Raw genomic sequence first — 63,104 nt, 5'->3', positions numbered from 1 at the left:
TACTATGACAAGTTACATATTGAAAATGTCAACATACACCCAGACAGACAGAGATCGAGATCACATTTTTATTTTTATTATTTTTTACAAAAAAACATTTAAGGTTCATTCATACCATGAGGAGCTGGAGATTTCAGTTTAAAAATCCGGAAAGCCTCTCTCTGAAGTAATCTTTTATCTCATGTGGATGGTTGGCAGGAGTCAGGGTACCGTTGGCTATGACATGGAGGTCTGACTCTCCAATGATATGCCTCCCCAGGCCATCACTGACCCACCACCATTATTTAGCATATTTAAGCCTGCCTGTTTTGTTCTTTCATCGCTAGTATGACACAATAGCAGTTTCTGAAGTAATGAAACTTTCTTTTGGCAGGAACTTGTTGTGTTATGACTATAAAAGGCCCTACTTTCTATTTCCGTTCTTCCTGTAAACGCTGGTCAAACCAGTTGTATCTGGTTTGTCTCTCTCAAGTGGCTTTTTTCATACTTTATGTTGTAATTACTAAATAAGTTGGCCTCTGCTCTCTCCTTCTCTAACATTCTTTCTACCAGAGAACCTCATCCACTGACCATGTTTTTGTGCTCTATCTCCACAATGCTGCTAATTTGTCCCCATTCACACATGTATTTATAAATTCTGAGGTTTACTGATAGTTTAATGTTTATATGATTTTTACATTTACCGTGTTCTTGGCCTGCTGTTTGGCTGTTCATCTGCTTTAGTTGTAATTTGGTTACATCTTCAACCCAGAGACTACTGCTAGTCAGAATGTAGTCACTCCTAGAATCAGTGGTAGTGACTTCACCCCAAAATGAAAAGAGCACGGCAAGGACACAAAGGTGCATATGTTAAGACTGCAACACAGTCAGCAAATTATAATATGTATACCCACACAAATGATATATAGAAATGATAATATATCCATATATTTAAAAAAAATCTGATATCCAAATAAGCTTGTGAGGAGTATTGCTAATGCATGCAGAATCTTTTCGGTGTTCATGTACATATGGAGGTTAGAATAATTCATTAGCGTTTATTTTGGTAATTGATTCCCTCAATTGATTGGGCCAAGAGACCGTTTAGGGCCATGCATTGAAACATGCATTCTATTCAAATCAAATTTCAGTGTGACGAAAAATCTTCGGTTTCTGTGTTGACACTATGTTTCCTGTAAATGCTAGTTGTACAGACATGTCTCTCATGTGGCTTTTATTGTGCCTTATTTTATTATATTATATACACTCAGTGAGCACTTTATTAGGTATTTATTAGACTTTTTTTTTTTTTTTTTTACTTCTACTGCTGTAGCCTATCCACTTAAGTAATCAATTGTCTGATCATATAAGTTTTCAATGCGTGAGGGTGTATGAAAGATTTGCATTGAACATATTGAGAACATATTGAGAACATATTTGGAATATTACCCTGGGCATTGGACAGGATGGCAGAGGAGGGTGTGTAAATGTCCTCATTAACTAATCTATCTAGTCTAACTAGTCTAATTGCCGCTTCTAGAAAAGACACTACTAAAATATCAAATCCTTCGATTCACTATCACTTTCTATAATGTGCCACTGATTAATGACATGGGAAACAGAAACCTAAACACCAAATCCAGGCACTGTGTGGGTTTTTGTAGCTCAGCATTCAGTATATGCCCTGGTGTGCTGTGCCTATTTACTGAGACAAGAAATGTGGAATTATTTGATATCCCAACAGCCTTCAGTTAAAAATGCTACAATTAAAAGAGGATATTTGTGAAAAATTTAATCTTTTATTCATTTAATCTTAATGAACAAAAATACGTACAGTTGGTAATTATTTCAGGATTTTGTGGAGTTAATGATGGAGTATGCAATTTATATTATATAATTTTGAAATTATGTTTGTTCATATCGCTAAATTATTATTTAGCTTTCTGGAAAAGGAACCTGAAATAACATGCAGTAATTTACACCTGCAGCTGACTGAGCAGAAAATATGGCTGAACTGGATTCAGGTTTGCTGTAATGTTTCAAAAGCTGCCAGAAATTGCTGGGCTGGTGTCATTTCAATCATTGACAAAAATGTCATAAGGACTTTTGCTGTCATCCAGTGGATACAATTGTAGTTGCAGTCAAACTATCTTTTATTTGTAGTGGTCTCACCCCATTAAGCAGAAATTGTAAAATGAGATGAATAGATTTGCCTTCAAATTCATCTTTTGAAGACTAGGTTTTTTGGATAAAAACTCCATTGCTTTAAATCCATTGCTTTAAATTAGCAATAGTGATTGTTGCATCAGGATGGGTGGCCTGTAGCGTAGTGGTTAAGGTAAATGACTGGGACAAGGTCGGTGGTTCTAATCCTGGTGTAGCCACAATAAGATCCGCACAGCTGTTGGGCCCTTGAGCAAGGCCCTTAACCCTGCATTGCCCCAGGGGAGCATTGTCTCCTACTTAGTCTACTTAGTCTAATCAACTATACATCGCTCTGGATAAGAGCGTCTGCCAAATGCCAATAATGTAATGTAATATTCAGTTAAGAACAGTGTAATTGGGTGTCTTGGTGGCGCAGCCTGTAGAGCACTGACCGCATGCTCATTGCGAGCCGCGACGTCAGCGGTGCGAATCCGACCGTCAGACATTTGTCGCATGTCTTTCCCTCTCTCTCGCTCCCATTCTTCCTGTCTCTCTATATTATACTGTCCAATAAAGCTGAAAATAATAATAATAACAGTGTAATCAAATACAGTACAGTCGTGTGCAAAAGTGTTTGCCCCCTTCCTGATTTTTAATTTTTTTGCATGTTTGTCACACTTAAATGTTTCAGATCATCAAACAAATTTAAATATTAGTCAAAGACAACACAAGTAAACACAAAATGCAGTTTTTAAATGAAGGTTTTTATTTTTAAGGGAGAAAAAAAATCCAAACCTACATGGCCCTGTGTGAAAAAGTGATTGCCCCCCCTGTTAAACATAACTTAACTGTGGTTTATCAAACCTGAGTTCAATTTCTCTAGCCACACCCAGGCCTGATTACTGCCACACCTGTTCTCAATCAAGAAATCACTTAAATAGGACCTGCCTGACAAAGTGAAGTAGACCAAATGATCCTCAAAAGCTAGACATCATGCCGAGATCTAAAGAAATTCAGGAACAAATGAGAAAGAAAGTAATTAAGATCTATCAGTCTGGAAAAGATTATAAGGTCATTTCTAAAGCTTTGGGACTCCAGCGAACCACAGTGTCCACAATGGCAAAAACATGGAACAGTGGTGAACCTTCCCAGGAGTGGCCGGCCGACCAAAATTACCCCAAGAGCGCAGAGACGACTCATCCAAGAGGTCACAAAAGACCCCACAACAGCATCCAAAGAACTGCAGGCCTCACTTGCCTCAGTTAAGGTCAGTGTTCATGACTCCACCATAAGAAAGAGACTGGGCAAAAATGGCCTGCATGGCAGAGTTCCAAGACGAAAACTACTGCTGAGCAAAAAGAACATTAAGGCTCGTCTCAATTTTGCCAGAAAACATCTTGATGATCCCCAAGACTTTTGGGAAAATACTCTGTGGTCTGACGAGACAAAAGCTGAACTTTTTGGAAGGTGTGTGTCCCATTACATCTGGTGTAAAAGTAACACCGCATTTCAGAAAAAGAACATCATACCAACAGTAAAATATGGTGGTGGTAGTGTGATGGCCTGGGGCTGTTTTGCTGCTTCAGGACCTGGAAGACTTGCTGTGATAAATGGAACCATGAATTCTGCTGTCTCCCAAAAAATCCTGAAGGAGAATGTCCGGCCATCTGTTCGTGACCTCAAGCTGAAACGAACTTGGGTTCTGCAGCAGGACAATAATCCAAAACACACCAGCAAGTCCACCTCTGAATGGCTGAAGAAAAACAAAATGAAGACTTTGGAGTTCCTGACCTGAATCCTATTGAGATGCTGTGGCATGACCTTAAAAAGGCGGTTCATGCTCGAAAACCCTCCAATGCGGCTGAATTACAACAATTCTGCAAAGATGAGTGGGCCAAAATTCCTCCACAGCGCTGTAAGAGACTCATTGCAAGTTATCACAAATGCTTGATTGCAGTTGTTGCTGCTAAGGGTGGCCCAACCAGTTTTTAGGTTTAGGGGGCAATCACTTTTTCACACAGGGCCATGTAGGTTTGGATTTTTTTTCTCCCTTAATAATAAAAATCTTCATTTAAAAAAACAAAAAAAACTGCATTTTGTGTTTACTTGTGTTGTCTGTGACTAATATTTAAATTTGTTTGTGTGTGACAAACATGCAAAAAAATAAGAAATCAGGAAGGGGGCAAACACTTTTTCACACCGCTGTATTTGTGATTCTACACCTACACCCCATTTACTCTTAATTATGAAATTTAGGAAAAGCCAATTGTATGTATTTTGGATTATTAAGCTATTACACCAGATTCTTTGGACATTTTTATGAGTGTTTCATGTCACAAATATCCTAATTTAATTGTAGTATTTTTAACTCCAGGCAGCAGTTATCGCTTGGGGACACATCAAATAATTCAACATTTTGTATCTTGGTAAATATGCACAGCACACAAGGTGATATACTGAACACTGAGTTACACAAAACCTACACAGTATTTCAGAACATTTTACAGTAATGCATGCACGTTCAGAAAGGAACTGTTTATTGCCACAGATTTAAAGCAAAAATATTTGGCAGGTTGAATTACTTGAAAAGCCTTTTCCAAACCCCCATATCTAAAGCAGCGGAAAGGGAGGTATAAATGATATAAATATCATTACCTTCACTCGATTTCTGCCTATACATCCAACCAAACACCATACGTTACACTTGCCTTTCAACACAGGGTTTAAATGCTTGCTATGTTAAAATCTGGTTTTAATAAAACTGGGCTATTTAAAATAGCCATTGTCATATGGTTAAATAACCATGCTGTGAGTACTAAAACTTGACCTTTAGTATTAATATAACATTTGTGTAAATGTAAGCATGAGGTGACATGCAGTCTCTTCAAGAAGCAGATTCTCGGCCCCACCTGCTGGTGGAGAGGACACACGCACCTGGGCTGCATTACTAATCAGCCCAGGAGCTTAAAGTGTGCCTGTCCCCACAGCACGGGGCTGAGACCGGGACATCGCTCCCGAGCGCTGGGTCTGTGCTGAGGTTCTGTTCGTCTTTGTTTACCTTTCAGTTTGTGACACAGAAAGATGCTCCGACCGGTGATCTGGAAAGCCGTTGCTCAGTTTGTTTTTTGTTTTTTTTACTTCAGTTTATTGTGTTAGTTAGTGTTTGTTGTTTTTGCCATCGTTCTAGGGTGATAACTATTTATTTTTTTATTTTGCGTTGGTGTAGGTGCTATTTCTCTCTTTATCCATGCAGTAACCAACCGGGGCAATCCAGAAGGAGTCGCATGGAGTGCGATAAATAGGCTCTTCAGATGTTTATGAGGTTCCAGCTAACCAGGGAAGCTGACTGATACTCTCACTCTTTCACCATTTAGCCTCCCGCTGGGGGTGTGCCTCAGGCACAGTGTCTTGAAGAGGCTAATTGTTGATTGAGGAGCTTTGGGGAGATTTAGGATTTAGGAGTGTATTAGAGAATGTAGAGAAGAAAGGGGTGGGGGTGAAACAGGGTGACAGAGAGAGAGAGAGAGAGACAGCAGGAGAGAGGGAAAGAGAAAGCGAGTGAGAGAACGGGAAACAGCGAGAGAGTGAGAAAGGGGAGGTGGAGAGAGAACGGGCGAGAGAGAGAGAGAGAGGAGGTAGAGATAACGGGAGAGGGAGAGAGAGAGAGAGAGGGGGGAGGTAGAGATAATGGGAGAGGGAGGGAGAGAGAGTAGAGGAGAAGGAGTGCAGAAGGAGACACCGGCTTTTCAGCTCACAGGAGCGGATCTGGGAGTAGGAGCGAGGCTGGCCTGAAGGTTGCTCATTGCATTTGCTCAGACACACACACACATACACCGATACTAATGCCTGCACACATACACACACACACATACAAACGCCTGCACCCACACACACACACACACACACATACATACACACACACGCACACACACACACAAGCGCCTGCACACACACACACACACACACACACACACACATATAAACAAGCACACACACATATACACACACACACACACACACACACACACACAGGGACAGAGAGCCTGCAGACTACAGCCGGCTGCAGTAATGGGTGAGTGACAGATAGTTTCTCATTCCTGCTTTCTGTCCTTGTGTGTTTTGTCAGCCTGGGCAGCGGACGGGCGGGGGGCGGGTGGAGGATCGTTAAAACATTGCCCCGCTGTGTCTTTGGGTGAAATACCGGCGGGCACGAAGGATAACATACATTTCAGCCAGAAGTCAGGCGGGATTCGGGGAGGCAGGACTGTCAGAGCGGGTTTTCCTCTTTAAAGGTCAAATTTCGGTGTGTTCTGGGGATGATTTAATGCATCAAATGAATAAGTAGGTGTGTAGGTGTTCCTAATAAAGTGCTCAGTTTCTTCTCAAATCATCTTGTGTGGCACCAACAATCCACAGTCAAAGTAAATTTAATCACGTATCTTCCCCATTGTGACATTTGGTCTGAACAACAGCTGAACCACTTGACCACGTCTGCATGCTTTTATGCATTTAGTTGCTGCCACATGATTGGCTGATTAAATATTTATGCTCTGCCACCTGCTGGAAGATGGTGGTAGACTACTAACAGGCAGTCCACAAGATGGAGCCACATATACTGTAATAATTCAAAAATCACTGCAAACGTGGTTATGAAGGAACCTTCTAAAAGACGGCCAGTAACACCTCCCATGATCACAGTTTCATTCACGGTAAGTTTAGTTTTTGCTTTAAAGTACAGGTAATTTTCAGATTATTCTATATTATTTATATGTATTAATATACTGGATATTATAATTGCAGTTTTAGTGAATGGAACCTATAAACTCCCGGAGAGGCAAAGTAGGTGACCTTCAGTGCTGTTTGCACAGATGTCATTGTAATATCTTTGTGAGAACAGACAACAGAAAAATATCAGTTCATTGATAAAATAAAAACACACATGGTCTTTTATTGTAGTTTTTAGTTTTTATTTGGAGTGGAGTGGAGTGGAGTGGAGTGGAGTGGGGTGGGGTGGGGTGGGGTGGGGTGGGGTGGGGAGGGGAGGGGAGGGGAGGGGAGGGGAGGGGTGGGGTGGGGTGGGGTGGGGTGGGGTTGGGCTGGGGTGGGGAGGGGAGGGGAGGGGAGGGGAGGGGAGGGGTGCAGAAGGACAACATGTCCCCATTTAAGCCTGCTTCTGTGCTCTCAGCCTGGTCCCGATGTTGTCACCCTGGTCTGTGAAGTCATGCACTTGGTCTGTGAGGTCATGCACTTGGTCTGTGAGGTCATGCACTTGGTCTGTGAGGTCATGCGCTTGGTCTGTGCGGAGTTGGATTTCATCCTGTTAGAGCAGAGGAGGATACAAGCAGAGTTGCAGTTTATATTCCAAAATATTACATGCGTCTATTAAATATACGTCTTAATATTAAATATTAAATGTACATACGTGGCTTTTTACACTCAACAAAAAAGCAACAATAACCTTATTAAATCACAATAAAAAATTTAACTCAGTGTTTTAAATTCCCACTGATCTACCACACACTGTACTGTAGTGTGGTAGAACAATGGTGTTAGATCAGTGTTTTTCAGACGCACTGTGCATCTTGGTTTGTATCTTCATCAGATAAAATAACTGAAAACAGGCATTTACTGCAAGTTCTTTCAGATTTTGTTTTGCCGCACTGTCTCCACACACATTCGACAATTAGAATGTAACGCATCACATAGACATGGAACAATAATATAGAACAATTTAGAATTGACATTGACAGGGTCAAAGAAGAATCATCAGCCCATTATAACTGTGGTTGAAAGGAAACCCAGCAGACACTGGGGGGCCAAGGGATAAACCGCTACACTACATTCCATTTACACTGTAACTCTTAATCACCATGGATACGGACAAAAATAAATACAAATGATCACCTTTTTCAGGACATTCCACACTTTGTTTTGCATTTTCTCCTCTTTCCTCTTTGTTGCTTCTCACGAAAGTGATGTCACTCAGTTCAGTCCTCACAGGCAAATGCATTAGCTCCATGGAAGTAGATCTGGAATGAATATATGTTTAGATTTCAGTTAGTCTTCATCATAATGGAACTGAATATATGTTTCAATTAGTCTTCATCATAATGGAACTGAATATATGTTTCAGTTAGTCTTCATCATAATGGATTGATTGGCAGATGGAGTGAACTCACCCAGGCTGTGCTGAAATTACCCTCTCTCTCTCTCTCTCTCTCTCTCTCTCTCTCTCATGCAGGCAAACGTGGGGGCAAGTTGTCCTTCTGGAGAAATCCCAGAGGCAGGAATGACTGTGCCAGGGTGTACAAAAATGGCTGATCTTTTGCAGGGTTTTTTTTTTTTGCCAATTTCTGCTCTTATTTATTTGATGTGACATTTTGTATACGCACCAACTACTCTCTCAGACTGGTGGAGTGTAATTGAAGATGTTACTGTGCTCAAGTACCAGAGCAAATTAAGGTTGGAACAAAAGCCAGCGCACAGATCAGCCCTTATATAACATTATTATCTTATATAATCATATTCTATTATCTTATATATATCTGTATATATAAATAATATATCTTATTTCTATTTTTTCTTTCGAAATTTGATGCAGTTCGAAAGAGCTAAAAATGCTTTCAGTTGGTTCTTCTTCTTTTTTTTACTGAACTGCTGTTTTATTTTAATATCTTTGTCAATTTCAATAATGTTAACGCACACTCCAAATTCAGATTGTTCCTCAGAAATACACCCACGGTACATTCCGCACAATCCCCAGTCTTTATCGAAAACTGGGGCACCACTATCACCATGAATTCCAAATTTATCAATTAAAAATTCCCATTTTTTTAAATATTTTTTTAAGTTTATGGGGGTTTCAGTGATAACTGCCTCAATTGAATGAGGAGTTTTTTTTAATTTCCTATTTGTAATTAAATGGACTAACTTGCCAATTTCCGGTTTCCCATAAATTTGATCTAACAATCCTATATTCCAAGGGATAAAACTATTTTTTGGTAATTTAAGTAATATATAATCAATTTTACACTCATAGAAAATGGGTGGACGAATTTTGTAAATTAAGATATCATGTTTAGATAGAAAGAGGGCAAATATAAAAATGGCGTGAGGACCAACCGAGTGCTCCATTGTCAAAATATTTTTTTTATTTGCATATGCAAAAAAACATTGTGATATCAAAATATCACCTTTTGGTCTTGTCATTACTGCAATATACCCAACAGGGTCAAAATCCTTCTGACTATTTAAATGATTTTTAATATTATTACTATAAATAATTTGATTGCTACGTTTATACATTAAACTTGATGATTCACCATGATATTTAATAATACGTAGTATGATTTTTGTATGGTCTTCACCCTTAAAAAAAAAGAAAAAAAAAAAGAAATCAGTGAGATTGTTTTCCTACACGATGCATTAAACATACAAACATATGGTTTAATTATGTATAAATACATTATCATGAGAATAAATTAAATATGGTTCAGTTCACATTAATCTCCATTTAATAGATAAATAGATTTGCATACATGTATTTTAAGGGAATATAATCAACCCTTTTCACATAAATCCTAAACGTGTTCCTACAGCTACGTAGGCTAATGAGGCTAATAAGTGCCATATGCGTCACTATGTGAAAGAGTAAGGTCTAATCATTGAACATTGAACAGTGAGTGAGATTGCACTCAGATTTAGTCATTATTTCAATGGTATAGGGTATCTGGTGAGCGAGAAATGAGAGCGAGTAGCCGGTGTGACAAATGCATGACTGCGGAAATGTCGATCGCCACAAACGGCTGATTATGATTATGCCTATTCTCCACCACATACACCACATACTGCCCCTATGCAAGGAACGCAGGCTGTAAATCGCCCGTATCTAAATTAATTTGCTACATTTTGAAGTAAATCTGGTAAAAAGTACATTTCTACAGTTCTTAGATATTGACATATTGAGCATTAAAAAACTATGAGTAATTGTTTAAACTTTGATACTATAAAAAGCAAAAATGTTATTATTTTCAGTTTATCTTCACATGAATTACTTACCATGCTGGACCCGCTGATTCCAGTCTTTAAAATTAAAGTCAAAGAATGATTCAGATTAGGCTATAGCCAACAACAACTTTTATTCGGTTATGAATCCAACATGTAGGGCCAGTTTCACAGACAGTGATTGAGCCTAGTCTTAGATTAATTCTATTTTGAATTGGAATTCTCCATACCAAACTGAATTTAGTCCATGACTAAGCCTTATCTTCGTCTGTGAAACTGGCCCTAAATCATTTCAGTTAGCATATTATCTTAAAGATAGAAATAGTATTTGAAAAGTGTAATATCAATACAATATAAAGTTATATAAAACCATTACATGCAGCAACTTTACTTACCATTTCTGCCTGTCTGGACATTTCTGAGAGTTTAGTAGGGGGGGAGCGTATTTATCTGCTCACTGGAACAATGCAGAGAGGTGGAGACTGAACTCACACCAATGAACAACCTCTCGAGACCAACCACATCCGTTCCACTCTGTTTACATTTACATTTTCATTGTCAGTGTACTCTGTAGGAGTGGACGTGCTTTTGCTTTTGGTTTTAGCAACACTGAACATGGACAATACTTGACTGGGACAAGAGTTAATGAATTAAACAACAGCCATTGGTTCTCAGATTTGATTTGTCATAAACGTTGACATTTTTGCTACTGTACATCATGATAATGAAAAACAATGTGCCCATATAAAACTTAAATAGGCAGTTACTGTAGATGGAATTCATATCCAAATAATATAATATATAATAATGTAATATAAGCATTTGGCAGACACTCATATTGTACCCGCCCCTCCCCCTTCCAGTGTAAAAAAGGTGTGCACACAAGCGGGTATGTGCAACATGTCAGGCATTTCACTGCCCAGACTTGCCAGACAGGAAACCGAATAGAGTGACGCTATGGAAATTTGCTTTGCGGTTTCCATTGAAACAAAGATTCTGTATGATATGTGTCAAGCCTTGTTTATGAAGTTCAGCGGTATAGCGAGTAGGGTTGGAAGAAGTGCTGTGCCTGAACTACCTGAGCCATTGGACTGCAGAGAAGTTTTCATGTTGGTAGTGTTTGAAAACTTTAAAAATGTCTTCATCCTTCCTTGTCCCCTTGCGAGGGGATAATTGGTTACCATGACAGGGAATATTCAAATTGTTTAGTAAAGAAAAGAAAACATGTTTCTCCTCATTCGTCCACTTCAGAAACGGATGCGACGATTTTGGTGTGCCAGCACACCTATTGAATTGAGATTTGGGGACTGTGCAGGGCAACTGAAGTCACTGTCACGTTCGTGGAACTGGCCTGAGAAGATGAGTGCTTTGTAACATGGCTCATTCTCCTGCAGGAAGCATCCATTTTAAAAAGGGTAGAGTGTAGCCATAAAGGGATGCACATGGTCAGCAACAATGCTTATCTAGGCTGTGACATTCTGATGATGCTCAATTGGTATTAAGGGGCCAAACGTGTACCAAGAAAACATTCCCCACACCGTTACACCACCACCACCACCACCACCACCACCACTAAGACCTAAGGCAGGATGGACCCATTAATTATTGCTGGTTACACTAAGTTCTGACCCAACCATCTGCCAACATACGTCACAGTGGCAGGCAGAATTTCTCCCGCTTTCATTCAAGCATTTTTTTATTTAAAAGTGTGGCCTATTCTTTTCAATTATTCAAACAATAAGCCCTCTATTGTCATTTATATTCTATTATGTGATTAGACTCTACAAAGGACACTGATTGGTCGGCTAGTATTATCGTCAAGTGTAAAAATCTCCTTGTCAGGTACACATTTAATGTCTTTTTTCAGTGTCTTCCACTTACCCAAACCTAACGAAAGCCAGCTAGACCTGTCTTGTGTGATCAACCGGGGAAGCAAAATGTTCTTGTGTCATCAGTAAAGCTAAAAACCTTCACAGAATAGATATATCTGGTTCTTATGTACCAACTACACTGCTCAAAAACGATTTATTCAAGTTCAAAGTCTTTACTGATGTACAATGTATAATTTGTTGAGAACAAAATGACGTAACAACGGTCAAAGGAAACCAAAATCATCAACGCATTGAGGGCTGGATTCAAAATCACAGCAAAAATCAAAGTAAAAAATGTAAATCACAGGCTGAACTTGTGTGAATTTCATCAGGGAAACTCATAGCGTGACCCAGTAGTGTGTATGGCCCCCACGTGCCTGTACGCACTCCCGACAACGTCTGGGCATGCTCCTGAGTTGGCGGATGGTGTCCTGGGGGATCTCCTCCTAGACCTGGATCAGGGCATCAGTGAGCTCCTGGACAGCCTGTGGCGGTACTTGGCGGTCTGACAATCGGTCTGAGGATTTCATCCTAACAGGATGTCTGGGTACCGTTGGCTATGACATGGAGGTCTGACCCTCCAATGATATGCCTCCCCAGGCCATCACTGACCCACCACCATCATTTGGTTAATTGGTTCGCATATTTATTGGGTTGAGGACAAATGCTGTATATGTTTGGATCATGACATGATGATAAAAGGCTAACATGGGAAGGAATTTGGTGTTTAAGATAACTTTGTGTGAATCTTTTCTACCAGAGAACCTCATCCACCGACCATGTTTTTTGTGCTCTATCTCCACAATGCTGTTAAATTGACCCCATTCACCCATGTATTTATAAATTCTGAGGTTTACTGATAGTTTAATGTTTATATGATTTTTACATTTACCGTGTTCTTGGCCTGCTGTTTGGCTGTTCATCTGCTTTAGTTGTAATTTGGTTACATCTTCAACCCAGAGACTACTGCTAGTCAGAATGTAGTCACTCCTAGAATCAGTGGTAGTGACTTCACCCCAAAATGAAAAGAGCACGGCAAGGACACAAAGGTGCATATGTTAAGACTGCAACACAGTCAGCAAATTATAATATGTATACCCACACAAATATATATATAGAAATGATAATGTATACATATATTTTAAAAAAATCTGATATCCAAATAAGCTTGTGAAGAGTATTGCTAATGCATGCAGAATCTTTTCTGTGTTTATGTACGTACAGAGTTTAGAATAATTCATTAGCATTTCTTTAGGTAATTGATTCCCTTAATTGGTGATTTTTGCCTAATCATACCTCTTGTTGGGCCATGAGACCATTTAGGGCCATGCATTGAAACATGCATTCTATTCAAATCAAATTTCAGTGTGACGAAAAATCTCTCACACTTTCGGTGTCTGTGTTGACACTATGTTTCCTGTAAATGCTAGTCAAACCTGTTGTACAGACATATCTCTCATGTGGCTTTTATTGTGCCTTATTTTATTATATTGTATACACTTTATTAGGTTTTTTTTTTTTTTTTTTACTTCTACTTCTGCTGCTATCCACTTAGGTAATCAATTGTCTGATCATATAAGTTTTCAATGTGTGAGGGTGTATGAAAGATTTGCATTGAACATAGGGAGAACATATTGAGAACATATTGAGAACGCATTGAGAACGTATTGAGAACATATTTGGAATATTACCCTGGGCATTGGACAGAATGGCAGAGGAGGGTGTGGAAATGTCCTCATTAACTAGTCTATCTAGTCTAACTAGTCTAATTGCCGCTTCTAGAAAAGACACTACTAAAATATCAAATCCTTCGATTCACTATCACTTTGTATGATGTGCAACTGATTAATAACAAGGGACACAGAAACCTAAGCACCAAACCCAGGCACTGTGTGGGTTTTTGTAGCTCAGCGTTCAGTATACGCCCTGGTGTGCTGTGCATATTTACTCAGACAAGAAATGTGGAATTATTTGATATCCCAACAGCCTTGAGTTTAAAATACTACAATTAAATGAGGATATTTGTGAAAAATTAAACCTTTTGTTTATTTAATCTTAATGAACAAAAATACATACAGTTGGTAATTATTTCATGATTTTGTGGAGTTAATGATGGAGTATGCAATTTATATTATATAATTTTTAAATTATGTTTGTTCATATCGCGAAATTATTATTTAGCTTTCTGGAAAAGGAACCTGAAATAACATGCAGTAATTTACACCTGCAGCTTACTGGGCAGAAAATATGGCTGAACTGGATTCAGGTTTGCTGTAATGTTTCAAAAGCTCCCAGAAATTGCTGGGCTGGTGTCATTTCAATCATTGACAAAAATGTCATAAGGACTTTTGCTGTCATCCAGTGGATACAATTATAGTTGCAGTCAAACTATCTTTTATTTGTAGTGGTCTCACCCCATTAAGCAGAAATTGTAAAACGAGATGAATAGATTTGCCTTCAAATTCATCTTTTGAAGACTAGGTTTTTTGGATAAAAACTCCATTGCTTTAAATCCATTGCTTTAAATTGGCAATAGTGCTTGTTGCATCAGTTTGGGAGGCCTGTAGTGTAGTGGTTAAGGTAAATGACTGGGACACGCAAGGTCGGTGGTTCTAATCCCGGTGTAGCCACCATAAGATCCACACAGCTGTTGGGCCCTTGAGCAAGGCCCTTAACTCTGCATTGCTCCAGGGGAGCATTGTCTCCTGCTTAGTCTAATCAACTGTACATTGCTCTGGATAAGAGCGTCTGCCAAATGCCAATAATGTAATGTAATACTCAGTTAGGAATACAGTACAGTATTTGTGATTCTACGCCTAAGATTTGCACTTTATTGTATGTCGCTCTGGATAAGTGTGTCAGCTAAATTACTATAATGTAATAATAATTTAGTAAGATGAAGAATCATAATTTCATAATGATATCATAGAAAATGCCATTTGATATTCCCCCATTTACTCTTAATTATGAAATTTAGGAAAAGCCAATTGTATGTATTTTGGATTATTAAGCTATTACACCAGATTCTTTGGACATTTTTATGAGTGTTTCATGTCACAAATATCCTAATTTAATTGTAGTATTTTTAACTCAAGGCAGCAGTTATTGCTTGGGGACACATCAAATCATTCAACATTTTGTGTCTGGGTAAATATGCACAGCACACAAGGTGATATACTGAACACTGAGTTACACAAAACCTACACAGTATTTCAGAACATTTTACAGTAATGCATGCACGTTCAGAAAGGAACTGTTTATTGCCACAGATTTAAAGCAAAAATATTTGGCAGGTTGAATTACTTGAAAAGCCTTTTCCAAACCCCCATATCTAAAGCAGCGGAAAGGGAGGTATAAATGATATGAATATCATTACCTTCACTCGATTTCTGCCTATACATCCAACCAAACACCATACGTTACACTTGCCTTTCAACACAGGGTTTGAATGCTTGCTATGTTAAAATCTGGTTTTAATAAAACTGGGCTCTTTAAAATAGCCATTGTCATATGGTTAAATGACCATGCTGTGAGTACTAAAACTTGACCTTTAGTATTAATATAACATTTGTGTAAATGTAAGCATGATGTGACATGCAGTCTCTTCAAGAAGCAGATTCTCGGCCCCACCTGCTGGTGGAGAGGACACACGCACCTGGGCTGCATTACTAATCAGCCCAGGAGCTTAAAGTGTGCCTGTCCCCACAGCACAGGGCTGAGACCAGGATATCGCTCCCGAGCGCCGGGTCTGTGCTGAGGTTCTGTTCGTCTTTGTTTACCTTTCAGTTTGTGACACAGAAAGACGCTCCGACCGGTGATCTGGAAAGCCGTTGCTCAGTTTGTTTTTTGTTTTTTTTACTTCAGTTTATTGTTTTAGTTAGTGTTTGTTGTTTTTGCCATCGTTCTAGGGTGATAACTATTTATTTTTTTATTTTGCGTTGGTGTAGGTGCTATTTCTCTCTTTATCCATGCAGCAACCAACCACGGAAATTCCAGAAGGAGTCGCATGGCGTGCGATAAATAGGCTCTTCAGATGTTTATGAGGTTCCAGCTAACCAGGGAAGCTGACTGATACTCTCACTCTTTCACCATTTAGCCTCCCGCTGGGGGTGTGCCTCAGGCACAGTGTCTTGAAGAGGCTAATTGTTGATTGAGGAGCTTTGGGGAGATTTAGGATTTAGGAGTGTATTAGAGAAGAAAGGGGTGGGGGTGAAACAGGGTGACCGAGAGAGAGAGAGAGAGAGACAGCAGGAGAGAGGGAAAGAGAAAGCGAGTGAGAGAACGGGAAACAGCGAGAGAGTGAGAAAGGGGAGGTGGAGAGAGAACGGGAGAGGGAGAGAGAGAGAGAGGAGGTAGAGATAACGGGAGAGGGAGAGGGAGAGAGAGAGAGAGAGGGGGGAGGTAGTGATAATGGGAGAGGGAGGGAGAGAGAGCAGAGGAGAAGGAGTGCAGAAGGAGACACCGGCTGTTCAGCTCACAGGAGCGGATCTGGGAGTAGGAGCGAGGCTGGCCTGAAGGTTGCTCATTGCATTTGCTCAGACACACACAAGCATACACAGATACAAACGCCTGCACACACACACACACACACACACACATACAAACGCCTGCACACACACACACACACACACACACGCACACACACACACATATACACACACACACACACACAGGGACAGAGCCTGCAGACTACAGCCGGCTGCAGTAATGGGTGAGTGACAGATTGTTTCTCATTCCTGCTTTCTGTCCTTGTGTGTTTTGTCAGCCTGGGCAGCGGACGGGCGGGGGGCGGGTGGAGGATCGTTAAAACATTGCCCCGCTGTGTCTTTGGGTGAAATACCGGCGGGCACGAAGGATAACATACATTTCAGCCAGAAGTCAGGCGGGATTCGGGGAGGCAGGACTGTCAGAGCGGGTTTTCCTCTTTAAAGGTCAAATTTCGGTGTGTTCTGGGGATGATTTAATGCATCAAATGAATAAGTAGGTGTGTAGGTGTTCCTAATAAAGTGCTCAGTTTCTTCTCAAATCATCTTGTGTGGCACCAACAATCCACAGTCAAAGTAAATTTGATCACGTATCTTCCCCATTCTGACATTTGGTCTGAACAACAGCTGAACCGCTTGACCACGTCTGCATGCTTTTATGCATTTAGTTGCTGCCACATGATTGGCTGATTAAATATTTATGTTATCAAGCTGGTCTACAGGTCTACCTAATAAACTGCTCACTGAGTGTATATGGAGAAACTATTTCCACGGTGCTGTCTTATTTCTTGTCCTATTCCAGTGCATCTATGTATAGCGCCATACTGCCACCTGCTGGAAGATGGTGGTAGACTACTAACAGTCAGTCCCCTCGCTGTAATGGTTTAAACCGTCCACAAGATAGAGCCACATATACTGTAATTATTCAGAAATCACTGCAAACGTGGTTATGAAGGAACCTTCTAAAAGACGGCCAGTAACACCTCCCATGATCACAGTTTCATTCACGGTAAGTTTAGTTTTTGCTTTAAAGTACAGGTAATTTTCAGATTATTCTATATTATTTATTTATATTTATATACTGGATATTATAATTGCAGTTTTAGTGAACTCCTGGAGAGGCAAAGTAGGTGAACTTCAGTGCTGTTTGCACAGATGTCATTGTAATATCTTTGTGGGAACCGACAACAGAAAAATATCAGTTCATCTTTTATTGTTTTTATTGGGGGGTGCAGAAGGACAACATATCCCCATTTAAGCCTGCTTCCGTGTTCTCAGCCTGGTCCCGATGTTGTCATCCTGGTCTGTGAGGTCATGCACTTGGTCTGTGAGGTCATGTGCTTGGTCTGTGAGGTCATCCGCTTGGTCTGTGAGGTCATGCGCTTGGTCTGTGTGGGGTTGGATTTTGTCTTGTTAGAGCAGAGGAGGATACAAGCAGCTTTGCAGCTTATATTCCAAAATATTACATACGTCTATTAAATATACAGTCAGGTCCATAAATATTGGGACATCGACACAATTCTCCTCTTTTTGGCTCTATACACCACCACAATGGATTAGAAATGAAACGAACAAGATATGCTTTAACTGCAGACTTTCAGCTTTAATTTGAGGGTATTTACATCCAAATCAGGTGAACGGTGTAGGAATTGCAACAGTTTCTATATGTGCCTCCCACTTTTTAAGAGACCAAAAGTACTGGGACAATTGGCTGCTCAGCTGTTCCATGGCCAGGTGTGTGTTATTCCCTCATTATCTCATTTCCAAGGAGCAGATAAAAGGTCTAGAGTTCATTTCAAGTGTGCTATTTGCATTTGGAATCTGTTGCTGTCAACTCTCAATCTGAGATCTAAAGAGCTGTCACTATCAGTGAAGCAAGCCATCATTTGGCTGAAAAATCAAAACAAACCCATCAGAGCGATAGCAAAAACATTAGTTGTGGCCAAATCAACAGTTTGGAACATTCTTAAAAAGAAAGAACGCACCGGTGAGCTCAGCAACACCAAAAGACCCGGAAGACCACAGAAAACAACTGTGGTGAATGACAGAAGAATTCTTTCCCTGGTGAAGAAAAACCCCTTCACCACAGTTGGCCAGATCAAGAACACTCTCCAGGAGGTAGGTGTATGTGTGTCAAAGTCAACAATCAAGAGAAGACTTCACCAGAGTGAATATAGAGGGTTCACCACAAGATTGGTGAGCCTCAAAAACAGGAAAACCAGATTATGCCAAACATCTAAAAAAGCCTTTACAGTTCTGGAACAACATCCTATGGACAGATGAGACAAAGATCAACTTGTACCAGAATGATGGGAAGAGAAGAATTTGGAGAAGGAAAGGAACTGCTCATGATCCAAAACATAACACCTCATCAGTGAAGCATGGTGGTGGTAGTGTCATGGCGTGGGCATGTATGGCTGCCAATGGAACTGGTTCTCTTGTATTTATTGATGATGTGACTGCTGACAAAAGCAGCAGGATGAATTCTGAAGTGTTTCGGGCGATATTATCTGCTCATATTCAGCCAAATGCTTCAGAACTCATTGGACGGCGCTTCACAGTGCAGATGGACAATGACCCGAAGCATACTGCGAAAGCAACCAAAGGGTTTTTTAAGGCAAAGAAGTGGAATGTTATGCAATGGCCAAGTCAATCACCTGACCTGAATCCGATTGAACTTGCATTTCACTTGCTGAAGACAAAACTGAAGGGAAAACGCCCCAAGAACAAGCAGAAACTGAAGACAGTTGCAGTAGAGGCCTGGCAGAGCATCACCAGGGATGAAACCCAGCATCTGGTGATGTCTATGCGTTCCAGACTTCAGGCTGTAATTGACTGCAAAGGATTTTAAAAAGTATTAAAAAGTGAAAGTTTGATTTATGATTGTTAGTTTGTCCCATTACTTTTGGTCCCTTAAAAAGTGGGAGGCACATATACAAACTGTTGTAATTCCTACACCGTTCACCTGATTTGGATGTAAATACCCTCAAATTAAAGCTGAAAGTCTGCAGTTAAAGCACATGTTAGTTTCATTTCAAATCCATTGTGGTGGTGTATAGAGCCAAAAAGATGAGAGTTGTGTCGATGTCCCAATATTTATGGACCTGACTGTATGTCTTAATATTAAATATTAAATTTACATACGTCGCTTTTTACACTCAACAAAAAAGCAACAATAACCTTATTAAATCACAATAAAAAATTGAACTAAGTGTTTTAAATTCCCACACAGTCCCACACAGTGTGGTAGAACAATAGTGTTAGATCAGTGTTTTTTAGACGCAATGTGCATCTTGGTTTGTATCTTCATCAGATACAGTAAATGCCTGTTTTCAATTATTTTAAGTTCTTTCAGATTTTGTTTTGCCGCACTGTCTCCACACACAGTCAACAATTAGAATGTAAGACATCACATAGACATGAGACAATAATATAGAACAATTTAGAATTGACATTGACAGGGTCAAAGAAGAATCATCAGCCCATTATAACTGTGGTCGAAAGGAAACCCAGCAGACACTGGGGGGCCAAGGGATAAACCGCTACACTACATTCCATTTACACTATAACTCTTGATTACCGTGGATACGGACTAAAATAAATACACATGATCACCTTTTTCAGGATATTCCACACTTTTTTTTGCAGTTTCTCCTTATTGCTTCTCACAAAAGTGATGTCACTGCCACAAGTTCAGTCCTCACAGGCAAACGCATTGGCTCCATGGAAGTAGATCTGGAATGAATATATGTTTCAGTTAGTCTTCATCATAATGGAACTGAATATATGTTTTAGTTAGTCTTCATCATAATGGAACTGAATATATGTTTCAAGTAGTCTTCATCATAATGGAACTGAATATATGTTTCAATTAGTCTTCATCATAATGGATTGATTGGCAGGTGGAGTGAACTCACCCAGGCTGTGCTGAAAGTACCCTCTCTCTCTCTCATGCAGGCAAACATGGGGGCAAGTTGTCCTTCTGGAGAAATTCCAGAGGCAGAAATGACTGTGCCAGGGTGTACAACGGCTGGTCTTTTGCAAGTTTTTTCTTTGCCAACTTCTGCTCTTATTAATTTGATGTGAAATTTTGTACAAGCGGTATAAGTGGTTGTTGGCATGGTCACATCTCCAATCAATCACCCACACACCATTCTCTCACATTATTTTCACTTTTTACACACTCTTATTTACATGGGCAAGTCACCAGTTCTTTATTTATTTTTAACATTATTATCATATTTCTTAGAAAATTGATGCAGTCCTAAAGAGTTCGAAATGCTTTACTTTCAAGTTCTTTTTCATTTTTTTAGATAAATAACCATGATGAAATTTGTGTTACTAAACTGATCAGGAGGCTCGGTTTGCTTTGCTTTTTTTGTTTTCTTTTAATATCTTGGTCAATGTCAATAATGTTAATGCACCGTCCAAAATGATGAATAAATCCACGGTACATTCCCACAACTTTGTCTTTATCGAAAACTGGGGCACCACTATCACCTTCAATTCCATATTTGTTAATTAAAAATGTATGATTTATTTATGTAATTTTTCATTCTTATGGGGGTTTCAATAACATTTGCCTCAATTGAATGAGCTGTTTTTAATGTCCTATATGCATTGAAATGGACTAACTTGTCCTTTTCCGGTTTCCCATCAATTTGATCTAACAGTCCCATATTCCAAGGGATAAAACTATCTTTTGGTAACTCAAGTAATGCATAATCAATTTCACCGCAAGAGAAAATGGGTGGTTGACGAATTTTGTAAATTAAGATATCATGTTTAGATTGAAAGAAGGCATATATATTGCTGTCACTACCAATTGAGTGGTACGTTGTCAAAATATACTTTTTAGTTGAATATGCAAAAAAACATTGTGATGTACATAGTGATTCCTCTTTTTGTGTTACAATATACCCAAAATGTTCAAAATCCATCCATCCATCCATTATCTGAACCCACTTATCCTGATCAGGGTCGCAGGGGGCTGGAGCCTATCCCAGCATACATTGGGCGAAAGGCAGGAATACACCCTGGACAGGTCGCCAGTCCATCGCAGGGCACACGCACCATTCACTCACACACTCATGCCTACGGGCAATTTAGACTCTCCAATCGGCCTAACCTGCATGTCTTTGGACTGTGGGAGGAAACCGGAGTACCCGGAGGAAACCCATGCAGACACGGGGAGAACATGCAAACTCCGCACAGAGAGGCCCCGGCCGACGGGGATTCGAACCCAGGACCTCCTTGCTGTGAGGCGGCAGTGCTACCCACTGCACCATCCGTGCCGCCTATGTTCAAAATCCTTCTGAATATTTAAATGATGTTCAATGTTAATACTATTAGTAGTATCCTTGCTACAGTTATATATAAAACATGATGATTCAGGATCATCAAAATTCCGTTTTACGAACAGATGAAAATCCTTGTCTTGAACCTTAAAAAAAAACACACGAAAAAACAAATAAATCAGTGAGATTTGTTTCCTACACAATGCATTAAACATACAAACATATGGTTTATGTATTAATACATTATCATGAGAATAAATTAAATATGGTTCAGTTCACATTAATCTACATTTAATAAATAAATAGATTTGCATGCATCTATTTTATGGGAGTATAATCAACCCTTTTCACATAAATCCTAAATGTGTTCCTACAGCTACGTAGGCTAATGAGGCTAATAAGTGCCATACGCGCCACAATGTGAAAGAGTGCCAGAATTTTACATGTAAGGTCTAAACATCGAACATTGAAGGTATCTGGTGAGCTGAAATGAGAGCGAGTAGCCGGTGTGACAAATGCATGACTGCGGAAATGTCGATCGCCACAAACGGCTGCTCCTGCTTTATGCCTAATCTCCACCACATACACTACATACTGCCCCTATGCAAGGGACGCAGGCTGAAAATTGCCCGCATCTAAATTAATTTGCTACATTTTCAAGTAAATCTGGTAAAAAGTACATTTCTACAGTTCTTAGATATTGAGCATTAAAAAACTATGAAGATTTGTTTAAACTTTCATACTATAAAAAGCAAACGGCCAACTTTCAATTTCTCTTCACATGAATTACTTACCAGGTTGGACACGGTGACCTCAGTCTTTAAACATAAAGTCAAAGAATGATTCAGATTAGCCTACAGCCTACAACAACTTTTATTCGGTTATGAATCCAACATGTAGGGCCAGTTTCACAGACAGTGATTGAGCCTAGTCTTAGATTAATTCTATTTTGAATGGGAATTGTCCATACAAAACTGAATTTAGTCCATGACTAAGCCTTATCTTTGTCTGTGAAACTGGCCCTAAATAATTTCAGTTAGCATATTATCTTAAAGATAGAAATAGTATTTGAAAAGTGTAATATCAAGACAATATAAAGTTATATAAAACCTTTACACGCAGCAACTTTACTTACCATTTCTGCCTCTGCCCCGTGAATATCTGAGAGTTTGGGGGTGGGGGGGGGGGGGGGGGGGGGCGTATTTATCTGCTCACTGGAACAATGCATAGAGGTGGAGACTGAATCCACACCAATGAACAACTGCCACATTCGGTGGCGCTCCTGCTCCTGCCTGTTGCGCTACGTAGGTGGAAAACCCCAGAAGGACCCAGGTAACGGCGTACGTGAGTGAACCCCCATGGAAAAACACTGACTCAGCTGCTGCCTGAGGAGAGGAGAGGAGAGATTTAAGGAGCGGTCAAAGCTGCAAACAGTGTCAGTCGTGCCTATTCTGAGGAAGGAAGAGGCAGAGAGAGGAAGGACTGACCTGGAGGATTGACCCCCACCTTTACCAACGGACACGTGAGGATAATAAAGCACCTTCAAATTACGATGTCATGCGCTTGGTCTGTGTGGGGTTGGATTTCATCAGTGTTAGAGCAGAGGAGGATACAAAAAGGCTACTCCTGCTTTACACCAAATCTCCACCACATACACTACATACTGCCATACAGGCTGAAAATCGAGATATAGAGCATTAAAAAACTATGAAGAATTGTTTAAACTCTGATACTATAAAAAGCATAATTAAACTAACGCATTGCAGCGTTAAATGTACATCAGCTTCATGTTGAAATATGCAATTTTACTTAAACAAACCAATGTTAAGCACGTGTAAGTTTGTCTAAAGAGGTGTTAATACAAAGAACATACCTGCTCCATTTCTTCATTGTCCATGAATAAATTTCTTCCTTCACCATCCCATGTTTCCAAGCAGCGTCGTTGCTGGTTACCTTGCCAACAGACCCGCGGTAATTGGACAGGATGGCAGAGAAGGTCTATGGAGATGACATCATTAACTTGTCTATCTCGTCTAACTAGTCTAATTAAGAAAAGTGTAGCACTTGTGTCACTGTATAGACAGCTATAAGCCACTCGAAGGAGTAGTTGTGTCATGGTGGGAGGTAATTCTCACTGGTGCCACTAGTTGGCCGAGGATAATTGTTTCCACCTGTTCCTCGTTTACGCCAGGGGAATTACCTCCCGGGAGAGTATTTAAGACCAGCATGGACTAGTTTCTGTGCTTTTGTGTTCAACCGTTCGCCCTTGGCACAAAGCCGGTAAAGCGCCCGGTAGACTCTAAACCTATACGAGTCAGGTACGGTGCTGGTGGGTAATTCTCTCATTGCTAAAGTAAGAGAAATATCTAAAAGGTAAGGAAGGCGTACAGCTGGAAGAGTTGTGTGTGCTGGCGCCTTCCTCAAGGGTTTTGTTTTTTCTTTTGGACTCGTGTGAGTCGATGGTAGAGGGACGTTGTCCCCGGTGTTGTATTTTGGTTTGCATTTTTGTCCCGAGCTGCGCCTCGAGGTTTTTATTTTCGTGCCTAGCTTTTCTCGCTAGGTTGTATTTTCTTTTGGTTTTCACTCAGTGCCCAGCTATTTGGCACGGTACCAAGGTTATTGGTTCGCCCTGGTTACTTAAGGGTTGTTTTACGTTCGCTAGCCGTTTTTGAGCTACCTTTCTGTTTACTATTTTCGAAATTTGGTTTGTTTAATTTCTATTCCTCCCATTGTTCCGGGAGAAGTCCTGTTCCTAGCTGGGTATCCCTATTTCGGTTCTCCCTGGGATTTAGTGACTAACACGTTCGCGTGTTGGTTAAAAAAGGTTCTACCTTTGGTCGCCACTGGCTCTCCGCTTAGCTTCCCACGCTACAAGTTGAGTCAATAAAATAGTAGACCAGGGATTAGAGATGGAATGAACAAGCCGGCAGTTTACTAAACAACAGAACTGATAATACAATACACATATACAAAATATTCACAATAAGGCAGGTAAGTGACCCTTTAACCCTCCTTATTTATCCATTTCCTTACTTAGAATAGATTATTTTAGGTTTTGTTCTCAAATGAGTTTTTATCAACCAGGTAGTTCCTTAAGACCGGTCTATATTTACTTTGGTTAATAGCCTAAATTTAACAGGTTAAACCCATTTATTTGAGCTATTTTCCCTTTCTGAGTTAACTCTTTTCTTGGTTTCAGGTGAACAGGTAAGTATCCTTTAAATACCCCTTTAGCTGTGGTTTAAATTCCATGTTTTGTTTGTTTTGTTTATTTTCTCTTGCTGATACATATTTGTTTATTTTACATTTGCAGCATTCTATGTCGTATTCATTATGTGCTGATTGGTTAATTGGAAGTGACGTCATGTGGGTCAGGTTTCACACAGACACATTTATTGTTGCACACTTTACCTGACGGAGAAACTTGAGATGCCAACTCGCGGCTATGCCGGTACACCGCTGAGTCCGAAGTTTTATATTTGTGCTCATTACTCTTAAAAGGTCCTTATTTATCCTGGACTCATTTCCCTCTCAGAAAGGTGAAAGGTGTAGCCTGAAGAGATTGGTCTTCAGTCTGCGCTTGAAGGAGGTCAGAGACTCTGCCGTTCTGACATCTACCGGGAGGTCACGGCCGTGGGACCAGGACAGACAGCAGTCGTGAGCGTGAAGTGATAGAGAGCGGAGGTTACATCGGACAGAAACAGTGGGGGTGAGAGAAGAGGAGGGAGGCACAGGGGCTAGGGGGATGGAGAAGGAAATGAAGTGGTGATCGGACTTGTGTAAAGGGGTAACAGTGGGGTTAAAAGAGGAGCAGTTCCTCAGAAAGATCAGGTCGAGAAGGTTTCCAGCCTTGTGAGTTGGGGGAGAGTGCTGCAGAGAGAGGTCAAAGGAGTGAAGTAGTGGTAAGAAGGCAACAGACTGGGAGGCTTCCAGGTGGATGTTGAAATCTCCCAGGAGGATAAGTGGGGTGCCATCCTCAGGGAATGAGCTGAGTAGAGTGTCAAGCTCATCAAGGAAACTTCCCAGGGCACCCGGAGGACGATAAACAATGACAATATAAAGTTTAACAGGGTGAGTAATTGAGACAGCGTGGCATTCAAAGGTGGATAGGGATAGGTCAGTGAGGGAAATCGCAGAGAATTTCCACGAAGGGGAGATCAGCAAGCCAGTGCCACCTCCACGACCAGAGGGCCGGGGGGTGTGTGAGAAGGAGAAGGAGGATGAGAGGGCAGCGGGGGTGGCGGTGTTCTCTGGTGTAGTCCAGGTCTCGGTGAGGGCAAGGAACTGTAGGGACAGGAGGGAGGCATAACCAGTAATGAAGTCAGCCTTCCGTGTGGCAGATTGGCAGTTCCATAGCCCCCCCTGCAACTGTGAAGTTGTCACGGGGGGTCAGTGAGGGGTAGCAGAGGTTGGTGGGGTTCCGTCGCCGTGGAGGGTCACGTCGCTGGAAGCGTGTTCTGAAGGGGAGAGAGCAGACTAATGGGGAGAGAGCAGACTGTAATGGGGAGAGAGCAGACTGTAATGGGGAGAGAGCAGACTGTAATGGGGAGAGAGCAGACTGTAATGGGGAGAGAGCAGACCGTAATGGGGAGAGAGCAGACCGTAATGGGGAGAGAGCAGACCGTAATGGGGTGCTGACACACCATACCATTCCAAAATGGGAGGGAGCGTCGCTCTGAGCACGCCTATATAAACTGCTAATTACTAATGCAAACTAGCGATCTAATAATTATCCTAACAATTGCAGCGTTCAAAGTATCTAACTGATTCTGATCACCTGATCAGAATAACAGAACCGAGCGAAACTGCTGGTGAAAAACACACTAGATTTGCTAACTAATAACGAAAAGCAACACACCTGGTATAACTAAGATGGCGATTTGACAGCAAACCTACAACAGCTGATAGACTATGGTCAAAGTCACTTAGATCACTTTTTCCCCCATTCTGATGGTTGATGTGATTAACTGAAGCTCCTGAACCATATCTATATGATTGTATGGATTGCACTGCTGCCACACAATTGGCTGATTACACCATCACATGAATAAGTAGGTGTAATAAAGTAAAAATGTTCCTAATAAAGTGCTTGGTGAACATATGTTGGCCTTTGCGCTCTCCTGCAAAGTGCAGTTACTGAAAAGCTAGACGAGCAGGAGCCAGAGTGAGCGTTTCCCCAGGTGTTTTCCTCAGCGCTCACACAAACAGCACGATCACCTACACCTTTTGTAAGCCCCTGATTAAGGATTTTGATATATCAGAGAAGATCTCTTTGCCACAGTACTTAATTATTTTGAAAATAGATACTATACTATGAGTTACAAGTTACATATTGAAAATGTCAACATACACATTTTTACAAAAAATATTTAAGGTTCATTCATACTATGAGGAGCTAGAGATTTCAGTTTAAGATTGGTTGGCAGATTGAAAATTCTGAGAAACGGAGGAAAGTGTCATTTTGCCTCCTGACTGCACTCATACGCTCAATGATTCTGGTACGTAATGCACGTTTAGTTTGGCCAATATATAGTAAAGGACTGGAGAAGGACATGATATGATATAGATTACATATGTTGATTTCCAGGTAATCATATTGAGAATGTTCCGATGCGTGGAATATTACCCTGGGCATTGGACAGGATGGCAGAGGAGGGTGTGGAGATGTCCTCATTAACTAGTCTATCTAGTCTAACTAGTCTAATTGCCGCTTACTAAAATAGCAAATCCTTGTCAAGGGAAACAGAAACCTAAAAACCCAACCCAGGCACTGTGTGGGTTTTTGTAGCTCAACGTTCAGTATATGCCCTGGTATGCTGAGCATATTTACTCAGACAAGAAATGTGGAATTATTTGATATCCCAGCTGCCTTGAGTTAAAAATACTACAATTAAACTAATCGCTAAATTATTATGTAGCTTTCTGGAAAAGGAACCTGAAATAAAATGCAGTAATTTACACCTGCAGCTGACTGAGCAGAAAATATGGCTGAACTGGATTCAGGTTTGCTGTAATGTTTCAAAAGCTGCCAGAAATTGCTGGGCTGGTGTCATTTCAATCATTTACAAAAATGTCATGAGGACTTTTGCTGTCATCCATCCATCCATCCATCCATTATCTGAACCCGCTTATCCTGAACAGGGTCGCTGGAGCCTATCCCAGCATACATTGGGCGAAAGGCAGGAATACACCCTGGACAGGTCGCCAGTCCATCGCAGGGCACACACACCATTCACTCACACACTCATACACTCATACCTACGGGCAATTTTAGACTCTCCAATCAGCCTAACATGCATGTCTTTCCGGAGGAAACCCACGCAGACACGGGGAGAACATGCAAACTCCGCACAGAGAGGCCCCGGCCGACGGGGATTCGAACCCAGGACCTCCTTGCTGTGAGGTGGCAGTGCTACCCACTGCGCCATCCGTGCCGCCTGCTGTCATCCAGTGGATACAATTATAGTTGCAGTCAAACTATTTATTTGTAGTGGTCTCACCTCATTAAGCAGAAATTGTAAGATGAGATTAATAGATTTGCCTTCAAATTCATCTTTTGAAGACCAGGTTTTTTTAAATTGGCAATAGTGATTGTTGCATCAGTATTCAGTTAAGAATAGTGTAATCTAATTACAGTATTTGTGACTTTACACCTATAGATTTGCACTTTATTGTACGTAATTTAGTAAGATGATGAATCATAATTTCATAATGATATCATAGAAAATGCCATTTGATATTCCCCCGTTTACTCTTAATTGTGAAATTTAGGAAAAACCAATTGTATGTATTTTGGATTATTAAGATATTACACCAGATTCTTTGGACATTTTTATGAGTGTTTCATATCACAAATATCCTAATTTAATTGTATTTTTAACTCAAGGCAGCAGTTATCGCTTGGGGACACATCAAATAATTCAACATTTTGTATCTTGGTAAATATGCACAGCACACAAGGTGATATACTGAACACTGAGTTACACAAAACCTACACAGTATTTCAGAACATTTTACAGTAATGGGGTCTGATGGACAAGAGCGTCTGCTAAATGCCACGTAATGTATTGTAATTTCTCTCTTTATCCATGCAGCAACCAATCAGGGGAATTCCAGAAGGAGTCGCATGGCGTGCGACAAATAGGCTCTTCAGATGTTTATGAGGTTCCAGCTAACCAGGGAAGCTGACTGATACTCTCACTCTTTCACCATTTAGCCTCCCGCTGGGGGTGTGCCTCAGGCACAGTGTCTTGAAGAAGCTAATTGTTGACTGAGGAGCTTTGGGGACATCTGGAGTGTATTAGACTGAGAGGGAAAGAGAATGTAGAGAAGAAAGGGGTGGGGGTGAAACAGGGTGACAGAGAGAGAGACAGCAGGAGAGAGGGAAAGAGGAAGCGAGTGAGAGAACGGGAAACAGCGAGAGTGAGAAAGGGGAGGTGGAGAGAGAACGGGAGATACAGTGGGAGAGAGAGAGAGGAGGAAGAGATAATGCAGGAGGGAGGGAGAGAGAGAAAGAGGGAGAGAGGGGGGAGATAGAGATAACAGGAGAGGGAGGGAGAGAGAGGGGGGATAGAGTTAACGGGAGAAGGAGAGGGAGAGAGAGAGAGAGAGGGGGGAGGTAGAGATAACGGGAGAGGGAGGGAGAGAGAGAGGGGGGGATAGAGATAACGGGAGAGGGAGGGAGAGAGAGAGAGGGGGAAGGTAGAGATAACGGGAGAGGGAGAGAGAGAGAGAGGGGGGGGTAGAGATAACGGGAGAGGGAGTGTCGTGTCTAGGAAACGACAGAGTCCAAATCTTCAATTTGTCGAAAAACATCTTCGCGAAGGAAAAGACGACACCACGGCAGCAAGTTCCTCAGGAAAATCTGACTTTATTTCATTAATATTCACTTCTAATATGCTTTTCTAATATACAGACATACTAAATATTTGATTAATTCTCTTCTAAGGGAGTAAATGTACGTTGCATTCTTTGCTCTCATTTCAACAGTTTTCACTGTGGTTTCTTGCGTTTTCATAAGCTCAGCTATAATTAATGTTCTAGGTCAAATAGATACACTTCTGGGTTGGGTGCAGAAGGACAACATGTCCCCATTTAAGCCTGCTTCCGTGTTCTCAGCCTGGTCCCGATGTTGTCATCCTGGTCTGTGAGGTCATGCACTTGGTCTGTGAGGTCATCCGCTTGGTCTGTGTGGGGTTGGATTTCATCCTGTTAGAGCAGAGGAGGATACAAGCAGCTTTGCAGCTTATATTCCAAAATATTACATACGTCTATTAAATATACGTCTTAATATGAAATATTAAATTTACATACGTCTCTTTTTACACTCAACAAAAAAAGCAACAATAACCTTATTAAATCACAATAAAAAATTTTACTCAGTGTTTGTTCCACACAGTGTAGTAGAACAATGGTGTTCGATCAGTGTTTTTCAGATGTGCATCTTGGTTTGTATCTCCATCAGTTACAGTAAATGCCTGTTTTCAGTTATTTTAAGTTCTTTCAGATTTTGTTTTGCAGCACTGCCTCCACACACATTCAACAGTTAGAACGTAAGACATCACAAGAGACAATAATATAGAACAATTTAGAATTGACATTGACAGGGTCAAAGAAGAATCATCAGCCCATTATAACTGTGGTCGAAAGGAAACCCAGCATACACTGGGGGGCCAAGAGAGAAACCGCTACACTACATTCCATTTACACTGTAACTCTTAATCACCATGGATACAGACAAATATAAATACACATGATCACCTTTTTCAGGATATTCCACACTTTGTTTTGCATTTTCTCCTCTTTGTTGCTTCTCACAAAAGTGGTGTCACTGCCACAAGTTCAGTCCTCACAGGCAAACGCATTGGTTCCATGGAAGTAGATCTGGATGTCACGTTTCAGGTCTGTCTCACCATGTTTTATGTTGATTTATGTTTATTCATGTTGTCTTAGTCACGTAGTGTTTTATCATGTATCATGTTGTCTAGGTTCGTCATGTTGTTTAGTTATGTTTCGTTACGATTTATTTTCTTGTCATGTTTAGTTATGTCTCGTTACGATTATATTACCTGGTTATGTTGAGTGATTATCGTCTTAGTTCCGCTTTGTGTTATGTTTCGATGTATGTTTATTGTTACGTTAACTGGTCGTTGTTATGCATACACTTTTACATGTTTTTCCGCAAACCTTGCGTTCCGCCTTTTTTTTCTCTCTCTCTCTCTCTCTCTCTCTCTCTCTCTCTCTCGTTCTGTCCTTCACTCCCCTAATGTTCTATTTGTCTATTTACTAAAACTACTAACGCTAGATCAGGATTGGGTAGAAACTAACAAGACTAATCATGTGTTCATGTTACCTTACGTTTCTCGTGCATGTCATTTACTAATTTACTAATGCTAGGGCAGGATAGGTTTATTACTAACGATTACTAATCTCCTTGTTAAACTTGTCATCCATCGCACCTGTTTTCCATTTCCTTGCTACCCTCTAACTAATTGTCTACACCTGTCTACACCTGCATTTATAGCCCAGTCGCGCAACTGTTCACTGCGAAATTGTCTGCCTCTGTTTTTTCACGCAACGCTTGAGCATTATTTACTGTTTGATTACACGTTACGATCCACGCCTGTTTACTGACCATCGACTATTGATTTCTGTTTTGTGACCTTCGTTTTGTTTCTCGACTACGTCCCCGCCTACCGTTTTTTGTACTTTTGCCCCGCTGATTGTTTCATGGTTTCGACTTCCGCTTCGCCCACGACTACGCCTCTGCCTGCCGTCCGCCTGTACTTCAGCCCCGCTGACAGCTCTCCTGCTACCGGACCTCCCTGCACGTTTACCGACTACGAGTTTGCCTCTTCCCTCGGCACCGTGCTTTTTGTTTGTTTACGTTTTGTTTGGCTGGATCTACGTGTATGGACTTTGCTTGTGTTGACTACTCTCCTGGGATTCGTCCCGAATAAAGCCCTGAGGGGTCTTTATATTACTATTGTTTCTGAGTCGTGCATTTTGGGTCCAACCCCCACGCACCCGTCTCACTGGAATTAATATATGTTTAGATTTCAGTTAGTCTTCATCATAATGGAACTGAATATATGTTTCAGTTAGTCTTCATCATAATGGATTGATTGGCAGGTGGAGTGAACTCACCCAGGCTGTGCTGAAATTACTCGTGGGGGCAAGTTGTCCTTCTGGAGAAATCCCAGAGGCAGAGGTGACTGTGCCAGGGTGTACAACAACGGCTGATCTTTTGCAGGTTTTTTTTTTGTTTTGTTTTTTTCAATTTCGTATTTATTTGAGGTGACATTTAGTATAAGCACCAACTACTCTCGCAGACTGGTGGAGTGTAATTGAAGATGTTACTGTGCTCAAGTACCAGAGCAAATTAAGGTTGGATTAAAAACCAGCACACAGACCAGCCCTTATATAACATTATTATCTTATGTAATCATATTCTATTATCTTATAATGTATCTGTATATAAAAATAATCTTATTTCTATATTTTTTTTCGAAATTTGATGCAGTTCGAAAGAGCTCAAAATGCTTTTTGGAAGTTCTTAAAGTTTTTTTCACTGAACGGCTGTTTTATTTTAATATCTTGGACAATGTAAATAATGTTAGCACACAATCCAAAATGACGTTGTCCTCCATGAATACCCCCACGGTACATTCCGCGCAATCCCCAGTCTTTATCTAAAACTGGGGCACCACTATCACCTTTAATTCCAGATTTATCAATTAAAAATTCTGATTCATTTACATAATTTTTCATGTCTATGGGGGTTTCAATGACATTTGCCTCAATTGAATGAGCTGTTTTTTCTATTGTCCTATTTGTAATTATATGGACTAACTTGTCCATTTCCGGTTTCCCGACAATTTTATCTACAAATCCCGTTTTCCATGGGATTAAACTATATTTTGGTAACTTAAATAATGCATAATCAATTTCACGATTAGAGATAATGGGTGATGGAGGAATTTTGTAAATGAAGATATTATGTTTTGAATGAAAGAAGGCATATATGAAACTGACGTCACTCGCAACTGAGTGGTACGTTGTCAAAATAGATTTTTTAGTTGCAGATGCAAAAAAACATTGTGATGTTCTGAACCAAGTATCACCTTCTGGTGTTTTTCTTATTATTGCAATATACCCAACACGTTGAAAATCCTCCTGAATATTAAAATGATTTATAATATTAATACTTTTAATAGTACCCTTTCTACGTTTATATATAATACATGATTTAGCACAATTATCAATAAGTCCTAATAATTTAATAAAATCTTCGTCTTCAACCTAAAAAAAAAAGAAAAGAAATCAGTGAGATTTTTTTCCGACACGATGCATTAAACATACAAACATATGGTTTAATTGTGTATTAATACATTATCATGAGAATAAATGAAATATGGTTCAGTTCACAGTAATCTACATTTAATAGATAAATAGATTTGCATACATGTATTTTAAGGGAATATAATCAAGCCTTTTCACATAAATCCTAAACGTTTTCCTACTGCTACGTAGGCTAATCAGGCTAATAAGTGCCATATGCGCCGCTAGAGTGCCAGAATTTTACTTGTAAGGTCTAAACATTGAACATTGAACAGTGAGTGAGATTGCGCTCAGATTTAGTCACTATTTCAATGGTATTAGGTATCCGGTGAGCAGAAATGAGAGCGAGTAGCCGGTGTGACAAATGCATGACTGCGGAAATGTCGATCGCCACAAACGGCTGATTATGATTATGCCTAATCTCCATCACATACACTACATACTGCCCCTATGCAAGGAACGCAGGCTAAAAATCGCCCGCAACTAAATTAATTTGCTACATTTTGAAGTAAATCTGGTAAAAAGTACATTTCTACAGTTCTTAGATATTGAGCATAAAAAAACTATGAAGAATTGTTTAAACTTTGATACTAAAAAAGCAAAAATGTTATTCTTTTCAGTTTATCTTCACATTAATTACTTACCATGCTGGACCCGTTGATTCCAGTCTTTAAAATTAAAGTCAAAGAATGATTCAGATTAGGCTATAGCCAACAACAACTTTTATTCGGTTATGAATCCAACATGAAGGGCCAGTTTCACAGACAGTGATTGAGCCTAATCTTAGATTAATTCTATTTTGAATGGGAATTGTCCATACAAAACTGAATTTAGTCCATGACTTATCTTTGTCTGTGAAACTGGCCCTAAATAATTTCAGTTAGCATATTATCTTAAAGATAGAAATAGTATTTGAAAAGTGTAATAACAATACAATATAAAGTTATATAAAACCTTTACATGCAGCAACTTTACTTACAATTTCTGCCTCTGCCCCGTGCATTTCTCAGAGTTTAGTAGAGGGGGGGAGCGTATTTATCTGCTCACTGGAACAATGCTGAGAGGTGGAGACTGAACTCACTGAATGAACCAATGAACAACCTCTCGAGACCAACCACATCCGTTCCACTCTGTTTACATTTACATTGTAAATGTACTCTGTAGGAGTGGAAGTGCTTTTGCTTTTGGTTTTAGCAACACTGAACATGGACAATACTTGACTGGGACAAGAGTTAATGAATTAAACAACAGCCATTGGTTCTCAGATTTGATTTGTCATAAACGTTGACATTTTTGCTACTGTACATCATGATAATGAAAAACAATGTGCCCATATAAGACTTCAATATAGCTCCTCAGAAATACCAGCTGCTCTCTGTCCTGCCCCAATGATTTATCATTGTGTGTATGCTATTTTCAAAAAATAAATGTTTTCTTTAAACATGGTGTTTGTTTTGTCAGCTTGATCTTAAGAAAGTAATTGCTCTTATCACATTGTACAGGCATACAAACTGCCCTCAACAAATGTGTTCTTGTCAAAAATAATTGACATGACATGTTACATCAAACGCTCAAAAATAACTGACATTTTGCATCATAGGCTTTTCTTAAACATAAATGTTCTTATCGCATTGTACAGGCATACAGCTGTTCTGCAAACTGTCCTTGCCAAAGTTAGCCCACCCCCACCACACAATTGAAACATGCATTCCATCTCAAATCAAATCTCTCACTTTCGGTTTCTGTTTCCTGTTAATGCTAGTCAAATCTGTTGTGCAGACATTTATTGTACCTTATTTTATTATATTATATACACTCAGTGAGCACTTTATTAGGTATTTATTAGACTTATGATGTGTTCAGAGATGTTCTTCTGCATACCACTGTCGTGATGTGTGGTTATTTGTGTTACCTTCCTGTCAGCTTTGACCAGTCTGGCCATTCTCCTCTGACCTTTCTCATTAACAAGGCATTTCTGTCTTCAGAACTGCTGCTCGCTAGATTCTGTTTTGTTTTTTGCACCATTCTTTACTAACTGTAGAGACTGTAGTGTGCATGAAAATCCCAGGAGATCAGCAGTTTCTGAAATACTCAAACCACCCTGTCTGGCACCCAAAATCATTCCATGGTCAAAGTCACTTAGATCATATTTTTTCCCCCATTCTGATGGTTGATGTGATTAACTGAAGCTCCTGAACCATATCTATATGATTGTATGGATTGCACTGCTGCCACACAATTGGCTGATTACATCATCACATTAATAAGTAGGTGTAATAAAGTAAAAATGTTCCTAATAAAGTGCTTGGTGAACGTATGTTGGCCTTTGCGCTCTCCTGCAAAGTGCAGTTAATGAAAAGCTAGACGAGCAGGAGCCAGAGTGAGCGTTTCCGCAGGTGTTTTCCTCAGCGCTCACACAAACAGCACGATCACCTACACCTTTTGTAAGCCCCTGATTAAGGATTTTGATATATCAGAGAAGATCTCTTAGCCACAGTACTTAATTATTTTGAAAATAAATACTATACTATGACAAGTTACATATTGAAAATGTCAACATACACCCAGACAGACAGAGATCGAGATCACATTTTTATTTTTATTATTTTTTACAAAAAAACATTTAAGGTTCATTCATACCATGAGGAGCTGGAGATTTCAGTTTAAAAATCCGGAAAGCCTCTCTCTGAAGTAATCTTTTATCTCATGTGGATGGTTGGCAGGAGTCAGGGTACCGTTGGCTATGACATGGAGGTCTGACTCTCCAATGATATGCCTCCCCAGGCCATCACTGACCCACCACCATTATTTAGCATATTTAAGCCTGCCTGTTTTGTTCTTTCATCGCTAGTATGACACAATAGCAGTTTCTGAAGTAATGAAACTTTCTTTTGGCAGGAACTTGTTGTGTTATGACTATAAAAGGCCCTACTTTCTATTTCCGTTCTTCCTGTAAACGCTGGTCAAACCAGTTGTATCTGGTTTGTCTCTCTCAAGTGGCTTTTTTCATACTTTATGTTGTAATTACTAAATAAGTTGGCCTCTGCTCTCTCCTTCTCTAACATTCTTTCTACCAGAGAACCTCATCCACTGACCATGTTTTTGTGCTCTATCTCCACAATGCTGCTAATTTGTCCCCATTCACACATGTATTTATAAATTCTGAGGTTTACTGATAGTTTAATGTTTATATGATTTTTACATTTACCGTGTTCTTGGCCTGCTGTTTGGCTGTTCATCTGCTTTAGTTGTAATTTGGTTACATCTTCAACCCAGAGACTACTGCTAGTCAGAATGTAGTCACTCCTAGAATCAGTGGTAGTGACTTCACCCCAAAATGAAAAGAGCACGGCAAGGACACAAAGGTGCATATGTTAAGACTGCAACACAGTCAGCAAATTATAATATGTATACCCACACAAATGATATATAGAAATGATAATATATCCATATATTTAAAAAAAATCTGATATCCAAATAAGCTTGTGAGGAGTATTGCTAATGCATGCAGAATCTTTTCGGTGTTCATGTACATATGGAGGTTAGAATAATTCATTAGCGTTTATTTTGGTAATTGATTCCCTCAATTGATTGGGCCAAGAGACCGTTTAGGGCCATGCATTGAAACATGCATTCTATTCAAATCAAATTTCAGTGTGACGAAAAATCTTCGGTTTCTGTGTTGACACTATGTTTCCTGTAAATGCTAGTTGTACAGACATGTCTCTCATGTGGCTTTTATTGTGCCTTATTTTATTATATTATATACACTCAGTGAGCACTTTATTAGGTATTTATTAGACTTTTTTTTTTTTTTTTTTACTTCTACTGCTGTAGCCTATCCACTTAAGTAATCAATTGTCTGATCATATAAGTTTTCAATGCGTGAGGGTGTATGAAAGATTTGCATTGAACATATTGAGAACATATTGAGAACATATTTGGAATATTACCCTGGGCATTGGACAGGATGGCAGAGGAGGGTGTGTAAATGTCCTCATTAACTAATCTATCTAGTCTAACTAGTCTAATTGCCGCTTCTAGAAAAGACACTACTAAAATATCAAATCCTTCGATTCACTATCACTTTCTATAATGTGCCACTGATTAATGACATGGGAAACAGAAACCTAAACACCAAATCCAGGCACTGTGTGGGTTTTTGTAGCTCAGCATTCAGTATATGCCCTGGTGTGCTGTGCCTATTTACTGAGACAAGAAATGTGGAATTATTTGATATCCCAACAGCCTTCAGTTAAAAATGCTACAATTAAAAGAGGATATTTGTGAAAAATTTAATCTTTTATTCATTTAATCTTAATGAACAAAAATACGTACAGTTGGTAATTATTTCAGGATTTTGTGGAGTTAATGATGGAGTATGCAATTTATATTATATAATTTTGAAATTATGTTTGTTCATATCGCTAAATTATTATTTAGCTTTCTGGAAAAGGAACCTGAAATAACATGCAGTAATTTACACCTGCAGCTGACTGAGCAGAAAATATGGCTGAACTGGATTCAGGTTTGCTGTAATGTTTCAAAAGCTGCCAGAAATTGCTGGGCTGGTGTCATTTCAATCATTGACAAAAATGTCATAAGGACTTTTGCTGTCATCCAGTGGATACAATTGTAGTTGCAGTCAAACTATCTTTTATTTGTAGTGGTCTCACCCCATTAAGCAGAAATTGTAAAATGAGATGAATAGATTTGCCTTCAAATTCATCTTTTGAAGACTAGGTTTTTTGGATAAAAACTCCATTGCTTTAAATCCATTGCTTTAAATTAGCAATAGTGATTGTTGCATCAGGATGGGTGGCCTGTAGCGTAGTGGTTAAGGTAAATGACTGGGACAAGGTCGGTGGTTCTAATCCTGGTGTAGCCACAATAAGATCCGCACAGCTGTTGGGCCCTTGAGCAAGGCCCTTAACCCTGCATTGCCCCAGGGGAGCATTGTCTCCTACTTAGTCTACTTAGTCTAATCAACTATACATCGCTCTGGATAAGAGCGTCTGCCAAATGCCAATAATGTAATGTAATATTCAGTTAAGAACAGTGTAATTGGGTGTCTTGGTGGCGCAGCCTGTAGAGCACTGACCGCATGCTCATTGCGAGCCGCGACGTCAGCGGTGCGAATCCGACCGTCAGACATTTGTCGCATGTCTTTCCCTCTCTCTTGCTCCCATTCTTCCTGTCTCTCTATATTATACTGTCCAATAAAGCTGAAAATAATAATAATAACAGTGTAATCAAATACAGTACAGTCGTGTGCAAAAGTGTTTGCCCCCTTCCTGATTTTTAATTTTTTTGCATGTTTGTCACACTTAAATGTTTCAGATCATCAAACAAATTTAAATATTAGTCAAAGACAACACAAGTAAACACAAAATGCAGTTTTTAAATGAAGGTTTTTATTTTTAAGGGAGAAAAAAAATCCAAACCTACATGGCCCTGTGTGAAAAAGTGATTGCCCCCCCTGTTAAACATAACTTAACTGTGGTTTATCAAACCTGAGTTCAATTTCTCTAGCCACACCCAGGCCTGATTACTGCCACACCTGTTCTCAATCAAGAAATCACTTAAATAGGACCTGCCTGACAAAGTGAAGTAGACCAAATGATCCTCAAAAGCTAGACATCATGCCGAGATCTAAAGAAATTCAGGAACAAATGAGAAAGAAAGTAATTAAGATCTATCAGTCTGGAAAAGATTATAAGGTCATTTCTAAAGCTTTGGGACTCCAGCGAACCACAGTGTCCACAATGGCAAAAACATGGAACAGTGGTGAACCTTCCCAGGAGTGGCCGGCCGACCAAAATTACCCCAAGAGCGCAGAGACGACTCATCCAAGAGGTCACAAAAGACCCCACAACAGCATCCAAAGAACTGCAGGCCTCACTTGCCTCAGTTAAGGTCAGTGTTCATGACTCCACCATAAGAAAGAGACTGGGCAAAAATGGCCTGCATGGCAGAGTTCCAAGACGAAAACTACTGCTGAGCAAACAGAACATTAAGGCTCGTCTCAATTTTGCCAGAAAACATCTTGATGATCCCCAAGACTTTTGGGAAAATACTCTGTGGTCTGACGAGACAAAAGCTGAACTTTTTGGAAGGTGTGTGTCCCATTACATCTGGTGTAAAAGTAACACCGCATTTCAGAAAAAGAACATCATACCAACAGTAAAATATGGTGGTGGTAGTGTGATGGCCTGGGGCTGTTTTGCTGCTTCAGGACCTGGAAGACTTGCTGTGATAAATGGAACCATGAATTCTGCTGTCTCCCAAAAAATCCTGAAGGAGAATGTCCGGCCATCTGTTCGTGACCTCAAGCTGAAACGAACTTGGGTTCTGCAGCAGGACAATAATCCAAAACACACCAGCAAGTCCACCTCTGAATGGCTGAAGAAAAACAAAATGAAGACTTTGGAGTTCCTGACCTGAATCCTATTGAGATGCTGTGGCATGACCTTAAAAAGGCGGTTCATGCTCGAAAACCCTCCAATGCGGCTGAATTACAACAATTCTGCAAAGATGAGTGGGCCAAAATTCCTCCACAGCGCTGTAAGAGACTCATTGCAAGTTATCACAAATGCTTGATTGCAGTTGTTGCTGCTAAGGGTGGCCCAACCAGTTTTTAGGTTTAGGGGGCAATCACTTTTTCACACAGGGCCATGTAGGTTTGGATTTTTTTTCTCCCTTAATAATAAAAATCTTCATTTAAAAAAACAAAAAAAACTGCATTTTGTGTTTACTTGTGTTGTCTGTGACTAATATTTAAATTTGTTTGTGTGTGACAAACATGCAAAAAAATAAGAAATCAGGAAGGGGGCAAACACTTTTTCACACCGCTGTATTTGTGATTCTACACCTACACCCCATTTACTCTTAATTATGTAATTTAGGAAAAGCCAATTGTATGTATTTTGGATTATTAAGCTATTACACCAGATTCTTTGGACATTTTTATGAGTGTTTCATGTCACAAATATCCTAATTTAATTGTAGTATTTTTAACTCCAGGCAGCAGTTATCGCTTGGGGACACATCAAATAATTCAACATTTTGTATCTTGGTAAATATGCACAGCACACAAGGTGATATACTGAACACTGAGTTACACAAAACCTACACAGTATTTCAGAACATTTTACAGTAATGCATGCACGTTCAGAAAGGAACTGTTTATTGCCACAGATTTAAAGCAAAAATATTTGGCAGGTTGAATTACTTGAAAAGCCTTTTCCAAACCCCCATATCTAAAGCAGCGGAAAGGGAGGTATAAATGATATAAATATCATTACCTTCACTCGATTTCTGCCTATACATCCAACCAAACACCATACGTTACACTTGCCTTTCAACACAGGGTTTAAATGCTTGCTATGTTAAAATCTGGTTTTAATAAAACTGGGCTATTTAAAATAGCCATTGTCATATGGTTAAATAACCATGCTGTGAGTACTAAAACTTGACCTTTAGTATTAATATAACATTTGTGTAAATGTAAGCATGAGGTGACATGCAGTCTCTTCAAGAAGCAGATTCTCGGCCCCACCTGCTGGTGGAGAGGACACACGCACCTGGGCTGCATTACTAATCAGCCCAGGAGCTTAAAGTGTGCCTGTCCCCACAGCACGGGGCTGAGACCGGGACATCGCTCCCGAGCGCTGGGTCTGTGCTGAGGTTCTGTTCGTCTTTGTTTACCTTTCAGTTTGTGACACAGAAAGATGCTCCGACCGGTGATCTGGAAAGCCGTTGCTCAGTTTGTTTTTTGTTTTTTTTACTTCAGTTTATTGTGTTAGTTAGTGTTTGTTGTTTTTGCCATCGTTCTAGGGTGATAACTATTTATTTTTTTATTTTGCGTTGGTGTAGGTGCTATTTCTCTCTTTATCCATGCAGTAACCAACCGGGGCAATCCAGAAGGAGTCGCATGGAGTGCGATAAATAGGCTCTTCAGATGTTTATGAGGTTCCAGCTAACCAGGGAAGCTGACTGATACTCTCACTCTTTCACCATTTAGCCTCCCGCTGGGGGTGTGCCTCAGGCACAGTGTCTTGAAGAGGCTAATTGTTGATTGAGGAGCTTTGGGGAGATTTAGGATTTAGGAGTGTATTAGAGAATGTAGAGAAGAAAGGGGTGGGGGTGAAACAGGGTGACAGAGAGAGAGAGAGAGAGACAGCAGGAGAGAGGGAAAGAGAAAGCGAGTGAGAGAACGGGAAACAGCGAGAGAGTGAGAAAGGGGAGGTGGAGAGAGAACGGGCGAGAGAGAGAGAGAGAGGAGGTAGAGATAACGGGAGAGGGAGAGAGAGAGAGAGAGGGGGGAGGTAGAGATAATGGGAGAGGGAGGGAGAGAGAGTAGAGGAGAAGGAGTGCAGAAGGAGACACCGGCTTTTCAGCTCACAGGAGCGGATCTGGGAGTAGGAGCGAGGCTGGCCTGAAGGTTGCTCATTGCATTTGCTCAGACACACACACACATACACAGATACAAACGCCTGCACACACACACACACACACACATACAAACGCTTGCACACACACACACACACACATACATACATACACACACACGCACACACACATACACACAAGCGCCTGCACACACACACACACACATATAAACAAGCACACACACACACACATACACACATATACACACACACACACACGCGCGCACACACACACACACAGGGACAGAGAGCCTGCAGACTACAGCCGGCTGCAGTAATGGGTGAGTGACAGATTGTTTCTCATTCCTGCTTTCTGTCCTTGTGTGTTTTGTCAGCCTGGGCAGCGGACAGGCGGGGGGCGGGTGGAGGATCGTTAAAACATTGCCCCACTGTGTCTTTGGGTGAAATACCGGCGGGCACGTAGGATAACATACATTTCAGCCAGAAGTCAGGCGGGATTCGGGGAGGCAGGACTGTCAGAGCGGGTTTTCCTCTTTAAAGGTCAAATTTCGGTGTGTTCTGGGGATGATTTAATGCATCAAATGAATAAGTAGGTGTGTGGGTGTTCCTAATAAAGTGCTCAGTTTCTTCTCAAATCATCTTGTGTGGCACCAACAATCCACAGTCAAAGTAAATTTGATCACGTATCTTCCCCATTGTGACATTTGGTCTGAACAACAGCTGAACCGCTTGACCACGTCTGCATGCTTTTATGCATTTAGTTGCTGCCACATGATTGGCTGATTAAATATTTATGTTATCAAGCTGGTCTACAGGTCTACCTAATAAACTGCTCACTGAGTGTATATGGAGAAACTATTTCCACGGTGCTGTCTTATTTCTTGTCCTATTCCAGTGCATCTATGTATAGCGCCATACTGCCACCTGCTGGAAGATGGTGGTAGACTACTAACAGTCAGTCCCCTCGCTGTAATGGTTTAAACCGTCCACAAGATAGAGCCACATATACTGTAATTATTCAGAAATCACTGCAAACGTGGTTATGAAGGAACCTTCTAAAAGACGGCCAGTAACACCTCCCATGATCACAGTTTCATTCACGGTAAGTTTAGTTTTTGCTTTAAAGTACAGGTAATTATCAGATTATTCTATATTATTTATTTATATTTATATACTGGATATTATAATTGCAGTTTTAGTGAACTCCTGGAGAGGCAAAGTAGGTGAACTTCAGTGCTGTTTGCACAGATGTCATTGTAATATCTTTGTGGGAACCGACAACAGAAAAATATCAGTTCATCTTTTATTTTTTATTGTAGTTTTTATTGGGGGGGGGGGGGGGGGGGCGGCGGGGGGGGGGGTGCAGAAGGACAACATGTCCCCATTTAAGCCTGCTTCCGTGTTCTCAGCCTGGTCCCGATGTTGTCATCCTGGTCTGTGAGGTCATGCACTTGGTCTGTGAGGTCATGTGCTTGGTCTGTGAGGTCATCCGCTTGGTCTGTGAGGTCATGCGCTTGGTCTGTGTGGGGTTGGATTTTGTCTTGTTAGAGCAGAGGAGGATACAAGCAGCTTTGCAGCTTATATTCCAAAATATTACATACGTCTATTAAATATACAGTCAGGTCCATAAATATTGGGACATCGACACAATTCTCCTCTTTTTGGCTCTATACACCACCACAATGGATTAGAAATGAAACGAACAAGATATGCTTTAACTGCAGACTTTCAGCTTTAATTTGAGGGTATTTACATCCAAATCAGGTGAACGGTGTAGGAATTACAACAGTTTCTATATGTGCCTCCCACTTTTTAAGAGACCAAAAGTACTGGGACAATTGGCTGCTCAGCTGTTCCATGGCCAGGTGTGTGTTATTCCCTCATTATCTCATTTCCAAGGAGCAGATAAAAGGTCTAGAGTTCATTTCAAGTGTGCTATTTGCATTTGGAATCTGTTGCTGTCAACTCTCAATCTGAGATCTAAAGAGCTGTCACTATCAGTGAAGCAAGCCATCATTTGGCTGAAAAATCAAAACAAACCCATCAGAGCGATAGCAAAAACATTAGTTGTGGCCAAATCAACTGTTTGGAACATTCTTAAAAAGAAAGAACGCACCGGTGAGCTCAGCAACACCAAAAGACCCGGAAGACCACGGAAAACAACTGTGGTGAATGACAGAAGAATTCTTTCCCTGGTGAAGAAAAACCCCTTCACCACAGTTGGCCAGATCAAGAACACTCTCCAGGAGGTAGGTGTATGTGTGTCAAAGTCAACAATCAAGAGAAGACTTCACCAGAGTGAATATAGAGGGTTCACCACAAGATTGGTGAGCCTCAAAAACAGGAAGACCAGATTATGCCAAACATCTAAAAAAGCCTTTACAGTTCTGGAACAACATCCTATGGACAGATGAGACAAAGATCAACTTGTACCAGAATGATGGGAAGAGAAGAATTTGGAGAAGGAAAGGAACTGCTCATGATCCAAAACATAACACCTCATCAGTGAAGCATGGTGGTGGTAGTGTCATGGCGTGGGCATGTATGGCTGCCAATGGAACTGGTTCTCTTGTATTTATTGATGATGTGACTGCTGACAAAAGCAGCAGGATGAATTCTGAAGTGTTTCGGGCGATATTATCTGCTCATATTCAGCCAAATGCTTCAGAACTCATTGGACGGCGCTTCACAGTGCTGATGGACAATGACCCGAAGCATACTGCGAAAGCAACCAAAGGGTTTTTTAAGGCAAAGAAGTGAAATGTTATGCAATGGCCAAGTCAATCACCTGACCTGAATCCGATTGAACTTGCATTTCACTTGCTGAAGACAAAACTGAAGGGAAAACGCCCCAAGAACAAGCAGAAACTGAAGACAGTTGCAGTAGAGGCCTGGCAGAGCATCACCAGGGATGAAACCCAGCATCTGGTGATGTCTATGCGTTCCAGACTTCAGGCTGTAATTGACTGCAAAGGATTTTAAAAAGTATTAAAAAGTGAAAGTTTGATTTATGATTGTTAGTTTGTCCCATTACTTTTGGTCCCTTAAAAAGTGGGAGGCACATATACAAACTGTTGTAATTCCTACACCGTTCACCTGATTTGGATGTAAATACCCTCAAATTAAAGCTGAAAGTCTGCAGTTAAAGCACATGTTAGTTTCATTTCAAATCCATTGTGGTGGTGTATAGAGCCAAAAAGATGAGAGTTGTGTCGATGTCCCAATATTTATGGACCTGACTGTATGTCTTAATATTAAATATTAAATTTACATACGTCGCTTTTTACACTCAACAAAAAAGCAACAATAACCTTATTAAATCACAATAAAAAATTGAACTAAGTGTTTTAAATTCCCACACAGTCCCACACAGTGTGGGAGAACAATAGTGTTAGATCAGTGTTTTTTAGACGCAATGTGCATCTTGGTTTGTATCTTCATCAGATACAGTAAATGCCTGTTTTCAATTATTTTAAGTTCTTTCAGATTTTGTTTTGCCGCACTGTCTCCACACACAGTCAACAATTAGAATGTAAGACATCACATAGACATGAGACAATAATATAGAACAATTTAGAATTGACATTGACAGGGTCAAAGAAGAATCATCAGCCCATTATAACTGTGGTCGAAAGGAAACCCAGCATACACTGGGGAGCCAAGGGATAAACCGCTACACTACATTCCATTTACACTATAACTCTTGATTACCGTGGATACGGACTAAAATAAATACACATGATCACCTTTTTCAGGATATTCCACACTTTGTTTTGCAGTTTCTCCTTATTGCTTCTCACAAAAGTGATGTCACTGCCACAAGTTCAGTCACTGGCAAACGCATTGGCTCCATGGAAGTAGATCTGGAATGAATATATGTTTCAGTTAGTCTTCATCATAATGGAACTGAATATATGTTTTAGTTAGTCTTCATCATAATGGAACTGAATATATGTTTCAGTTAGTCTTCATCATAATGGAACTGAATATATGTTTTAGTTAGTCTTCATCATAATGGAACTGAATATATGTTTCAAGTAGTCTTCATCATAATGGAACTGAATATATGTTTCAATTAGTCTTCATCATAATGGATTGATTGGCAGGTGGATTGAACTCACCCAGGCTGTGCTGAAAGTACCCTCTCTCTCTCTCATGCAGGCAAACATGGGGGCAAGTTGTCCTTCTGGAGAAATTCCAGAGGCAGAAATGAATGTGCCAGGGTGTACAACGGCTGGTCTTTTGCAAGTTTTTTCTTTGCCAACTTCTGCTCTTATTAATTTGATGTGAAATTTTGTACAAGCGGTATAAGTGGTTGTTGGCATGGTCACATCTCCAATCAATCACCCACACACCATTCACTCACATTATTTTCACTTTTTACACACTCTTATTTACATGGGCAAGTCGCCAGTTCTTTATTTATTTTTAACATTATTATCATATTTCTTAGAAAATTGATGCAGTCCTAAAGAGTTCGAAATGCTTTACTTTCAAGTTCTTTTTCATTTTTTTAGATAAATAACCATGATGAAATTTGTGTTACTAAACTGATCAGGAGGCTCGGTTTGCTTTGCTTTTTTTGTTTTCTTTTAATATCTTGGTCAATGTCAATAATGTTAATGCACCGTCCAAAATGATGAATAAATCCACGGTACATTCCCACAACTTTGTTTTTGTCGAAAACTGGGGCACCACTATCACCTTCAATTCCATATTTGTTAATTAAAAATTCTGATTTATTTATGTAATTTTTCATTCTTATGGGGGTTTCAATAACATTTGCCTCAATTGAATGAGCTGTTTTTAATGTCCTATATGCATTGAAATGGACTAACTTGTCCTTTTCCGGTTTCCCATCAATTTGATCTAACAGTCCCATATTCCAAGGGATAAAACTATCTTTTGGTAACTCAAGTAATGCATAATCAATTTCACCGCAAGAGAAAATGGGTGGTTGACGAATTTTGTAAATTAAGATATCATGTTTAGATTGAAAGAAGGCATATATATTGCTGTCACTACCAATTGAGTGGTACGTTGTCAAAATATACTTTTTAGTTGAATATGCAAAAAAACATTGTGATGTACATAGTGATTCCTCTTTTTGTGTTACAATATACCCAAAATGTTCAAAATCCTTCTGAATATTTAAATGATGTTCAATGTTAATACTATTAATAGTATCCTTGCTACAGTTATATATAAAACATGATGATTCAGGATCATCAAAATTCCGTTTTACGAACAGATGAAAATCCTTGTCTTGAACCTTAAAAAAAAACACACACGAAAAAACAAATAAATCAGTGAGATTTGTTTCCTACACAATGCATTAAACATACAAACATATGGTTTATGTATTAATACATTATCATGAGAATAAATTAAATATGGTTCAGTTCACATTAATCTACATTTAATAAATAAATAGATTTGCATGCATCTATTTTATGGGAGTATAATCAACCCTTTTCACATAAATCCTAAATGTGTTCCTACAGCTACGTAGGCTAATGAGGCTAATAAGTGCCATACGCGCCACAATGTGAAAGAGTGCCAGAATTTTACATGTAAGGTCTAAACATCGAACATTGAAGGTATCTGGTGAGCTGAAATGAGAGCGAGTAGCCGGTGTGACAAATGCATGACTGCGGAAATGTCGATCGCCACAAACGGCTGATTATGATTATGCCTAATCTCCACCCCATACACTACATACTGCCCCTATGCAAGGGACGCAGGCTGAAAATTGCCCGCATCTAAATTAATTTGCTACATTTTCAAGTAAATCTGGTAAAAAGTACATTTCTACAGTTCTTAGATATTGAGCATTAAAAAACTATGAAGATTTGTTTAAACTTTCATACTATAAAAAGCAAACGGCCAACTTTCAATTTCTCTTCACATTAATTACTTACCAGGTTGGACACGGTGACCTCAGTCTTTAAACATAAAGTCAAAGAATGATTGAGATTAGTCTACAGCCTACAACAACTTTTATTCGGTTATGAATCCAACATGTAGGGCCAGTTTCACAGACAGTGATTGAGCCTAGTCTTGTCCATACAAAACTGAATTTAGTCCATGACTCAGCCTTATCTTTGTCTGTGAAACTGGCCCTAAATAATTTCAGTTAGCATATTATCTTAAAGATAGAAATAGTATTTGAAAAGTGTAATATCAATACAATATGAAGTTATATAAAACCTTTACATGCAGCAACTTTACTTACCATTTCTGCCTCTGCCCCGTGAATTTCTGAGAGTTTAATGGGAGGGAGTGCGTTTATCTGCTCACTGGAACAATGCAGAGAGGTGGAGACTGAACTCACACCAATGAACAACCTCTCGAGACCAACCACATCCGTTCCATTCCGTTTGCATTTACATTTACATTGTAAATGTACTTCTGCTTTTGGTTTTAGCAACACTGAACATGGACAATGCTTGACTGGGACAAGAGTTAATGAATTTAACAACAACCATTGGTTCTCGGATTTGACTTGTCATAAACGTGTTAACATTTTTGCTACTGTACATCATGATAATGAAAAACAATGTGCCCATATAAAACTTAAATAGGCAGTTACTGTAGATGGAATTCATATCCAAATAATATAATGTATCATAATGTAATATAAGCATTTGCCAGACACTCATATTGTACCCGCCCCTCCCCCTTCCAGTGTAAAATGGGTGTGCACACAAGCCCGTATGTGCAACATATCAGGCGTATCACTGCCCAGACTTGCCAGACGGGAAACCGAATAGAGTGACGCTATGGAAATTTGCTTTGCGGTTTCCATTGAAACAAAGATTCTATATGATATGTGTCAAGCCTTGTTTATGAAGTTCAGCGGTATAGCGAGTAGGGTTGGAAGAAGTGCTGTGCCTGAACTATCTGAGCCATTGGACTGCAGAGAAGTTTTCATGTTGGTAGTGTTTGAAAACTTTAAAAATGTCTTCATCCTTCCTTGTCCCCTTGCGAGGGGATAATTGGTTACCATGACAGGGAATATTCAAATTGTTTAGTAAAGAAAAGAAAACATGTTTCTCCTCATTCGTCCACTTCAGAAACGGATGCGATGATTTTGGTGTGCCAGCACACCTATTGAATTGAGATTTGGGGACTGTGCAGGGCAACTGAAGTCACTGTCATGTTCGTGGAACTGGCCTGAGAAGATGAGTGCTTTGTAACATGGCTCATTCTCCTGCAGGAAGCATCCATTTTAAAAAGGGTAGAGTGTAGCCAGAAAGGGATGCACATGGTCAGCAACAATGCTTATCTAGGCTGTGACATTCTGATGATGCTCATTTGGTATTAAGGGGCCAAACGTGTACCAAGAAAACATTCCCCACACCGTTACACCGCCACCACCACCACTCAGACCCAAGGCAGGATGGACCCATTAATTATTGCTGGTTACACTAAGTTCTGCCCCAACCATCTGCCTGTCACAGTGGCAGGCAGAATTTCTCCCTCTTTCATTCAAACATTTTTTTATTTAAAAGTGTGGCCTATTCTTTTCAATTATTCAAACAATAAGCCCTCTATTGTAATTTATATTCTATTATGTGACTAGTACGAACAATGCTTGTCCCTCAACAAAGGACACTGGTTGGTCGGCTAGCGTTATCGTCAAGTGTAACAATGTCCTTGTCAGGTACACCTTTAATGTATTTTTTCAGTCTCTTCCACTTACCCAAACCTAACGAAAGCCAGCTAGACCTGTCTTGTGTGATCAACTGATCCAACTTGTGTGAATTTTATCACGGAAACTCATAGCGTGACCAAGTAGTGTGTATGGCCCCCACGTGCCTGTACGCACTCCCGACAACGTCTGGGCATACTCCTGAGTTGGCGGATGGTGTCCTGGGGGGATCTCCTCCCAGACCTGGATCAGGGCATCAGTGAGCTCCTGGACAGTCTGTGGCGGTACTTGGCGGTCTGACAATCGGTCTTGTACTTGGCGGTACTTGGTGGTCTTACAGGAGTCAGGGTACCGTTGGCTATGACATGGAGGTCTGACCCTCCAACGATATGCCTCCCCAGGCCATCACTGACCCACCACCATCATTTAGTTAATTGGTTCGCATATTTAAGCCTGCCTGTTTTGTTCTTTCATCGCTAGTATGACATAATAGCAGTTTCTGAAGTAATGAAACTTTTTTTTGGCAGGAACTTGTTGTGTTATGACTGTAAAAGGCCCTACTTTCTATTTCCATTCTTCATGTAAATGCTGGTCAAACCAGTTGTCTGGTTTGTCTCTCTCAAGTGGCTTTTTTCATACTTTATGTTGTAATTACTAAATAAGTTGGCCTCTGCTCTCTCCTTCACTAACATTCTTAGATTTTAAGTATTTAATATATTTGAATATAGAATACCAAATCCCAGGTCTCCACTTTGCTACTGTGCCTGGGTCGAGAACAAATGCTGTATATGTTTGGATCATGACATAATAATAAAAGGCTAACATGGGAAGGAATTTGGTCTTTAAGATAACTTTTTTGTGCTCTATCTCCACAATGCTGTTTAATTGTCCCCATTCACCCATGTATTTATAAATTCTGAGGTTTACTGATAGTTTAATATTTATATGATTTTTACATTTACCGTGTTCTTAGCTTGCTGTTTGGCTGTTCATCTGCTTTAGTTGTAATTTGGTTACATCTTCAACCCAGAGACCACTGCTAGTCAGAATGTAGTCACTCCTAGAATCAGTGGTAGTGACTTCACCCCAAAATGAAAAGGGAAACAGAAACCTAAAAACCCAACCCAGGCACTGTATGGGTTTTTGTAGCTCAACGTTGAGTATATGCCCTGGTATGCTGTGCATATTTACTCAGACAAGAAATGTGGAATTATTTGATATCCCAGCTGCCTTGAGTTAAAAATACTACAATTAAACTAATCGCTAAATTATTATTTAGCTTTCTGGAAAAGGAACCTGAAATAACATGCAGTAATTTACACCTGCAGCTGACTGAGCAAAACGGACTTTTGCTGTCATCCAGTGGATAGAATTATAGCTGCAGTCAAACTATTTATTTGTAGTGGTCTCACCTCATTAAGCAGAAATTTGAAGATGAGATTAATAGATTTGCCTTCAAATTCATCTTTTGAAGACCAGGTTTTTTGGATAAAAACTCCATTGCTTTAAATTGGCAATAGTGATTGTTGCATCAGTATTCAGTTAAGAACAGTGTAATCAAATACAGTATTTGTGATTTTACACCTATAGATTTTCACTTTATTGTACGTAATTTAGTAAGATGAAGAATCATAATTTCATAATGATATCATAGAAAATGGCATTTGATATTCCCCCGTTTACTCTTAATTATGAAATTTAGGAAAAGCCAATTGTATGTATTTTGGATTATTAAGATATTACACCAGATTATTTGGACATTTTATGAGTGTTTCATGTCACAAATATCCTAATTTAATTGTAGTATTTTTAACTCAAGGCAGCCGTTATCACTTGGGGACACATCAAATAGTTACACAAAACCTACACAGTATTTCAGAACATTTTACAGTAAATGCATGCACATTCAGAAAGGAACTGTTTATTTCCACAGATTTAAAGCAAAAATATTTGTCAGGTTGAATTACTTGTAAAGCCTTTTCCAAACCCCCATATCTAAAGCAGCTGAAAGGGAGGTATTTGATATAAATATCATAAATATCATTACCTTCACTTGATTTCTGCCTATACATGTACATAAATACCTTATTTCACATTTTTGTCAGTACAATTTTGTCACAAAGAGTTTCATTATCGAACCCAAACCCTTCTGTCCCCTTATGTTTTGATGTTAATATTGTCAGTCATATCCCTTGCGTTATGTGCAGCAGCAGAATTTAGATAAAACTTAGCTAAAACTTGTTTAAGCTGCTGCAGTATTGAATTTATGTCCTCATAGGTCATGGCTGGAACTATATGAGAGATTTCTGACTTCAGAGAGCCTTGGTCTCTGTCTACATTACATTACATTATTGGCATTTGGCAGACGCTCTTATCCAGAGCGACGTACAACAAAGTGCATACCCATAACCAGGGATAAGTTCGCTGAAAGACCCTAGAGGGAAGTATAATTTCAACTGCTACCTGCACAACAAAGATAAGGACGAGGGCCAATTTTTTTTTTTTTTTTTGAACAAAGAAACAAACAACAGAGCAAAAGTGACCAAAGTTCACTATCCAAACACTGCTTACCTAGCTAACTAAAAAATACCGATACACAAAGTAAGTCACAGAGACAACAATTAAGGTTCACAGGGAGGTAGGGAGGGATGGGGAGAGGTGCTGCTTGAAGAGGTGTGTCTTCAGCTTGCGCTTGAAGGTGGGGAGAGATTCTTCAGTTCTGACCTAAACGGGGAGTTTGTTCCACCACCGTGGAGCCAGAACAGACAGTAGGGGTGAGCGTGAGGTGGAGGTTCGGAGAGGGGGAGGTGCCAAGCGGCCTGTGGAGGCTGAACGAAGAGGTCTGGCAGGGGTGTAGGGTCTGATGATTGTTTGTAGATAAGCTGGGGAAGACCCCTTAACTGCTTGGAAGGCTAACACCAATGTTTTGAATTTGATGCGAGCCATGACAGGCAGCCAGTGGAGGGAAGTAAGCAGGGGGGTGACGTGTGAGTATTTGGGAAGATTGAAGACCAGACGAGCTGCTGCATTCTGGATAAGTTGGAGGGGTCTGATGGCGGACGCTGGGAGGCCAGCCAAGAGGGAATTGCAGTAGTCCAGGCGGGACAGAACCATCGCTTGGACCAGGAGCTGGGTCGAGTAGGGGGTGAGAAAGGAGCGGATTCTCCGTATGTTGTATAGGAAGAACCTGCAAGACCGGGTCACCGCCGCAATGTTATCGGAAAGGGACAGTCTGCTGTCCATCACCACGCCAAGGTTTCTTGCACTGGGTGATGGTGTGAGTGTGGTATCCCCGAGGGAAATGGAGAGATCCAGATGAGGAGAGGTATTAGCAGGGATGAGTATCATTTCAGTCTTGCCTGGGTTGAGCTTTAGATGGTGGACGTCCATCCAGCTCTGGAAGTCCCTCAGGCAAGCAGAGATACAGGCTGAAACCTGCGTATCAGACGGCGGGAAAGAGACGAAGAGTTGGGTATCGTCCGCGTAGCAGTGGGAAGATAGCCCATGTGCAGTGATCGCAGGGCCAAGGGAGCGAGTGTAAAGAGAAAAAAGAAGCAGGCCTAGGACTGAGCCCTGGGGAACTCCTGTGGCGAGGGGCCGATGTGTCGATACCGAACCAGCCCAGGCAACCTGGAAGGAGCGACCAGAGAGGTAGGACTCAATCCAGTCCAGGGCTGTGCCACAGATGCCCGTTGCTGACAGGGCAGACAGGAGGATGGAGTGATCCAGAGTGTCGAAGGCAGCAGAGAGATCTAGAAGAATGAGGACAGAGGAGAGGGAGGCTGCTCGTGCAGCATGGAGTGACTCACTGACGGAGAGGAGCGCAATCTCTGTCGAGTGGCCTGATCTGAAGCCAGACTGATGGGGCTCTAGCAGGTTGTTGGAAAAGAAAGAAGAAAGTTGAGTAGAAGCGGCTCGTTCTATAGTTTTAGAAAGGAAAGTTCTGGATGATGGAGGGATCCAGAGTAGGCTTTTTTAGCAGCGGAGTGATGTGGGCCCTCTTGGAGGATGCCGGAAAACAGCCGGAAGACAGGGAGGAGTTGACAAGGGAGGTGACAAATGGGAGAATGTCAGGTGTGATAGTTTGGAGAAGAGAAGAGGGGATAGGGTCAATGGCACAGGTTATAGGGCGGTGGGAGAGCAGGAGTTGAGAAACATCAGAGTCTGTAAGGGGGGAGAAAGTGGAAAAGGAAGGGATGGGCCTAGAGGGGGGGAAGGGCACAGTGAGGGGGGCGGTGGTTGTAAAGGATCTGCGGATGACTGTGACCTTCTCATCGAAGAAATCAGCAAAGTCATCAGCAGCAAAGGAGGACTGAGGAGGAGGAGGCGGTGTGTTGAGGAGAGAGGAGAAAATAGAGAAAAGTTTCCGGGGGTTAGAAGCGGAGTTCTGAATTTGTGTTTGATAGTATTTTCCTTTGGCGGCAGTGACAGCGGAAGAGAATGCCGCCAGGAGAGACTGGTAAGTCGTGAGGTCTGAAGCGTCTCTGGATTTCCTCCACTTCCTCGCCGCTGCGCGGAGGCTGGCCCTGGAGGTATGGAGGGTGTCAGATATCCAAGGGGACGGGGGGGATGTGCGAGGCGGCTTTGAGACAGGGGGACAGAGGGAGTCAAAGGCGGAGGAGAGAGATGAAAGGAGGGTGGCAGATGCAGAGTCAGGGGGGAGTTTGGAGAAGGATTCGAGAGGGGGGAGTGAGGCGGTGACAGTGGTGGCAAAGGAAGAGGGTGAGAGGGAACGGAGGTTACGGCAGGCTGAGGAAGGGTAGGTGGGAGGAGGGGGAGGAGGATGGGGAGGAAGAGGGAGGGAGAATGAGATGAAGTGGTGATCAGATGTATGCAGAGGGGTAACCGTGAAATCAGAGCATGAGCAGTTCCTCACAAAGACAAGGTCTAGGACATTGCCTGCCTTGTGGGTTGGAGGAGAGTGTTGCAGGGAGAGGCCGAAGGAGTGGACTAGCGGTAGGAAGGCAGCAGCCTAGGAGGCTTCAAGGTGGATGTTGAAGTCTCCAAGGAGAATCAGCAGGGTGCCATCCTCAGGGAAGGAGCTGAGAAGGGTGTCTAGCTCATCAAGGAAGCTTCCCAGGGGCCCTGGAGGGCGATAGATAACTGTAATAAAAAGGTTAGTAGGGTAGGATACTGCAACAGAATGGAATTCAAAAGTGGATATGGACAGGTCAGAGAGGGGGAGAACAGAGAATTTCCACGAGGGGGAAATTAAAAGACCAGTACCACCGCCACGGCCGGAAGGCCGGGGAGTGTGCGAGAAGGAGAAGGAGGATGAGAGGGCAGCGGGAGTGGCGGTGTTGTCAGGTGTGATCCAGGTCTCAGTTAGGGCAAGGAATTGTAGGGACTGGAGGGAGGCATATGCAGGGATGAAGTCAGCCTTCCGAGTGGCAGACTGGCAGTTCCATAGTCCCCCTGTGACAGCAAAGTCCTTACAGGGGGTCAGCGGGGGGTAGCTGAGGTTAGAGGGGTTCTGGTGCCGTGGAGGCCCACGTCGCAGGGGGTGTCTTTGGGGGAGAGAGCACACTGGGATGGGGTGAAACATAACAAACTGGGACGGAGCGACGCTGGCGACGCTAGCAGCACCAATCTTACCACAGTTGTGGCAAGTATCTCTCGACATCTTATGACCCTCCTTTGTGATGACAGCTGAAACCTTTTCATTAATGGGGGCATTTACAGATTTTTATTCAGCCAAACTTGTCCTCAGTGATGCTAACTGTTGCCACAGAGAGAGAGAGAGAGAGAGAGAGAGAGAGAGAGAGAGAGAGAGAGAGATGAGATGAAGGTGATGGAGAAGCAGAGGGCAGGAGCAATTGAGGCAGTGAGAGACTTCAGAGATATGATGCCAATCTGGTGCATGTCCCAGTGGAGAGGACTGCAGCCCGTCTGTACACAGTCCGATCATTCCTACTACAGTCCTAAACCCTGTATAAACTGTGGCCTCAGCTTTCTGTTCTTGGCTGACAGAAGAGGAACCCGACGTGGTCTTCTGCTGCTGTAGCCCATCTGCCTCAAGGTTCGGCCTGTCGTGCATTCTGAGATGCTTTTCTGCTACCCACAAGTGTACAGAGTGGTTATCTGAGTTACTGTAGGCTTTCTGTCAGCTCAAACCGGTCTGGCTATTCTCCGTTGACCTCTCACGTCAAAAAGACGTTTCTGTCCACAGAACCACATTTTTTTCTTTTTGGCACCATTTTGAGTGAACTTGTGCATGAAAATCCCTGAGGACCAGCAGTTCCAGAAACACTCAAACCAGCCTGTCTGGCATCAACAATCTTGCCACGGTCGAAATCACTGAGGTTTAAATTTTTTCTGATGGTTGATGTGAACATTAATTGAAGCTCCTGACCCATATCTGCATGATTTAATGCATCAAATGAATAAGTAGGTGTGTAGGTGTTCCTAATAAAGTTTCTTCTCAAATCATCTTGTGTGGCACCAACAATCCACGGTCCAACTCAATTTGATCACATATCTTCCCCATTCTGACATTTGGTCTGAACAACAGCTGAACCGCTTGACCACATCTGCATGCTTTTATGCATTTAGTTGCTGCCACATGATTGGCTGATTAAATATTTATGTTATCAAGCTGGTCTACAGGTCTACCTAATAAACTGCTCACTGAGTGTATATGGAGAAACTATTTCCACGGTGCTGTCTTATTTCTTGTCCTATTCCAGTGCATCTATGTATAGCGCCATACTGCCACCTGCTGGAAGATGGTGGTAGACTACTAACAGTCAGTCCCCTTGCTGTAATGGTTTAAACAGTCCACAAGATAGAGCCACATATACTGTAATTATTCAGAAATCACTGCAAACGTGGTTATGAAGGAACCTTTTAAAAGACGGCCAGTAACACCTCCCATGATCACAGTTTCATTCACGGTAAGTTTAGTTTTTGCTTTAAAGTACAGGTAATTTTCAGATTATTCTATATTATTTATTGATATTTATATACTGGATATTATAATTGCAGTTTTAGTGTACTCCTGGAGAGGCAAAGTCGGTGAACTTCAGTGCTGTTTGCACAGATGTCATTGTAATATCTTTGTGGGAACCGACAACAAAAAAATATCAGTTCATTGATAAAATAAAAACACACATGGTCTTTTATTTTTTGTTGTAGTTTTTATTGGGGGGGGGGGGGGTGCAGAAGGACAACATATCCCCATTTAAGCCTGCTTCCGTGTTCTCAGCCTGGTCCCGATGTTGTCATCCTGGTCTGTGAGGTCATGCACTTGGTCTGTGAGGTCATGCGCTTGGTCTGTGAGGTCATCCGCTTGGTCTGTGAGGTCATGCGCTTGGTCTGTGTGGGGTTGGATTTTGTCTTGTTAGAGCAGAGGAGGATACAAGCAGTTTTGCAGCTTATATTCCAAAATATTACATACGTCTATTAAATATACAGTCAGGTCCATAAATATTGGGACATTGACACAATTCTCCTCTTTTTGGCTCTATACACCACCACAATGGATTAGAAATGAAACGAACAAGATATGCTTTAACTGCAGACTTTCAGCTTTAATTTGAGGGTATTTACATCCAAATCAGGTGAACGGTGTAGGAATTGCAACAGTTTCTATATGTGCCTCCCACTTTTTAAGAGACCAAAAGTACTGGGACAATTGGCTGCTCAGCTGTTCCATGGCCAGGTGTGTGTTATTCCCTCATTATCTCATTTCCAAGGAGCAGATAAAAGGTCTAGAGTTCATTTCAAGTGTGCTATTTGCATTTGGAATCTGTTGCTGTCAACTCTCAATCTGAGATCTAAAGAGCTGTCACTATCAGTGAAGCAAGCCATCATTTGGCTGAAAAATCAAAACAAACCCATCAGAGCGATAGCAAAAACATTAGTTGTGGCCAAATCAACTGTTTGGAACATTCTTAAAAAGAAAGAACGCATCGGTGAGCTCAGCAACACCAAAAGACCCGGAAGACCACGGAAAACAACTGTGGTGAATGACAGAAGAATTCTTTCCCTGGTGAAGAAAAACCCCTTCACCACAGTTGGCCAGATCAAGAACACTCTCCAGGAGGTAGGTGTATGTGTGTCAAAGTCAACAATCAAGAGAAGACTTCACCAGAGTGAATATAGAGGGTTCACCACAAGATTGGTGAGCCTCAAAAACAGGAAGACCAGATTAGTGTTTGCCAAACATCTAAAAAAGCCTTTACAGTTCTGGAACAACATCCTATGGACAGATGAGACAAAGATCAACTTGTACCAGAATGATGGGAAGAGAAGAGTATGGAGAAGGAAAGGAACTGCTCATGATCCAAAACATATCACCTCATCAGTGAAGCATGGTGGTGGTAGTGTCATGGCGTGGGCATGTATGGCTGCCAATGGAACTGGTTCTCTTGTATTTATTGATGATGTGACTGCTGACAAAAGCAGCAGGATGAATTCTGAAGTGTTTCGGGCGATATTATCTGCTCATATTCAGCCAAATGCTTCAGAACTCATTGGACGGCGCTTCACAGTGCAGATGGACAATGACCCGAAGCATACTGCAAAAGCAACCAAAGAGTTTTTTAAGGCAAAGAAGTGGAATGTTATGCAATGGCCAAGTCAATCACCTGACCTGAATCCGATTGAACATGCATTTCACTTGCTGAAGACAAAACCGAAGGGAAAATGCCCCAAGAACAAGCAGAAACTGAAGACAGTTGGCCTGGCAGAGCATCACTAGGGATGAAACCCAGCATCTGGTGATGTCTATGCGTTCCAGACTTCAGGCTGTAATTGACTGCAAAGGATTTGCAACCAAGTATTAAAAAGTGAAAGTTTGATTTATGATTGTTAGTTTGTCCCATTACTTTTGGTCCCTTAAAAAGTGGGAGGCACACATACAAACTGTTTTAATCAAATTAAAGCTGAAAGTCTGCAGTTAAAGCACATGTTCGTTTCATTTCAAATCCATTGTGGTGGTGTATAGAGCCAAAAAGATGAGAATTGTGTCGATGTCCCAATATTTATGGACCTGACTGTATGTCTTAATATTAAATATTAAATTTACATACGTCGCTTTTTACACTCAACAAAAAAGCAACAATAACCTTATTAAATCACAATAAAAAATTGAACTAAGTGTTTTAAATTCCCACACAGTGTGGTAGAACAATAGTGTTAGATCAGTGTTTTTCAGACGCAATGTGCATCTTGGTTTGTATCTTTATCAGATACAGTAAATGCCTGTTTTCAATTATTTTAAGTTCTTTCAGATTTTGTTTTGCCGCACTGTCTCCACACACAGTCAACAATTAGAATGTAAGACATCACATAGACATGAGACAATAATATAGAACAATTTAGAATTGACATTGACAGGGTCAAAGAAGAATCATCAGCCCATTATAACTGTGGTCGAAAGGAAACCCAGCAGACACTGGGGGGCCAAGGGATAAACCGCTACACTACATTTAATTTACACTGTAACTCTTGAGGCAGCATGGATGGTGCAGTGGGTAGCACTGCCGCCTCACAGCAAGGAGGTCCTGGGCTCGAATCCCCGTCGGCCGGGGCCTCTCTGTGTGGAGTTCTCCATGTGTTTGCGTGTGTTTCCTCCGGGTACTCTGGTTTCTTCCCACAGTCCAAAGACATGCACGTTAGGCTGATTGGAGAGTCTAAATTGCCCATCGGTATGAGTGTGTGAGTGAATGAATGGTGTGTGTGCCCTGCGATGGACTGGCGACCTGTCCAGGGTGTATTCCTGCCTTTCGCCCAATGTATGCTGGGATAGGCTCCAGTCCCCCTGCGACCCTATTCAGGATAAGCGGGTTAAGATAATGGATGGACGGATGGATGTAACTCTTGATTACCGTGGATACGGACAAAAATAAATACACATGATCACCTTTTTCAGGATATTCCACACTTTGTTTTGCAGTTTCTCCTTATTGCTTCTCACAAATGTGATGTCACTGCCACAAGTTCAGTCCTCACAGGCAAACGCATTGGCTCCATGGAAGTAGATCTGGAATTAATATATGTTTAGATTAGTCTTCATCATAATGGAACTGAATATATGTTTTAGTTAGTCTTCATCATAATGGAACTGAATATATGTTTCAGTTAGTCTTCATCATAATGGAACTGAATATATGTTTCAAGTAGTCTTCATCATAATGGAACTGAATATATGTTTCAGTTAGTCTTCATCATAATGGATTGATTGGCAGGTGGAGTGAACTCACCCAGGCTGTGCTGAAATTACTCGTGGGGGCAAGTTGTCCTTCTGGAGAAATCCCAGAGGCAGAGGTGACTGTGCCAGGGTGTACAACAACGGCTGATCTTTTGCAGGTTTTTTTTTTGTTTTGTTTTTTTCAATTTCGTATTTATTTGAGGTGACATTTAGTATAAGCACCAACTACTCTCGCAGACTGGTGGAGTGTAATTGAAGATGTTACTGTGCTCAAGTACCAGAGCAAATTAAGGTTGGATTAAAAACCAGCACACAGACCAGCCCTTATATAACATTATTATCTTATGTAATCATATTCTATTATCTTATAATATATCTGTATATAAAAATAATATATCTTATTTCTATATTTTTTTTCGAAATTTGGTGCAGTTCGAAAGAGCTAAAAATGCTTTTTGGAAGTTCTTAAAGTTTTTTTCACTGAACGGCTGTTTTATTTTAATATCTTGGACAATGTAAATAATGTTAGCACACAATCCAAAATGACGTTGTCCTCCATGAATACCCCCACGGTACATTCCGCGCAATCCCCAGTCTTTATCTAAAACTGGGGCACCACTATCACCTTTAATTCCAGATTTGTCAATTAAAAATTCTGATTCATTTACATAATTTTTCATGTCTATGGGGGTTTCAATGACATTTGCCTCAATTGAATGAGCTGTTTTTTCTATTGTCCTATTTGTAATTATATGGACTAACTTGTCCATTTCCGGTTTCCCGACAATTTTATCTACAAATCCCGTTTTCCATGGGATTAAACTATATTTTGGTAACTTAAATAATGCATAATCAATTTCACGATTAGAGATAATGGGTGATGGAGGAATTTTGTAAATTAAGATATAATGTTTTGAATGAAAGAAGGCATATATGAAACTGACGTCACTCGCAACTGAGTGGTACGTTGTCAAAATAGATTTTTTAGTTGCAGATGCAAGAAAACATTGTGATGTTCTGAACCAAGTATCACCTTCTGGTGTTTTTCTTATTATTGCAATATACCCAACACGTTGAAAATCCTCCTGAATATTAAAATGATTTATAATATTAATACTTTTAATAGTACCCTTTCTACGTTTATATATAATACATGATTTAGGACAATTATCAATAAGTCCTAATAATTTAATAAAATCTTCGTCTTCAACCTAAAAAATAAGAAAAGAAATCAGTGAGATTTTTTTCCGACACGATGCATTAAACATACAAACATATGGTTTAATTGTGTATTAATACATTATCTTGAGAATAAATGAAATATGGTTCAGTTCACAGTAATCTACATTTAATAGATAAATAGATTTGCATACATGTATTTTAAGGGAATATAATCAAGCCTTTTCACATAAATCCTAAACGTTTTCCTACTGCTACGTAGGCTAATCAGGCTAATAAGTGCCATATGCGCCGCTAGAGTGCCAGAATTTTACTTGTAAGGTCTAAACATTGAACATTGAACATTGAACAGTGAGTGAGATTGCACTCAGATTTAGTCATTATTTAAATGGTATTAGGTATCCGGTGAGCAGAAATGAGAGCGAGTATCCGGTGTGACAAATGCATGACTGCGGAAATGTCGATCGCCACAAACGGCTGATTATGATTATGCCTAATCTCCACCACATGCACTACATCCTGCCCCTATGCAAGGAACGCAGGCTGAAAATCGCCCGCAACTAAATAAATTTTGAAGTAAAATCTGGTAAAGAGTACATTTCTACAGTTCTTCGATATTGAGCATAAAAAAACTATGAAGAATTGTTTAAACTTTGATACTATAAAAAACAAAAATGTTATTATTTTCAGTTTATCTTCACATTAATTACTTACCATGCTGGACCCGCTGATTCCAGTCTTTAAAATTAAAGTCAAAGAATGATTCAGATTAGGCTATAGCCAACAACAACTTTTATTTGGTTATGAATCCAACATAAAGGGCCAGTTTCACAGACAGTGATTGAGCCTAATCTTAGATTAATTCTATTTTGAATGGGAATTGTCCATACAAAACTGAATTTAGTCCATGACTAAGCCTTATCTTTGTCTGTGAAACTGGCCCTAAATAATTTCAGTTAGCATATTATCTTAAAGATAGGAATAGTATTTGAAAAGTGTAATAACAATACAATATAAAGTTATATAAAACCTTTACATGCAGCAACTTTACTTACCATTTCTGCCTCTGCCCCGTGCATTTCCCAGAGTTTAGTAGGGGGGGGAGCGTATTTATCTGCTCACTGGAACAATGCAGAGCGGTGGAGACTGAACTCACTGAATGAACCAATGAACAACCTCTCGAGACCAACCACATCCGTTCCACTCTGTTTACATTTTCATTGTAAATGTACTCTGTTGGAGTGGAAGTGCTTCTGCTTTTGGTTTTAGCAACACTGAACATGGACAATACTTGACTGGGACAAGAGTTAATGAATTAAACAACAGCCATTGGTTCTCAGATTTGATTTGTCATAAACGTTGACATTTTTGCTACTGTACATCATGATAATGAAAAACAATGTGCCCATATAAAACTTCAACATAGCTCCTCAGAAATACCAGCTGCTCTCTGTCCTGCCCCAATGATTTATCGTTGTGTGTATGCTATTTTCAAAAAATAAATGTTTTCTTTAAACATGGTGTTTGTTTTGTCAGCTTCATCTTAAGAAAGTAATTGCTCTTATCACATTGTACAGGCATACAAACTGCCCTCAACAAATGTGTTCTTGTCAAAAATAATTGACGTGACATGTTACATCAAACGCTCAAAAATAACTGACATTTTGCATCATAGGCTTTTCTTAAACATAAATGTTCTTATCGCATTGTACAGGCATACAGCTGTTCTGCAAACTGTCCTTGCCAAAGTTAGCCCACCCCCACCACACAATTGAAACATGCATTCCATCTCAAATCAAATCTCTCACTTTCGGTTTCTGTTTCCTGTTAATGCTAGTCAAATCTGTTGTGCAGACATTTATTGTACCTTATTTTATTATATTATATACACTCAGTGAGCACTTTATTAGGTATTTATTAGACTTATGATGTGTTCAGAGATGTTCTTCTGCATACCACTGTCGTAATGTGTGGTTATTTGTGTTACCTTCCTGTCAGCTTTGACCAGTCTGGCCATTCTCCTCTGGCCTCTCTCATTAACAAGGCATTTCTGTCTTCAGAACTGCTGCTCGCTAGATTCTGTTTTGTTTTTTGCACCATTCTTTACTAACTGTAGAGACTGTAGTGTGCATGAAAATCCCAGGAGATCAGCAGTTTCTGAAATACTCAAACCACCCTGTCTGGCACCCAAAATCATTCCATGGTCAAAGTCACTTAGATCATATTTTTTCCCCCATTCTGATGGTTGATGTGATTAACTGAAGCTCCTGAACCATATCTATATGATTGTATGGATTTCACTGCTGCCACACAATTGGCTGATTACATCATCACATTAATAAGTAGGTGTAATAAAGTAAATATGTTCCTAATAAAGTGCTTGGTGAACGTATGTTGGCCTTTGCGCTCTCCTGCAAAGTGCAGTTAATGAAAAGCTAGACGAGCAGGAGCCAGAGTGAGCGTTTCCGCAGGTGTTTTCCTCAGCGCTCACACAAACAGCACGATCACCTACACCTTTTGTAAGCCCCTGATTAAGGATTTAGATATATCAGAGAAGATCTCTTAGCCACAGTACTTAATTATTTTG

General features: G+C 40.5%; 3 long non-coding RNA genes across 4 annotated transcripts; all 3 read right to left on the bottom strand.

Moving 5' to 3' along the window:
• Window positions 1-7,215: 7,215 nt before the first annotated feature.
• Window positions 7,216-10,555, bottom strand: LOC133118453 (uncharacterized). Its single transcript, XR_009706403.1, has 5 exons — window positions 10,524-10,555; window positions 10,183-10,206; window positions 8,304-9,492; window positions 8,029-8,153; window positions 7,216-7,441 (listed from the first exon to the last, which is right to left on the bottom strand). It is a non-coding gene; the product is annotated as an uncharacterized LOC133118453 (long non-coding RNA).
• A 7,124-nt stretch (window positions 10,556-17,679) lies between these two features.
• On the bottom strand, window positions 17,680-47,842 carry LOC133117869 (uncharacterized). Of its 2 annotated transcripts, none has more exons than XR_009706328.1 (5): window positions 47,767-47,842; window positions 47,453-47,476; window positions 45,653-46,803; window positions 30,541-30,663; window positions 17,680-17,871 (listed from the first exon to the last, which is right to left on the bottom strand). It is a non-coding gene; the product is annotated as an uncharacterized LOC133117869 (long non-coding RNA). The 2 variants fall into 2 exon arrangements; XR_009706327.1 differs by lacking the exons at window positions 17,680-17,871; window positions 30,541-30,663 and adding exons at window positions 42,879-43,050; window positions 45,278-45,394.
• Window positions 47,843-56,301: 8,459 nt separating this feature from the next.
• On the bottom strand, window positions 56,302-61,649 carry LOC133118379 (uncharacterized). The gene is made up of 5 exons (XR_009706393.1): window positions 61,573-61,649; window positions 61,232-61,255; window positions 59,391-60,549; window positions 59,051-59,170; window positions 56,302-56,499 (listed from the first exon to the last, which is right to left on the bottom strand). It is a non-coding gene; the product is annotated as an uncharacterized LOC133118379 (long non-coding RNA).
• Window positions 61,650-63,104: the final 1,455 nt, after the last annotated feature.

Source organism: Conger conger, chromosome 18, assembly GCF_963514075.1.
Source record: "Conger conger chromosome 18, fConCon1.1, whole genome shotgun sequence".
Classification (NCBI taxonomy): Eukaryota; Metazoa; Chordata; class Actinopteri; order Anguilliformes; family Congridae; genus Conger; species Conger conger.
The sequence above is the reverse complement of the archived record's forward strand: the minus strand, read 5'-3'. Positions and strand labels throughout refer to the sequence as shown.